Source organism: Nicotiana tabacum, chromosome 5 (assembly GCF_000715075.1).
Source record: "Nicotiana tabacum cultivar K326 chromosome 5, ASM71507v2, whole genome shotgun sequence".
NCBI lineage: Eukaryota > Viridiplantae > Streptophyta > Magnoliopsida > Solanales > Solanaceae > Nicotiana > Nicotiana tabacum.
In genome coordinates, this window is record NC_134084.1 from 47187021 (window position 1) to 47259109 (window position 72089).

The 72089-nt window shown below is 37.9% G+C and overlaps 3 protein-coding genes and 2 long non-coding RNA genes across 6 annotated transcripts; 3 read left to right on the top strand and 2 right to left on the bottom strand.

Annotated features, from left to right (window-relative positions):
• Nucleotides 1–18372: 18372 nt before the first annotated feature.
• LOC107810391 (uncharacterized) lies at nt 18373–27424 on the bottom strand. 2 transcript variants are annotated; one of them, XR_001653634.2, is made up of 15 exons: nt 27268–27424; nt 27107–27188; nt 26981–27027; nt 26814–26903; nt 26670–26723; nt 23966–24043; nt 23805–23873; nt 23569–23724; nt 23366–23492; nt 22011–22051; nt 21520–21609; nt 21335–21439; nt 19386–19562; nt 18934–19089; nt 18373–18826 (listed from the first exon to the last, which is right to left on the bottom strand). XR_001653634.2 is itself a non-coding variant. In XM_016635167.2 (15 exons), the coding sequence occupies exons 1-15, from the start codon at nt 27301–27303 to the stop codon at nt 18751–18753; spliced, it is 1338 nt and encodes a 445-aa protein (XP_016490653.1). In that variant the 5' UTR covers nt 27304–27424; the 3' UTR covers nt 18373–18750. The 2 variants fall into 2 exon arrangements, 1 of the variants encoding a protein (XP_016490653.1); XM_016635167.2 differs by having other exon boundaries at nt 18934–19043.
• A 3767-nt stretch (nt 27425–31191) lies between these two features.
• Nucleotides 31192–33093, top strand: LOC142180604 (uncharacterized). Its single transcript, XR_012709216.1, has 3 exons — nt 31192–31552; nt 31909–31965; nt 32814–33093. It is a non-coding gene; the product is annotated as an uncharacterized LOC142180604 (long non-coding RNA).
• Nucleotides 33094–37227: 4134 nt separating this feature from the next.
• On the top strand, nt 37228–38331 carry LOC142180770 (uncharacterized). The gene is made up of 3 exons (XM_075252840.1): nt 37228–37448; nt 37686–37860; nt 37948–38331. Exons 1-3 carry the CDS (start codon nt 37228–37230, stop codon nt 38329–38331), a joined length of 780 nt encoding a protein of 259 aa, XP_075108941.1.
• Nucleotides 38332–38906: 575 nt separating this feature from the next.
• LOC142180605 (uncharacterized) lies at nt 38907–40719 on the top strand. The gene is made up of 3 exons (XR_012709217.1): nt 38907–39215; nt 39572–39628; nt 40477–40719. It is a non-coding gene; the product is annotated as an uncharacterized LOC142180605 (long non-coding RNA).
• An 8722-nt stretch (nt 40720–49441) lies between these two features.
• Nucleotides 49442–55692, bottom strand: LOC107791399 (methylthioribose-1-phosphate isomerase-like). The gene is made up of 9 exons (XM_016613463.2): nt 55367–55692; nt 55071–55126; nt 54451–54609; nt 54245–54344; nt 53909–54051; nt 53595–53700; nt 50255–50390; nt 49906–50177; nt 49442–49744 (listed from the first exon to the last, which is right to left on the bottom strand). The coding sequence occupies exons 1-9, from the start codon at nt 55442–55444 to the stop codon at nt 49670–49672; spliced, it is 1125 nt and encodes a 374-aa protein (XP_016468949.1). The 5' UTR covers nt 55445–55692; the 3' UTR covers nt 49442–49669.
• Nucleotides 55693–72089: the final 16397 nt, after the last annotated feature.

Below are 72089 nucleotides of genomic sequence, written 5' to 3' on the forward strand. Positions count from 1 at the left end.
TTCTCTGTGGCCTTAACTTTCAACCGGCCACCACAAAACAAAGAGCAAGATAATAAAGGTATTCACAGAGCAAAGCCTCAAGTTTTTAGTGAGATTATAAAGAGTAAGGTCTGTCTAAAGGGAATTGGGGGAGGGGTTTATATAGTAGCGAAATCGGATGCACAAACAAGGAAAATAATTGATTAAACACGGGTAAGGAAAGAAATCGAGTAAACACGGATGAAGAAAAGGGAGAAATCTCACATGCAAGTAAGTAAAACAACATAAAAGGAAAACGTATCAAACTCCAAACCCTAGTTAGGGTTTTAAACTTGAAATTGAACAACTAGTATGAAGGATCCGGTTCATCTTGTGTATATGGACGGAATATCACACAAATCTTCAAGATTGAGTTGATTCTCGTCCGATATAGAGGTGGTATTTGCCAAAATTAGGCAAATACCTAAGTAATACCAAAATCGAGTAACCAATACCAAAGGAAACCAAATATGGTAAGCAAATAATGGTAAAATCTCATTATTAACGGGATTAGGAGAGGGATTTGGGAGGTGAGACAACTAGGGTTTGACAGAGATGTAGAGAGCGTTGAGAGAGTTTAAGGGCGGCGGGTTTAGAGGGAATGGGAAGTTAGGGTTTGGGGTTGAGTAATAAAAAGGGTAGGTTAATTGTAGGTCGTTGATCTTAGATATTAACAGTCAAGATTTTAAAACGGGACTGGCGCGGGTTAAAGAAAAGGGTATCAACTAGATTTTTGGGTTAGGGGTCATTTGGTTTGGGCTGGGGTATTGGGCTGGTATATTAGGTGATTTTGGGCTGAGATTTGAGTAATTTTTAGTCCAAAAATAGGTTTAGAATTAGGCTATTATTTAAATACCCAATATTTAGCAAAAACTAATTTATAAAAAGTAGTTAATAAATAAAAAAATATTATTTGTGCACTAAAAATGATTAAGAATAATTACTTAACATTATAAAAATATAAAAAGTCATTTTCTGCATAAATAATGTAATTATACATTAATATGGTCTATTATTACAAAAATGTGCAATTAGCCCTAAAATGCAAATGTAATTATAAAAATATAGTAAAAATATTTAAAAATATGCATGTTGGTGTAAATAATAATTTTGGATGATTAAAACATCATAAAAATAATTTGAAGGATAATTATCAAATATTTATATGATAAAATGCAGAAATAAATCGATTTAAAGCTTTTTAAAATTATGGAAAATTATGAAAAATGCTTGTATAGGCTTATAAGCTAAATAATGATACATAGGTACCATTTTGAAAGTATATATATACAATTAAAAAATATATGAGGGAAAAATTGGGTATCAACAGTCACACTCCCTTTAGTTGTGCCTGCAAGTGTTAGTCCGATTCGTAATGCTATAAAAAGGTGAATGAGGTCGTACCTTAGCAGTGGTACCACTTTAAGTGTGTCAAATTCCAATTATTCTGTAGATGTGCACCGTTTCCTTCTTCAAGTTTGTATGAACCTTTGCCGGTAATCCCAACGACTTGATATGGTCTTTCCCAATTCGATCCCAACTTTCCTTCGTTTGGGTTCTAGGTGTGCAGTGTTACTTTTCTTAACTCTAGGCCACCGATATTGAAGTGTCGGAGGTTGGCTCTTTAGTGGTAGTACCTTTCTATCCGCTGCTTCTGGGCGGCCAACCGGACTAGGGCAGCCTCGCGCCTCTTGTCCAATAGCTTTAGGCTCGTGTTCATGGCTTCACCATTTGATTTTTCGGTCACATATCGGAACCTGAGGTTTGGTTCTCTCACTTCGACTGGTATTAGTGCTTCGTCACCGTAGACCAACAAAATCAGGGTGGCGCCGGTACTAGATTTCGAGGTTGTACGGTACGCCCACAAAACTTCGTGCAGAATTTCCTTCCATTTCCCTTTCGCATCGGTCAACCTTTTCTTCAGGTTTCGAAGTATGGTCTTTTTTGTAGATTCCGCCTGTCCGTTTCCATTGGGGTGATAGGGTGTGTATAGAATCTTTTTTATCTTATGGTCTTCGAAAAACTTGCTTACCTTGCCACCGTTGAAATGCTTCCCTTTATCACAGACGATCTCACCCGGTATCCTGAACCGGCATATTATATGGTCCCAAATAGAATCAATGACTTCTTTTTCTCAGACTTTCTCAAACGCTTGAGCTTCGACCCATTTAGAGAAATAGTCAGTCATAAATAATATGAATTGAGCCTTATCAGGTGTCCATGGCAGGGGACCGACAATATCTATTCTCCATTTCATGAATGCCCAAGGTGATAAGATCGAGTGTAGTAGTTCTCCTGGTTGATGGATCAGCGGAGCATGTCTCTGACAGCCGTCGCATTTCGTACAAAGTCCCTTGCGTCTTTCTCCATATCGATCCAGTAATAGTTGGCCCTGATTATCTTCCGAACCAATGATTCTATCCTCGAATGGTTTCTGCATGTGCCCTCGTGAACTAATCTCAAGACGTATTCAATGTCTCCAGGTCCCAAGCATACGGCAAGTGGGCCATCGAATGTTCTAATGTACAAAGTACACTCGGACAAGCTAAACTTGGCCGCCTTTGTGCGTAGAGCTTTCGACTCTTTAGGATCTGAGGGAAACTTCCTAGTCTTCAAGTAGTCTATATACTTATTTCTCCAATCCCAAGTCAAACTTGTTGAATTTATTTCGGTGTGTCCTTATTCCACTATCGATTCATGAGATGTATGACCGTTCCTGAGCTAAATTCATCATCATCAACCGATGGCCCAGGTTAGCCAGAGCATCGGCTTCGCTATTTTGATCCTGGGGTACGTGTTGTAGGGTCCATTCTTTGAAACGATGTAGTGTTACCTGTAATTTGTCTATTTACCTTCGCATGCATTCCTCTTTTACTTCGAATGTCCCATTGACTTGATTTACCACAAGAAGGGAGTCGCACTTAGCTTCGACCACTTTAGCCCCCAATATTTTGGCCCATTCAAGACATGCAACCATGGCCTCATATTTGGCCTCATATTTGGCCTCATTGTTAGTCAATTTCACAGTTCTAATAGATCGCCTAACTACGTTACCCACAGGCAGCTTTAACACGATACCGAGTTCAGACACCTTGGTGTTCGAGGCACCGTCCGTAAATAGGGTCAAAATTTCCGAGGAAGTCTCCGAGGTTAACAAAAATTCCTTTTAGATTTTGGGTATTAAGGCCGTCGTGAAGTCGGCCACTAAGTCTACCAAAATTGAGATTTGATGGCGGTTCGGGGTCGGTATTCAATATCGTACCTGCTAATTTCTATGGCCTATTTGGCCAAGCACCCAAAAGCTCGGGTTTATGCATTATGTTCCTTAGTGGGTAAGAAGTTATGACGCATATGCGGTGGCATTAAAAATACAGTTTTAACTTCCTAGAGGCGCTTAGCAAAGAGAGCGCCAATTTTTCTAGGTGAGGGTACCTTGTTTCGGCCTCGCCTAGAGTTCTACTAACATAATAGACAGGAAATTGCATACCTTCCTCCTCCTAGACTAAGACTCTACTTACCTCTATCTCGGATACCGTCGAGTACAGGTACAACTGCTCGTCCGCCTTCGGAGTATGGAGAAGGGGTGGACTCGAGAGGTACCGTTTGAGTTCTTCCAAAGCTTGTTGGCACTCCGGGGTCCATGAAATGTTATTCATTTTCTTCAATTACGAAAAGAACTGATGGCTCTTATTGGAGGACCTTGATATGAATCGTCCCAGGGCGGCTATGCGTCCGATTAGCCTCTAGACGAAATTGACATTGTCCACTACGGTGATATCTTCTATAGCTTTGATTTTGTCAGGATTGATCTCGATCCCTCGGTTGGACACCATGAATCCAAGGAACTTCCGAGATCCGACCCCGAAAACGTATTTCCACGAATTCACCTTCATATTGTACCTCTTTAGTATGTTGAAGGGTTCTACAAATGTTTCAAATGGTCCTCTACTCGCAGGCTCGCAGGGACTTAACTAATATGTCGTCAATGTAAAATTCCATTGATTTTCCTATTTGTTATTCGAACATCCCTAGGCATTAATAGGTGGCACCAGCCTTTTTTAATCCGAACGGCATTACGTTATAACAATAGGCGCCGAATTTAGTGATAAAAGAAGCTTTTTCTTGATCGCCCGGGTCCATCCGAATTTGGTTGTACCCGTGATAGGTGTCGAGAAAGCTGAGTATCTCATGCCCGGCAGTCGCATCGATCATTAGATCGATGTTAGGCAAAGGAAAAGAATCCTTAGGCCATGCCTTGTCCAAGTCTTTGAAATCTACACACATTCTTAATTTATTTTCCTTTTTAGGCACTACTACTATATTAGCTAAACAATTCGGGTACTTAACTTCCTGAATGGAACCTATTTAAAGGAGTTTGGATACCTCATCTTTGATGAATGCATACTTGACTTTGGACTGAGGCATCCTATTCTATTTAACTAGGTGGAACTTCGGATTCAAGCTCAGCTTATGAGTGGTTATTTCTGGCGGGATCCTTGTCATATCAAGATGGGACCAAGTGAAACAATCTATGTTATCTATAAGGAATTCAATGAGTTTTTTCCTGAGCTCGGTAGTTAACCCCGTGCCCAGGTATACCTTCCGATTGGGCACGTGTTCGATTAATATGAATTACTCCAGCTCCTCGACCATTGACTTGGTTGCATCGGAATCGTCAGGGGCGATTAACGACCTAGGAACTCTGTAATCATCATCCTTGTCAGCTTTTTGCTTCTCCAATTAGGTAGGGGCCGGTGTCGGTTATTGCTATTTAGTTTCTTCCTTCCTAACCAACTTCGGTTTCTTTGATGTTGAGAGTGCAGACATCGGGGTCACCTCATCGACCGCGAATTTTTCTTTTGTGGCCGACTGTTCTCCATAAATTGTTTTGATCCCTCCTGGTGTGGGGAAATTCAATGCCCGTGTAGTGTTGGGGGCATTGACCTCGTGTTGTGAATGCATGGATTTCCGAGTGGATCGTTATATCACATATCCCCTTCAATCACATAGAACCTCGTTTCCTGAATGGTCCTGACATTGTTCACCGGCAAGGTTATCTCCCTTTTAGTAGTTTCGCATGCCATGTTGAATCCGTTTAAAATCCGGACTACAAGCACTATTTGGTCTTGTAGAACAGCTGTTCCACGACCCTCGATCTGATGATATTGGCCTAGCTACCTGGATCAATTAACACACGCTTAACTTGAGATTTATTTACGAGTACAATACTACCAGTGCATCATTATGTGGTTGCATGATGCCTTCAGCGTCCTCGATGTTGAAAGATATGCTCCCCTTTGGTATGTAATCTCGAGTTTGTTTTCCCTTGTAATGGACACCTTAGTTCGCTTTAGCATCGGTCCCCTGGGGATGTCGATTCCACTAATGATCATGTTAATGACGTGTTGAGGTTCATCTTGCTCAATCTGTTTGTTGGAGTCCTTATTCCTGAAGTGATTTTTTGCTCGATCACTCAGAAATTCTCGGAGGTGTCCTTTATTGCATAATCGGGCTACTTCTTCTCTCAGTTATTGGCAGTCTTCGGGCCTATGGCCATGAGTGCCATGATACTTGCACATCAGGTTGGGGTCTCTTTGGACAGGATCGGACTGCAATGGCCAAGGCCACTTGGTATCTTTGATGCGTCTGATGGTAGATAAGATGCCGACAACATCGACATTAAAGTTGTATTCCAATAACCTCGGTGCCTCCCTGGCCCCGAGTGGCATGTTGAAGCTATTTTTTCTCATAAGTTTCCGACTATTATGACCTCAATCGCTTCTTTTTTCATTCATCGTAGGGTTATGTCCGAATCCGCTGCCCCATTCGATCTCCGCTATACGGTTGATACCGATTTATACTTGTTATTGGTTCATGATCGACGACTCTTTTAGACCTGTCATTAGTTCTGATGGGATATATATAGACCCAGAGGGGGGCCTGAGTTGATCGTCATCGACTTTGATTTTGGATTGGTACCTATTATGGACGTTAGCCCAAGTTACCACCGAGTACTCTATCAAATTCTATTTCAGTTGTTGCGAAGCCAAGGAGCTTTGGGGGTTGAACCCTTGAGTGAATTCCTGAACGGCCCAATCGTCCGTAGCCGTGAGCAGGTCCATTCATTTCATATGAAACCTCGACAGGAATTCCTAGAGCATTTCGTTACCCCTTTGTTTCACTTTTAAAAGGTCTGATTTCCTGGTCTCGAATGGCCCCGGCATGCGCTTTTACGAAGGCATCCGCAAGCATAGCAAAGTAATCAATGATTTAGAGGGTAGGTTGTGATACCATATCACTGCTCCTTTAGACAGGCTTTCTCCAAACTTTTTCAGAAAAACTGACTCGATTTTGTCGTCCTCTAAGTCATTTCCCTTGATGGCACACGTGTAAGAGGTCACGTGTTCATTTGGATTTGTGGTCCCATTTTACTTTGGAATCTCGGGCATACGAAATTTCTTTGGGATCGATTTCGGAGCTGTGCTCGGAGGGAAAGGTTTTGCACAAATTTCTTGGAATCCAGACCTTTTAAGGGGCGCTCCTGGGATTTAATCAATTCCCTGGAGTTATAAGTCTCCACTTTTTTGTCGTTCGCTTCGATCTTCTTTTCTCCTGATTCCACCTGCTTTGTTAGTTCCTCAAGCATCTTTATTATCTCGGGGTTGGTTTTGGGTTCAACTTCATCCGGCCTTTCTGTGGCCTGTTTATTTTGCGAGTGTTTTCCCGGGATGGTTTGGGCTCAACTCTACTGGGGGCAGCTTTGGTTCTGTAACTGGTTGTTGAGCTTGTAACATTTCGAAGATCACCCGTAAATTGATCACATCACCTTCGTCACCGTGTGTACTCCGGGCTATCGATCGGGCTTCTTCGGGAATGCTATTTTCGGGGTCGATAGGCAAGTTTGCGTGAATAGCCACATATGAGTTAGCATCGATCGGGTCTGCAAATGGAACTTTGTTGGGATCAAAAGGAGGCACCTCGTTGCTGGGCATTACATTGTTGTTCTCGCTATAGTGTCCAGACTCAGCATCAAAGTTCAAATGAGTAGATTGAGAGTTCGACATTTTTAACTTGACGTGAAATTGAAATATCAAAGAACAAGTGTAAAATAGAGTGCGTTATAGAAATTCGTATCAAATTACCACTATTATCCCTAGCCCCACGGTGGACGCCAAACTGTTTACCCTAAAAAACGGATAACAATTGAATTTATATGTGGTTTTAAGGATATGTGAATTAATTCAATACAAGTAATTGATGACGTTAGATTAAGCAAATGAAAGACGTAATAAATGGTCAAACCAATGATAAGGATAATTTCGATCTCGGTTGATGGCTCGATGAAGAACCTGCCATCGATTCCAAGCTTGCACATATGAAGAACTTAAGAATAAAAATAAGAACTTTGAACAACAAGAAGAATTGAAATAAATTGCTTGTTATGCGTGTTACAATGTATCATAAATAATAATCTTTACCCTTTATATAGTAGGAGATTTTTACCCTAAGTACAATTCTAAAAAAGGTAAAAATCTTCTGTTTCGCTAATCACTGATTTTCTGTCGATACCGGCCGAGACTCACGCCATGATATCCGGTTAGGCACGGACATCACGGTCCTTTGTTAGTTGTGTGCAGCTATTTGGTAATGCCTCCGAGGTCTTGATCCTCGAACTGGAACAGGAGGACATGGCCCAGATACCCCCGAGGCAGGTGTTTTGTCCAAGCCCCGATACAAAGGGGTCCTCGCTTTGACTCTGATTCATTACGGTCACGTTCCTGCTCCGCTTAACTTACCGGAAAATCGAGGTGTTCAGTGGGCCCGGTTTTACCCGTATACACTGTCATCATTTTACATATGCCCTAAATTCATTGGCTCTCATCAACTATCACTCTACGTTGACTGCCATAATATTTTTAGAAAAAATTTAGAAGCTAAACATTGTGCACCAATATTTGGTTAATACTAGGAGATTGATGTGAAGCTCTGGCATTGCTATTGATGATATGAGATATAATGTGAAAGTTTAACTTGGGGGTGCAATTGTTCATTGTTTGAGTTTTCACTAGTAAACATACTCTTTTCTAACTGAAGTCTACCGACGGACAATTGGCCGAAATACCAACCCAGAAACCGACTTGATCGGTTTCGAAAAATGCAATCTTTTTTTTATTTGAAAAAATTGACCAAGTCGGTCAGTTTTTTTAGCACCATAATGCTAGAAATTATTTTTCTCCAAAAAACATATTTCAAGAAACTACCTGGATCAATAGGTTTCCTATTTAAATAAATTAAAAATTATATTTACAAAACCAACCAAATTAGTCAGATTTTTTGTTAAATCGTCAATTCGTTTGAAAAATTGACTGCAATAATGATCGATTTGGTCGCTAATTTTTCCAAAGAAAATCAACCGAGTTAGTCGGTTATTTTTGCATAAAAATACGATCGAAGAGTATAAATTAAAAAATCATAGACCAACAAGCACTCGTGGTCTAGTAGTAGGATAGTACCCTATAATGATACAGACCTCAGTTCAATTCTTAACTAGTGTATTATAATTGCATAATTTTAAAAAATTGACCAATTTGATCGATAAAAATGACCGAAAAATAGACGGATTCGGTCAGTATTTTATTTTTTTGGTTGAGTGTTAAAAAATACTAACATAATTAAACTTTTAATTTTCCAACTATATTTATCGACCGAGTCGGTCGATTTTTTATACCGACCAGTATTTTTTCCGACCTACCCAATTCGATCGAATATGAGGGGTCATTTTTTTTATCCGAATAAGGATATTAATCCTAGTATAAAATTTAAAGTTATAGCTACCCATGTTTGGTTGTAAGCATTAGCTAATACATCTATAAATTTTATACTAAAATGATGGTATTATCTATTCCATATAGAAGGTGGATAGAAAATGTCATGTGATATCAAGAATTATAATCCCATGGAACATTCTAGATATGAACCAAACGACCCCTAGAGTTATATTTGACCCCAATTATGAATGGCAGAAAATTTGGACCCTTTCAAAATATTCAAGGAAAAATTTGGGCTTTTTTCCAAATAAGAAAATCCGAAACTAAATTTCTTTTGGATTTTGAGGGCAGTTTTTATTGTTATCACGTTTTGAAGTAAAATAAATTTCTTGACGGTTATATTATAAAGTCAAAATGGCCTCCGGACCATTTAAAATTGCACCTGTTTATCAACTCGGTAAACGAACTTAAAATTTTTCCATTCGAATACCCCAACTTGATAAGAAAGCAAATGTTAATAGTAGAGGGACATATTAGACCTTAATAACCCGGTATTTTTGTTTAATAGTGTGACAGTAAGGACTCCGGAACCAAAATGTGATTCTTTTGGACTCAAATAATGTGTGAAAAAAAATTTAGTAACCAAAATATGTATAACGGCCTTTTAAAGGGCACTATACCTTAACGGCTGGTTGCCCCGTTAAGGTGTAGCGACCTTTAAAAGGGCATTATACATATAGCGCTTTTTATTAAGGCGTTATACCTAAATATGAAAAGACAGGAAGGTATAACGCCTTAATAAAAGCCATTATACATATTTTGTGGGCCCACCAATAACTCTTATGCGCTTAACTGACATAACAATAATTTAAATATGTAAAATCCTTTTTAAAAGGGTGTTTTACCTCCAAAAAATTCGATCACCCCCTCCATCCCGGATTGGGCATTGCCTTATTTAAAGGCGTTAAGGATTTTGCAAAAATCTATTCAGAAATATTCTAACTCCTGTTAAATTTTTCTTCTTGTTAAATTCTCAAGCATTTTATCATAATGTCTGAAGAGCGAAAAGTAAGGGTTTTATTATATTGGGGGAGGGGAGTGAGGTTATGGTAGCGAATAACTCAGTGAGCTATATTTTATCTCCACAGAGTCATGTTAGGTTGCCACTTACAATGGAGTACGATAGACTGGTATCCTTGTTATGTAATAAAATGAGTGTGAGCAAAGGTTGGGTGAACCTTAAAGTAACCGGAAGATATATGTATTCTGTCACTCCACAAGGGGTTGCTTGTTACATTGAGATTAACATCGAGGATGATGAAACTCTAAGAGATTTCTTGAGGACTCCGGATGAATACCGGGAATTAATTTTGATAAAAATGTTGGAAATGTACGTGAAGGTTGAAGACGTTCGCAATAATGAGGTTGCGCAAAGCAGGGATAACCCTCAATCATCGGGTGGCTAATCTGGAGCAGTTTTAGCCGAACAGGTTCCAACTGAAAGAGTTTGGCCGGATCTAAACTTATCTCCACGGGCGAATGAGGAGCGAGGAAATTATTTCTCTCCTACTATACATAATCAACAAGACGAGTGGTAAACTTCAATTTTCCTTTGTGTTACGATATTTATTTTTGTTGTATTGATTTTGTACTAACACTCATATATTCCACATGGGGTACCGTCCAGATATGAATTTTACAAGTTATGAACCCACGCCCAGTTGGAATATGCGTAGTTTTGGTGTGATGGACATTGATGGTCCATCTGGGAGTCATCACCAACATGATAATGTCCATCATGGAATGTCAACACATTACGACTTGTAAGTGAAGTGATATAGCTATATGTAAAGTATTTATCAATTTGAGTAGCTTATTATTTTGTTGTTTGTGCAGTGAAAACGAGCAACTTGATGGTCATGTCCTCACTCAGTTGCCCGTAGAAGATGTATTTACTCGGGATTTGGCAGATGCGCAGAGTCAGGAAGATGATAGTGATTATGAAAACAATGCCAATGAGTCTGGAGATGACACACCCTTCCCTGATGAGGGTGATGATGAGGAGGAAGAGAATGTCGAACCTGATTTGACGAGGGTACACGCTCCACCTCCCGTTAGACCAAGAGTGTATGAGTCCCACATGCTGTTTCATTCAAGGCATATTCCCTACCTTGATCATTTTTCAAGTATGCCGGATGTGGATTCCCTCACAAGGGATTTTGACGAAATTAGGATAATAATGTGGGATGAATCTAGACCAACAATGCTGGCAAAGGGCATGCTTTTTCTTGATAAAATGCGCCTAAGCAGGGTGGTGAAAATGTACAGCGTAAAGAGTGTCGTGAGATGACGGCATGGGAGTCAAGTCCGTATGTATACAAGGTTGTTTTCCGTAGATGGTTTACGGGTTGTCATTGGATGCTGCATGCGACCAAAAAGAAAATAGGGTTGTGGAAAGTGGGTAAATATATTGGCACCCACAATTGTGAAATGGATACATTCAATGGGAATCACTTCAACTTGGATGTTGACTTGATTTCGCTTTAACTGATTCCACACATTGAAGCGCCCATAAGGTAAAAGATCAAAGAGTGTATTACATCCGTCCACCAGGAATATAGGTGTACTATTACCAAAAGAAAGGCATATCTCGGGCGCAAACGTGCATTTGAAATTGTTTATCGTGACCGGGATAAGTCATTTGCATCTCTACCCAGGTACTTGGCCGCATTGCAACACTTTAACCCCGGGACTGTTGTTGAATGGAAGCTTGAGCGGAGTGCAGGAATACTAGAATATATATTCAGATACGTGTTCTGAGCATTTAAACGCAATTGATGGTTTTGTGCATTGTCGTCCAGTAATTTCCATAGATGGTACTCATGTCTATGGAAAGTATGATATCAAGTTGTTGATCGCCATTGCAGTAGATGCTAATGGACAAATATTTCCTCTAGCTTTTGCTATTTGTGCCAATGAAAGCCAAGAGACGTGGACGTTATTTTTGAACCATTTGAAAGAGCACGTCGTCAAACAACGTTCCGGTATTTGTCTATTATCTTATCGGCATGGTGGTATCTTAAGTTCTGTAGAGAATTTACCTGCATGGCAAGAACTTTATGCCTACCACTGTTACTGTGTGAGACACCTGAAGGCCAATTTCCAGAAGAAATATCCCAACAAGAACTTGCATGATTTAATGTGGATGGATGCAACTGATCACCAGGAGTGAAAATTCAGGAGGCGCATGGAATTGATCCGACAGGAAGACGAAAGAGCCTATCATTGGTTGATGTGACATGAGCTTCACAAGTGGACATTACATGCGGATGGTGGCAGACGATAAGGAACCCTGACTACAAATGTGTCAGAGTTTTTCAGCGAGTTATTGAAGTCTGCACGTGGATTGCCTGTCACTGCCATGGTGCGGATGTCGCTCAAACAGATAGCGGAGAGGTTTGTTGAAAGGCATAAAGGTGCATCGGAATTGATGGAGAGGGGTGTTGAATTTATGCCAATACCAGTGAAAAGAATTGAGAAATACAGGAGGCGAGCACATTGACATTCATTTTTATAGTATTGCAACGAGCGAAATATTTTTTAAGTTCGCACCGTTATACATCAAAACTGGGGGAATAATATAACCACCATAAATGAATCCAGCAGGTTGTGTTCTTGTAGTAAATGGTCCGTCTACCACATGTCGTGCTCACATACTATGAAATGTTTTCAACATACAGGTTTAGGACCAACCAACTATGTTGATAAGCAATACAGTGTTGCTACATACTTAAACACATATAGTGGGCAGTTGTAGCTAGTGGATGCTGAGCATTATTGGCTGCCAGAACCATTTAAAATGGTGTGTAACAACGACTATTTGCTTAAGCTACAATTGCAAAAACGAACGCGTATACGGAACCAAATGGATGTTGGTGATACCGTTTATGCGCGTAAATGTGGCATATACTCGCAAACAGGACACGTCCGTAGTAAATGTCCTTCAACTAGTTTGGGCGGCGGTGGTAATCCAGCTCCTGGTGGAAGTTCATCTAATGTGCCCAACTATCAAGGATACACGTAGTATTTTGTTTTCGTAATATGGTTGTAATAAGTGTATGTACTTGTTTATGTTGCAAGATGTATCAAATAAAATTATGTTTCCAATGTTATTAAATCTTATTGATATTTAACATTTTTTAGTTGAGTAAATTAATGAATATCTCTCTCCCGTTCATGTAATCAAAAATAGTATTGGATTAAAAATGGAAAATTTTTACGTTGACTTTCGAATTTCACTCCAAAATTATTAGAAAACTACACTAAAAGAGGAGAAAGATATTTGATAAATATGTGAATATATATAGCACGATTAAATACTACGCTATGTGTGTTGTCTTGTCGATTTGAAAAGTTGCCCGCCTGCGAAAAAACTATTTTTTATCCAAAAGAATCTTTAACACGCGAAGCATAGCATAGTTAAATACTACGTTATGTGTGAGCATAGCGCAGTTAAATACTACGTTATGTGTGTTGTCTTGTCGATCTGAAAAGCTATCCGCCTGCGAAAAAGTTGTTTTGTATCCGAAAGAATCTTTAACACGCAAAGCATAGTGCGGTTAAATACTATGTTATGTGTGAGCATAGCGCGGTTAAATACTACGTTATGTGTGTTGTCTTGTCGATCTGAAAAGGTACCCGCCTACGAAAAAGATATTTTGTATCTGAAAGAATCTTTAACACGTGAAGCATAGCGCGGTTAAATACTACGTTATGTGTGAGCACAACGCGGTTAAATACTACATTATGTGTGTTATCTTGCCTATAAATAACTGGCACATTTTATTTATTTTATGCTCTTAACCATAACAAATAGCAAAACTTTCCATAAAAGTAGGGGGTTTTCACTTTAACAAATGTCTGAACACATTTATGTACCAATATACCAATGTGGCAAACGTTGTATGGTGGCGGACAGTTAGGATGATGGTCAAGTTGGGCGCAGATACTGGATGTGTATGAACAGGTTTGGAGGCAACAACGGAAATTATTTCAATTTTGAGGTATGGCTTGATGAACCCTAAAGCAGGAATGCTACAAAGAGTCTTTGCAGTTTTATCATGATTTGACCAAAAGATACGAACGTGATGAGATTACGTATAAATGAGAAATTTCGACATTGAAAGAGAAACTAAAAGAGGCAGAAGAATAAAAAACTAAGCTTGAAGAGAAATTTAAGTGGTTGGAGAAAAGAATACTAGGCGGTCGTGACTAAACAATGACATGTATGTGTTGAGTGTAGTAGTTTATCTTTATGTTTTCCGAGTCATGTGTTTTCATTAGTTGTACTGAATTTAAATTATGTTAAGTTGCTATGTTTGTATTTGTGTTGTATTATTAAAATAAGAATCGGGGAAATAAAAACATAATGCGCATATAATGTAAACATAAAAAATTATTGTTATTATTTACACAAAATAATATTTACATAAAATACAAAAACAATCAATGTGTCCTACAGCTTGTGTGCTTCAATGCAGCCGCTGGCCTGAGGCGCATCCCATCCCGCCCCGCTACGCTATCAGGAGTGGGATAGCCCTACCTCTATGGTAATGCTCTGGCGCCACATAAAACAGGGTCATGTACTAAGCGCTCATCCTCTAGGACTCGCTGCAGTGTCCGGGCAGCCAGCTCTGCAACCTGCCGGCCATAATCGTGCAAAATGGCTGCTCCTTCACCGGTATGTTGTTGCATCTGCAGTCCCAACTGGTAGAATAGATGTAGGCCAATAACCTGCACAACGTGTAAAATATAAATTACAGAACGCTAGGTTACATTTATATAAGTAAGAATACCAAATAACATACCCGTGTCTCGTGCCGCCCGGCGTATGCAACGTATCGACCGCCAGCTCGATAAATGGGATTCTCAATGAAAAGTCGGGTAACGCCGCAGTACCAGGGCATATAATCATGAAAAGTATCTGTCTCGGTGAGGGGGGTGGAATCAGGTCAGCTCGTCGGTCCCAAGTATCGACCTGCGCCTCTAGTCATGCCACATATGCGTCGTCCACCCTGGAACGATCAACCCGCTGGTAATGTGTAGGCTACCATGTGGGCGGTCTCGGTATAACCTACGGACGGCCAAACTGGCGAAGTACCCGATTCGTGGCATGATGCTCCACAATATCGAGGCACATCATCGGGACGGAAGAGCTCCAAATAAGTCGGCTGGCCGAGCAATAATCGGGCAGGCCACCTATCAACTCGTCGTTGTATGGCGTCTAGATGAACTATTAAGTAACAACAGTAAACGTGAGTATACGCAACACATGTGAAGCTATGCCAAGTAAACATAGGTATACATTTACCTGTGCGCCCTCTAGCATATCTAACAAATCCCTACAAAGGGGGAGATTATGCCGAGCCTCGTAGATATGTACGTATCCCCACCGGAGAACCCACCTCCTGGCTAGAGGGAGAAACAGAGGTGGTACATCCGGAGGTAATTGTGGTAGAGGTGGATGCAACTACAGGAACCTCTCCCAAGCCCAAACCTAATACAAAGTTGACGTAAAATTTAAGATATATTTTTACTAGATATGTTATAATGAATAGAGTATTCGAATATGTTATCACCTGTAGCAGCGGCAAAAATCCACATACGTCATGTTGGGTGCCCATGCTCGCCTGGCACATCTGCTTGTACAAGTAGGCAAGAACAACAGCACCCCAGTTGTATTGGGGTAAACCATCTAGCCGCTCAAGATGATGAAGAAATATCAAGCTAACTAGGTTCCCCGAAGTGTTCGGGAACAAGACCCCTCTAAACATAAGGAGTAGCAGCAACCTCGTATATCGGTGAATATGCAGATCATCTGTCTCGCCACTGATGTCGGGGTGCAATATCTCCAAATGTTGTCGAATAGAGATCAAACTCAAGCGACTGGCCCCTGCATGTGCTGTCTCATCCTGTGGCCGGAAACCAGTGAGTTGCTGCAGCATGTCCAGGTACTGCCCACGTGTCATCTCTCTCATGCCATGTGGCAGAGCGACGGGGTATCCATCAACAGGCAGCCCATATAAAACCTTCATGTCCTGTAGTGTGATGGTGGCCTCGCCAATGGGCAAGTGGAATGTGTGCGTCTCCGGTCTCCACCGCTTTATCAGGGCCATGACCAAAGACCAATCGAGTTGCAGCTGCCCGATCTCCAAAATCTTGTAGAAGCTCGTTCCCGCAGGCGTCTGGCTACACGGGGATGGAGAACTTTGTCCTTCATAAAATCCCACATGTCGTCCACTCTCCTGGCGCGGAGAGACTGGGCCAGTAACTCTCTCTCTCATATGTGGGCGGACCTATGATCGTCCTATAACGAAAGTAGCTCATCGCAGAAAGGTCTGGGATGCATAGGCGGCACATCCATGTCGTCTATTGTAAATTAAACAACATTAATTACATGTTTGTTTGAAAATTAAATAATTAATTTTTATAATTGTATAATATTTAATTATTAAGTATTCACATATGAGTTCCAGGCTCGATATTTAAGGCCCAATAGCACTAAACTATCCTGAATTCTTGTATATGTTAGTTTTATTATTTTACATGTTAGTTTCATAATTTTATATTTTTTTTTGTAGATTAAATAATTAATTTTTATAATTATACAATATTTAATTGGATAGAGTATTCACATATGGGTTCCAGGCTCGATATTTGAGGCCTAGTAGCACCAAACTATCATGAATTCTTGTATGTGTTAGTTTTATTATTTTACATGTTAGTTTCATAATTTTATATGTTGGTTTTGTAAATTAAATAATTAATTTTTATAATTATATAATATTTAATTGGACAGAGTATTCACATATGGGTTCCAGGCTCGATATTTGAGGCCCAGTAGCACCAAGCTATCCTAAATTTTTGTATGTGTCAGTTTTGTTATTTTACATGTTAGTTTTATAATTTTATATGTTTGTTTTGTAAATTAAATAATTAATTTTTACGATTATACAATATTTAATTGGACAGAGTATTCACATATGGGTTCCAGGCTCGATATTTGAGGTCCAGTAGCACCCAACTATCTTTAATTCTTGTATGTGTTAGTTTTATTATTTTACATTTTAGTTTTATAATTTTATATGTTTGTTAGTAAATTAAATAATTAAGTTTTGTAAATTGGACAGAGTTTGTGTTTGATCTATAAGTATAAGAGATACTTAAACTACAGGGATACTACGCTAAAAGGTTCTATATTTTACTACGCTAAAAGGGCACTATATTATTAGTCTTTAAGCAAATAAATAATCTAAACTAGATAAAAACAACAAACACATTTTTATCACAAAACATTCACGAAAATACATATAAAATAGTAAAAGTAATTTATTAACAAACAATAATGATTTCTCAATTTTTACATATTTTTTAAGAAGACTAATATCTTAGTCCGGATAAAAATAACATATCAGTTTAATCACAAAAAAAACACAAAACAGCATGGAACACATTCAAAACAACTAGTATGCATTATTTATATGAGTTTCGACATAAACTAAATCGGAATACCTCGATTTATGTTTTTCGGAAAGTTGAAGAATTGAAAATTTGAGTCCGAAACAAGCAACCCACAACAATAGAAGGCTTGTCTAGGATGTGGGACCAACACTCTTTACTTTTTGTGGGACAAATGGGGTCCACTCAAGTTTTTTATCGAGTTAATTGGTCTATGTATAGCACGGTATATAACAACGCTATACATCTAGAGCTTTTATAAATCGCGCTATGTATAGCCTGTCTTATCAGCTTCCAGGTATAACACATTTTACAAAGGCGTTTTATATATAACGCTCCTTTAAAGAGCATTATACCTTACGTCCAAAACGGACGTTAAAGTATAGTGCCCTTTAAAAGGGCGTTATACATATTTTGGTTACTAAGTTTTTTTTTTCACACATTTCCGTTATTTTAGTCCAAAAAAAATACATTTTGGTTCCAGTTGGACCCGATAGTATAACGAAGGTCAATTTTACACAATAATTAATAGTAGAGGGACATATTAGACCTTTTACTATTTTAAAAATGGATCAAATATGGATAAGATCCATATTACCCACTTAAAAAATAAATAACTAATGGGTTTAACTTTTACATTTGCAAAGACACAAATTAAAAGTTCCTCAAATTTGGGTGACTAAGAATTCTCTCAAAAATGATAATATTCAAAAGGTCACGGTTAATATGAATATTCATATTATCCGACGGCTAACCCATTTTCTATCCGTATTAAATATGGGTTGGGTTGAATATTCTACCAGTTTTTTATTTACCTATTTTCGACCCGCTCATATTTGACCCTACCCGCGTGTTTGCTACCCCAGGATAGACCGAGAGTCCCCTTAACACGAAAGCAAAAATCCAGGAAAAAGGAAAAAAGACTTAATGAATTTCACGAAAATACACACATTCTCGACATACTAGCGAAGTTTGACTAAACACAGAAGTTTAAAAAAGATTGACTTTTAAAATTATGGACTAAAACAAGCCATAAAAAATTATATGACTATAAATTATCTCATTAATGATAAATTAAAAACTTCAAAGTTAAATTATTTCTAAATATGAAATATGACATTCTTTTTAGGACATGCTAAGAAAAGTATGATACATGGGTTGGGAACTTGGGATAAAGGGAGTAATGAATAGTTTTCACGTTTTCATTTATTCCCCCTATTGAAGAATAAAGTTTATGTATACACAACTAACTAGTATAGAACACATTGCCCGAAAAAGAAAAAAAAACACATCCCCGCAATTACATGAAGGAAAATAGTGAATATTTTCTCAAGTATCAAATAATTCATATAATGATTTTTCTTTTTCCTCTTTTTTTTTTTTTTGTGCCTTCATTATCCATTCGCCATGTGATTGTTGGCTCAACTTCACAAACCCACTTTCAATATTACAGGACTCTAACCGAGCCATCTTGCTTCAACGTCACGAGACTGTTCTCGATGTTCCTTAGAACAGGTGTATAGCTGGAAAATATTTAAATGGTAGTTAATAACAAGGTTATCAGAAGCATACAAAACAACAATTGGAAGAACAAAACAAGCTTTAAGACTAAATGAGATTAGATGCATACATGCGAGTGAGACTATTGTATGCTTGCGTGGCCTGCTGGAGCCGTGCATTGAGCTGCAAGATTTCAGCAGATAGTGCTTCTGCTTTGCTCTGCTCTTTAGCTAGCTGACCCTAAACGAATAACCAATTGGAAGGACATCAATGATATCGTCTTATACTGCACAATATCACAATGAGAAGGAATCCAATCGAACTTTCAATACGTATCTTGAGGAAAAAATCTGTGTCATAACCAACTGTTCAAAAGTTGCTGTATACATGCACGAATGAAAAGAGTAGCTCCTTTAATACAGTTTTAATGCATCCTATTGTTTGCTATTTGACCTAATGAATGTACACGGCACAGGTGACAATTGCCTATAGCATTTCACGATATAAGTGAACCAGATTCAAATTCAGATAGCACATGGTAACAATATTCTATAAACAATGAATAAGATTTCGATGAATTACCTTGATGGAGAGGATTTCAGCATATTGTGTGCCTTGAAATTCATTTTTGCTGCCTTTGATGGATCCTGAAACGCCTTCCTGGATTAGGTTGTTTGCAGTTGCTATTGCAGCTTGGTCTGTCCTCAACTTATCTAATATGGCACGAAGCTCCTCATTTTGCTTGAGACAATCTTTGACCTGCATGGGAGTACACCAAAAGAGAAACCCATTCGGAAAATTGGAGCAACGTTACTGAGGGTGTAATAAAGTACTACAAAATTTGAAGAAAACAATCTCATTCGCCAAAGAAAGAATTACATTCAACCAACTGATTTCATCTAAAGGCAGAAGTTAGATAAATGAGAGTGTCCTTCTGTATAAGAATTTTGCTGAAGCACAGCTAATGCTTAAGGAGTAAAGAAGAAAATCATGTGTAGCCAAACGAGTATTTGACCAAATATCATCCCTAGTTCTACCCTAGCTTCCACTACACTTATCGTATTCCACTTAACAAACAACATCCTTAAAGTTTGCAAATTTAGCCAAAAACATCCCCACCATTACTTTTTCCATCTTTTCTAACAGAACTCTCTCTTTTGTTACGTGCATTGCTTCGTCTTTTCTTCTTCTAAATAATTTCCAATAAACAGTTCAAAGAACAGAAAAGCAACTGACTAATCGGCCGGACACTAAATCAGCAATTCTAAACACCTTCTCCAAAGATTTACCCTTTCTTCTCTTTACATTCAAAACCTCTCAGATCCAACCCTATTGCTCATATGTAAAGAAAGCTCAGGAGAGAGAGAGAGAGAGAGAGAATGGGAAAGGGTAAACTATCCAGAGATGAGACTGTAGAAATACACAGCAGAAAATCATGAAATAAACCTTACAGATATATGGCATGCACTTTATCAAGAAAAATGAAACCATTATTCAATTTATAAGCTAAAGCCCAGGTTATGTTCTTCTTCTTTTCCTTTTTCCTTCGTATACCCAGGAAACTTGACTTACTTTGTATGGTCAGTTTGGTCTTAATTTAGCTACTAACAAATGATGCAAGAAGTTGTATGGGATGAAGGTTTAGATCGGGCCGTTTGGAACTAAAAGACTCATTCCTGATCCCTCGATGGAGAAAGAGCTTAGAGCTAGAAATTATTGAAGGTGTTACGGTTTTGCTAATTTAAAAAAAATAATAATAATAAATAAAATAAATATATTAGCAAAACTGTAACACCTTAAATAATTTTGGTTTTGCTAATTTATTTCATGCAGCAATTGATTTTGTTCTTTAAAGAGCTTGTGGGAAATTTTAAAAGGAAAACAAGAAAAGCTACATGAAGTCCATGTGATAAATGGATGTTCCGTTAGAATAAGATGAAAAAGCTAACAGAGGATGTTTTTGGTTAAGTTTAACGGTTTGTTGCCTGTTAAGTGAGATAATAGGAGGATGTAAAGAAAGTTAGGGTGAAACAATAGGGAAGATTTATTCTGACTTAAAGAAAGGTTAGACATCTTTTTTCTTGTCAATGGTACTATTAGCGCTTCAAAAATTGATATCAATCAACAGATGTTTCTTCACACATAGACCAAGACTATTTGGTTTGAGGAGGGTTAACAAGTTGCAGGACTGATTTTCCTAGTTCATCCCAGGTAATTTCTTATGCAATTATCCATACTTTTTTATTTCCAACCTCATGAGAGAAACGACACTCATAGTTCCCTTCCACCAATCTATCAACTATTTATCACAATCGAAGATTATGTTAAAAGTAAGGTATAAGAGATAACAGCAGTTACTTACAGTAGAACCATGCAATGTGATCTAGCGAAATTAAAGCATGATTTACCACTATTGAAGCAGGACACGGAAGAAATTACATAGAAGAATATCTTAAAGATCCTGCAAAGTAATGTGCATAGGCACCATACCATCTGTTCATCCTCATTTAACTTCAAGATCTTGAAAATACCTGATTCTCCCACTGCACGGCCACCCCTAGAGCTTCTTGATGAGCGGACGACAGATTGTAATTTTCCTCAAATAGCCTCTCTATCTCCGAGGATTGTGAATCAATCTGAAAACAACAGAATAGAATGGTTTCCAATTTCACATAGCAAAATGAGAAGAAAAAGAAAGACAGATAAGAGGTTTTACCTCCATTAGAAGTTTCTGCCGGCTACTTTCCAATCTTTCAATGGCCACAGCCATATCATGTAATTGCTTTTCAAGCCTCACCTTGTCTTCCTGGAAGGGTGGAATAAGACCTTAAACTAACATCATTCCACCAAAACTTTATAATACATAATCTCTTTTTGAACTGCATTATAATACATAACCTTTGGACCATAGAGTTACCAAAGAACAACGGAACTTTTCTGAAGGGGCCAAAAGGATAAAGGGAATTAGCTAGAAAGTTAGCATGGTAAATAGACCAAAAGAAACAAAAATGAAATTGAGGAACAGTTTTACACAGCAAAAACTGACTCATCAGGGCAATTACACACAATGGGACTTAGCGGCGTGATTTAAGAAACAACAATTTTAATCTCACCGGCCAATCATTTTCCTTTTCTACAGAAAAACATAATAGCCAACTCAAATTCAAAACATTGAAAAATATTATCAACTGCAGACACATTGATTACCCCCGAGAATGTCTTCTGGGATGCCTTTCCGGTGACTTCATCTGTAATACACATAACAGAAATATAGAAAAGATCAACAGATATCACGAGAAAGCCAACTGGTTGTTAAATGATAGATAACAAATACAAAACCAAAGGCTCATATACGCAAATGATTTCTAATTAACTATCTTCGGTGATTCTTGTTTCTTATTCACTTCCTAAATTTTTTAGTGACTCTACTAATTTCTCATTGTTTGCATCCCCCTCACTTGCTTCAATATGACCTCCATTACTTTCTATTAATATTGATTGACATGAAATTATTGTATAGTAACCTTCATCAATCCATATTGGCTCTTCTGACATTGTTGAGTGCGCACACCCAATTTTTGAGCTTATAACTACTATTTTGCCTTTTCCTCCGAAGTCTTTCGTTTCCTTAATCTTGGGATAAATCTCTTGAACTTATAAAATAGCCATTCATTTTCTCTTCTTTTATTTTTTTTGATAATGATCCAATAGCCATAGCCTTTATTTCCTGGCCAGAAAAGAAATAGTTATACCAACAATTCAATATTTTCAGCTATTTCCAACATTCTATTGCTTTCCCTTCTCAATAACCTTTTAGATCTTGTTTCCAATGCTGACTACCCTCCATCCTCCGTCCTAGACAATCTCAAGACTGATCAAGGAAGCCTTGTTCTTCCCTGCACTACTTCAAACAGAACATATCTCCCACATCTATTGAAGTTTCAGAAGACCTTGTACAGGTACAATGATTTTTTCTTTTTGCCATTTTCAACTTACTTTTCCAATTCCCCCAAATGCTAGTTTTAAGATGAGCAAAGCCAGTTTGCGTATCTTCTTATCAAATAGAATTTTTCCAACAAAACTTTTCTTCCTTTCAACAAGCTCGTACACAGTGCCATATTTCCTATGAATTTGTTTGACTTTGAATTTGTTTGACTTCAAATCATTTTTACCCGATGAGTAAGAAAGATTACCTTTTCCATATGCAAATGAAAGGATAGCACTGATTATTTTCTCATCATCACAATGAGGCCTTTTAATCTTCACAAAGAACTAGCATTTTAATATGTTGACTTTTTAACTTTTATAGAGTAATGTGTATGTGTATAATTTGACTGTGGATAACGTAGTTTCACTCCGAAAAATTCCTATTGATATAAAAAAAAGGTCAGAAATAAGCAAGCAGTCAAGTCATAAATAAAGATCCGAAATTTCCTAAAACCTTTATTTGGGATGTATCATGGTTCAGCAAATATGACAAGAAACAATAGTGCTTGTATTTACTTTTATACTAATTCTAAAAGCTAAGCACTTTAAATCTAACAAAATTGAATGATAAATACCTGAGACCTTATTGGACATAACAGCAAGCTTCTCTTCCAAATCCTGCTTTTGAGAAGTTAGTGTAGATATGCGCGCTTGCTCCTCCACTAACTGCTGTCTTTCTTGTTGCCTCAACAGGGTCATTTGCTGTAATTTTAAAATGGTATAGCAAATAAAATAAAGCATTAAGAGAGAATCCAGACAACATAAACAAACAATGTACCTCTAATTGAGATTTGAGATTTGCCAGCTCCTTCTCCATAACATGCATATGATCTAGCGGAAAATTCATTGAATTTACACCACTAACAGGACCGGACATTGCTTGCTGCTGTAATGAGTTAAGTTCTGCTCTTAGCGCTGCTGCATCCTCTTCAGCCTAATCCCAAAAGGATTCACAATGTATTAAGGTATACTATTCCACACAACTCATTTTAATGCAAGAAAATATATGCATACCCGATATTGTTCCTCTTCTACTTCCTTCACACGTTTCTTAATTGCACGAAGCTGAGCTGAAAGATCCTCCTATATTTGAAACAGGGTTCATATGAAAAACGAAGATAGAGCAAATATAAGGTTGAAAGAAGCTATGGAATGGTAGTAGAAATGATATGTACTCGTGCAACAACTGCTGCATCCTTTTCCATGGCAACATCCTTGAGTGCTTTTCTTAATGAAGCTACAGTGTTTTGCTCCTGCACTTCGAAAGAAAAGTAAGTGAAGCCACCCATCTACTGAAAAGAGAGCTCAAAAATCTTACCTAAATTCCCTTTTCTTCCTCCTTTGAGCGAATGATAAGACAAATTTCAGAGCGGTTTATCATCCAAGGAAAAGGATCCAAATGTGCAGACATACTCCTCAGTCCCTTTTTATGTGAAGATCTTTGACTAGGCACGAAGTTTAAGAAAGAGAGAAGAAAGACTTTGAAGTTTAAACAAGTCATGCATTTGTGTGGCTTTAAAGGGTAAAATTAATAAATTTTAAGTTAAATTGTTCCTAAATATAAAAAAGTGACATTCCTTTTCTTGACAAACTAAAAAGGAAAAGAGTGTCAAAAGAAACGGAAACAGCCTCTCTGCCCCATCGGGGTAGGGGTAAGGTCTGCGTACACACTACCCTCCCCAGACCTCACTTTGTGGGATTTTACTGGGTCGTTGTTGTTGTTGTTGTTGTAGTGTCACAAAAGATGGAGTATTTCAATAGTGAAAGAGCAACTAAGTACTATTGTTGTACTAATATCTTAAATTTAAAGTAAATATGTGGCATCATGACATCATCCATGTATGAGCAGAATAGTGCTAGGTTATGAGATAAAGACTGTATCATAAGGTAATGATATTTGTTTCATACTCCAATGTCTATTACTAACAGCAAAAATGTCCACTGCTTACATCATACTTCATCAAAGTCCTTATATTCACTCCCAATACTTGTTGATTATTAAAAGTTACAATCATTAAAGGGACATTATCAGATGTTACTGTGGTGTAACAGAGATGTGGTAACAAGTAGTGAAAGAGCAACTAAGTACTATTGTTGTACTAATATCTTAAATTTAAAGTAAATATGTGGCATCATGACATCATCCATGTATGAGCAGAATAGTGCTAGGTTATGAGATAAAGACTGTATCATAAGGTAATGATATTTGTTTCATACTCCAATGTCTATTACTAACAGCAAAAATGTCCACTGCTTACATCATACTTCATCAAAGTCCTTATATTCACTCCCAATACTTGTTGATTATTAAAAGTTACAATCATTAAAGGGACATTATCAGATGTTACTGTGGTGTAACAGAGATGTGGTAACAAGTGGTGTTTGAACTTTAGAAGAGGTTATTTTGATTGGGAAGTTGAAGGATGGCTACCTTGCTGCAAGAATTAGGTCTGGTATCACTAGATGCTGAAAATGAGGATTCTTTGCCATGGATTGAACAAAGAAATGGTGTTTTCTCTGTACAATCATGCAATAAAAATTTTGTAGCAGCAGAAAATTTTCCTTCATGGCCTTGGAGGATCAATTGGGGAGCCAAAACTCCTTACAAAGTGATATGTTTCAGCTGGATATTGGCTGATGATGGATATTTTGAGGTTTTTGGTCACCTTTGGCATCTCATTTTCAATATCTTTGGGAAAAAATGGGTCATTCTAGCAACCAGTAAGAATCTCCTCTGCAGCTGGATGTATTTCAAAGGAAATAAGAAGCTGAAAACCATACAGAGGGATTAAGAATGAAGCTATCCGGGACCGAGTGGGAGTAGCCTCCGTGGAGGACAAGATGCGGGAGTCGCGGCTGAGATGGTTTGGACATGTTAGGAGAAGAAGCATTGATGCCCCTGTCAGGAGGTGTGAGAGGTTGGCCATGGAGAGTTTGAGAAGGGGTCGAGGTACACCTAAGAAGTACCGGGGAGAAGTGATTAGGCAGGACATGACACTGCTTCAGCTCACTGAGGACATGACACTTGATAGGAGGGTGTGGAGGTCGAGGATTAAGGTAGAAGGTTAGTAGGTAGTTTATAGTGTTCACCGATAGGCTTAGTAGCATGCATGTCCCTTCATATTCTTAGATTTTTATTACGTTATGTGGTTTTGTTCGCCTCAGGTATTGTATTCCCTGTTGTTATTATTTGATACTATTTATATTTTATCTGTCCCTTTTTTTTCTCTTCCATCTTTCTTCCTTCCTTGCTTCCCTCTTCTTCTTCTTGCCCTTCCTGAGCCGAGGGTCTATTGGAAACAGCCTCTCTACATGCATTAAATAGGGGTAAGGTCTGCGTACAGACTACCCTCCCCAGACCCCACATATTGGGATCAAACTGGGTTTGTTGTTGTCGTTGTTGTTGTTGTATGTTTTGGACTATATGGAGGGCAAGAAACTTGAGGTGTTTTGCGGGCAAAGAAATTACTATACGGGTGCTGGAATTTAAATATCTATGTAACTTAGCTACATGGTGTAATCTAGAGAATATGTATGATGAGGGGAGACTGTTAGATTTTATAGATTCATAGCAGAGTTGACCTTCATTCTATTCTAGCAGATGTAACATCCCGTACTCTCTTAGTGCTGGAACTTTCTATGAGTTAAAAAAAGGGACATTTTCGATTTCAAGGATCAGTAGAATTCCATAAACTCTTTAACAACATTCAGAAAAATGATGACTTTCCAATAACTGATCATATGATTAACTTTTTTCCAGAAGAACCCATTCTATCTATCTATGTGGACTATTTACATGACTGGTCTCCATCGTAGAATTATCACTAAAAACAGCATCTTTTTCCTATGACAAAAATGATTAAATACAGCATTATTTACCAGATCATTAAGACGCTTTTGCAACATGTTGTTCTCGGCTTCTTTTGTCTGAAGCTGAACAAGCAAAATTTTAGAAGAAATCAAGAACCATGAGAGATATTCATTAGTACATTGACAAATTATTCTATAAGATAAAAAAAATACCCTTGAGGCCAGTGCTCTATTTGCTTCATCCAGCTCTGCATTATTTTTTTGCACTTGTTTCAATTGAGAAACTAAACCACTCATATCATTCTGCAGTTTGCCAATTACGCATTCACAATAAAGGAAAAAAAACGAAAAATTAAGAGAAGAGAAGTGCAAATTGAGACCTCTGATAGTCGAGTTGTACTCTCGGATCTTTTAATCCCCACAACCTCTGCCCGAAAATTAAAAAAAAAAATATTATTAGGATGAGAAGAAGAAAAGAGAAAAGGGTTCAGAAGATTAAAGCATACCATTAGGGATATTGGTAAGATCGGGTCCAGAAGAGATTTTGCTTAATCTCTCTGCTGCTCTCTTTTGACGAATTTCTTCCAACTGAAAAATGTTATATGTAATATCATAAGCAGCGCAGAAGAAACGACGACGACAACTAGCGGAGGAATAAAATTCATACCGTTCGACGGGCAAGGGAGGCGTGGCGATAGTCCATACCGGAAACCCAATCAAATCGGACTGACGCCTATCTCAGACCCCCGTTTTGCTCAAATCAAATCTTTGTTGCTGTAGCCTGTATGCGTACAAATTTGGAGTGCACAACTGCAATTATTATTTATAAAACAAATAAGTATAAAACATAGTTTTGAACCAATGTGAATATTTTTATTGTGTAAAAACTTTAGATAAATACATTTACTTTAACTAGTATCTATTTAATAATGGGACATGATGATTTAAATATTTATTTATATGAATAAATAATAAAATTTAATTATTGAGAGAAATTTTATATATAATAATACAACAATTATTTAAATGCCAAAAAATATTATTAAATTAGCATAATACATAAATTTAAAATAAAAAAACATCATCAAAACTTAAACAAATGATCAATTTTATCATGTTAGTTAGATAATTATGTATTATAGTTTAAAGGTATTTAATGTGATGATATCTTAATGTACAATTCTTTGTGGACAATATTTTTTTGTGTATGTTTCCTCCTAATGTTTTGGTTGCTCTGCCTTAACCAAAACTCTTGTTGTCAATCTTGATATCCCTCTTGAAAGTGCAACATACAGTTGTTCGTGCGAAAATATATTGCAGTAAATATAGTCCAATATTTAGGGTGTTTGTCCTTATGATTTATGTATTATATTTGCAAAACATAAACATAGTAATAATTATTTCAGACAAATTTAAAAGGATATTCCATAGTTTCGAAAGACGAAAGCTGAATTCGGGGATAAGAATATACTTAGAAGCACATTGACCAGTATCATAATTTTTGCATGTCTGACGTTATTGTCAAAACTTCTATATACCATTTGTGTGTTATTACATAAGTTATTCGGCATATCTAAGTTTTTCAGTAGCATGACAGACATATTTTTCTTCAAAATCAACCTATATACAATGGAAGATCAATTTTAACTTAGTCTATTATATATAGGGTGACACTAACATATGTAGGAAATAATAAACTTGACAACAAACACGTACGGTAGAAGGCCATTTAGTATTCAAGTATTTAAGTATTCTCTTGGTAGTAATTATTGGTATCATTTTCTGCTGAATCAAAAACAAAAAATTATTTTATTTTTAATATAAAATTTTGCAATTAACCTTTTATTTAGTTGATCAACATAGTCATTTCTGCTAGCTAAGATATATTTTTAAATTCTATCATGCGATTTGCACAAATTGCATTTTAATCTAATGATATAAATATTTCTCTAATTAAATGCACTATTGTTACTATTGGGATTGATAATCAAGTGTTCAGGAAGAACCAAATCATCTTTTATTAGATACTCTTCTTTGTTTCTGACACGAAGCAAGAAGACACTGAATACTGGATCTGTTCTTACTTTTATATTTATTGTCAGTTGAATCTTTTTCATTTGAGACCAGAAGTATAACTTTGGCAAGCTAGTTTTTATAGTCTCCGTTTTGTCGATTTTGGAATTACTGGTAGTACTTGACATAAATTACTTCTCAAGCTATTAATTTCCACCAAACGGTTCATTAATATCAAATATATCTCTAGAACTTCGGGCAATTATTTCGATCGTTTAATACTAAAGACATAAGTGCTTCATCCCATATTATTAATTTTGCCTTCCTCATACATTTAGTACCATTACCCTGCTTTGATATATTTGTGATGGTTATTTAAGTTGTTTGAAGAGCTATATCAAGTCTAAAGTGGGTGGCCTCATAATGAAATCATTATTGGTACACCACTTGTTATTATTGCTAACAATGTCATACCTCTTTGATATAATATTTGCAAATAATGCATGGCATAGAAATATTATTTTGATTCCATCCGAGGCATCTACAAAGAATATTCTCGTTATAGCATAGTCGACTCTTTATCATATAGTCTTGAAAGCTTGTTCTTGTTTAGGATTTAGCTTCGATTGAGCTTCCTCAAACACTTGTATATCATTTTGATTTTTAATAATATATTAATCTTTTTACTTTGTGTTCTAACGCTATTTTCTATGGAATAAATTTATATACTTTAAGATTTTTTTTTAACTCGAATAAGAATTTTACTGATATGATAAATTTTAAAAAAAATTGAATTGGATTTTCTTGCTAAATAATTAATTAAAAGAAATAATTATTTGATTTTAACATAAAAAAAATTATTCTATGTTGATTCAAATCTTAATATTAGGTCATCTCTTATTTTGAATAATTAATCTTAATTATAATTTATCCATCATAAATTTTATTTTCAAAGAGTAAAAGATTTGATATGACTTTTCACTTTTAGATATTTATGTATATAGAATCATTATTGGTATTGTCTCCTACCAATTATTTTTTTCTCTCACTCTCTCTCACATTTATATTCTTAAATATTTTCTTAGTTGTTGTTTAATAATTGAGTATTTTTTAATATTACACAAAAAAAATAATAAAGAATATTATTTGGTTAGAAAAATAGTTCAAATATAATATAAAAATATATTATCATGGTTATTTTTTCTCAATTTCAACTCTTTATGCAGTTCATTTAATATTACTTTTATATTTTCTTGGTATTGGACATTATGGAGTGGTATTATATTGCCAATACAGAGGATTCTTATAAAACTAATTTTGTTAAACCTCCCTACATCTTTTTAATAAGAATTTAATAGATAAAATTTTATGAATTTTAAAGTCTTAAATATTAAAATTAGTATAGAAGGTATTGTAGTCCAAAAAATAGATAATTACAGTTATGTCCTTTCCCTGTGAGGTCTTCCGTTTAATATTTTAGGGCTATTTTAGTATATTAATATTGTATTTATATTTTTATAATAATATATGCTCTCTTTTTTGCTAAATGGATTTGGACAATATAATATATTCTCAAATTAAATTAGTAATAGGACATTAGAATACGTTTTCAAATTAAATTAGTAATAGAAATTTTTAAGAAGTATATCGTGAAAGTAATAGGATTACATGACTAAATAATTACTATTTTTCCTAGCAGTGATTACTTTTTCTACGCTAATGGTGATACTTATTGTAGAAATATTTGCCATAGTAAATTATAAAGATAGAAAGGTATAATTTAATAACCAAGCTTTTAAATAAATTACTTATCGATTTAAAATTAAGAATGGCAAATAGTTTGGTATGAAAGAAAATATAGAGGCAAACCTGATATGATTAAAATATTAGGACAAAGAACACAAAAGTTATCGTGTAGTTTTATTGTTGGAAAAAGTAGGATATAGTTATTCTTACGTTTATGCTTTTACATGATTTTGTGTTTTAGTTCATATTTTTAGATTGTCGATGATTTTCTCTTTTCGTTTTAAATAATTTATATGAAGTAAAATTTTAATTAACTTTTATTAGACAGCCTAAGAAAGTAATTATACTAATAGGATTCTGAAAGGTAATCATGTAGGATTCCTAACGTGTAGTATTATTTCCTAAAAATAATAGGATTATTAATCTAGAATTCCAGTTATGTCTTTTTATTATAAATTATTATACTTAATATTATAAGGTTATTTTTGTAAACCGATATTGTATTCATGTTTTTATAATAATATAGATAAATTCACCTTTTATCTTGGAATATGTAAATGTTACACCTTGTGTATTCGGCGTTATCATGCTGTAAATGGGCTAATTCGATAGGAAGATAATTTCTATGAAATATTTAAATGATGTGATAGTTATACATTAAGATTGGAAGTCATTTGAGTTGTGATTAAAAATTCGACAAAGATCGCGCGCAAGTTACGGGTTTAAATTTTACTGGAATTTGGATAAAATGTTGATAAGCGTTTCTCTCAATATACTGGGAGTTATGGTGTGTTCTACCTACCGAATCGAAGGTCTATGAGTCTAGTTTCCAACGCAACAAACCGTTCATTAATACGACTTCGGAGTAGAGAGATATTAACATTTTCGTACAGGGGTGCACACTGTTACGGGAACAGTGTGCCTAGTCGGGTTTAGTCAAAATTTCCTTATTTAAGTCAATTTTTAAAACAGAACCCCTGCGTTTTATCCTCTCCAAAACAGAACCAAAAACCTAGGGATTTTCTCTCAAACTTCTCCCATCCATCTAGCCAAGCATAACAACAATTTAGTCATCCTCAAGATGGAGAACACCATGGTAGCTTCGGAATCGTGAATTCTTCGGTGTTTCACTTTTCATAGCAAGACTCCGCCTTGAAGTAATTTCGAATTTTGAGTAATTCTGGTCACGTAAGGTATGATTTAACTTCTCTTTGATCTTTGTAAAATTCTACCATAAGAATTCTTAAGAAATAGTTGAAACCTCTATAGAAATATTCTTGATTTTTCTTAAGAAACCTCTATTAATATGGCTTGATTGTTGGGGCTGTTCTATATGGTTTTATTGTGTTGTTTTGATCTGTGAAGACATGGATGGAATTCTGTTGATGAGGAGATGTAGTAAAGAAAAATTTGGTGGTGTGTTGGGGGGAAATTAATCTACAAAAGAGTCTACAAATTCATGGCCACAAGTTGTTCGCGTAAATGTCTAAATGAAGAATTATTTAAGCTATGAGCTTGAATTTGATTTTGAATGGTTTGTATTATGTAGGAAATCATTCCTAAGGCTTTTGAGGTCTTGGAAACAGTATATAACCCCATCGACAAGGTATGTGGGGCTTTCGCTATACTTTTCGGCATGACTAGAATTCGAATAAACGTTTATCGAATTGTCTCGTCGGATTCGAGTTATTTCACCTTCAACTTATAAAGATGCTTAGACCTGATCTTTTCTCATAGATTGCTTACTCTAGAGGATATCTATGAATTCTCGGATTTCCTTGTTCCTTGCTTAAAAAGAACTAGAGCCTTTTACTCATTCTCCTTTCGACGTTCATATAAATCATGAATAAGTAACATTTACTTCAAAGGTACTCATAATACACAACTCTCATGTTCTTAGTACTTGTTGGCTCGTAGTTGAAAATTAAATATTTTTAGCCACAACCATGATAGTCGGGGAAGAATGATGATAGGCCACTTCGACTCTTCTTAGAATACGTCTTTTAAGGTTGGTTTCGCATTGCACCTATATAATTTATGATCTAGTATATGTATGTATTTACTTTCATTACCGAGCCGCATTATAGACGGCCGGGTATGACACATATTGTGTAACCACTGATCAGTTGGGATTACCGAGCTCCACGTGGCCGGGTACGATTCTACCGAGCCTTTATTATGGCCGGGTATGTTATGGATATTATAGCCCCACAGAGGGATTTATTATTATATAATGTGATATATTATAAGTAGCGATAGTGAACGACGGTGTCACGAGCATACATTTATATCCATGTTGAATTTTAGTTTCCTACCGAGGCTAGTTTCAGAATTCAAATTATCTCTATGTCTCTTCTATTGTTAATTACATTTTTCATGTTACACTTGTCGCCCTACATATTCAGTACATATTTCGTACTGACGCATTTTTATGCGCTGTATTCATGCCCACAGGTTCGAATAGACAGAGTGGCGTGCCTCCTCAGTAGGACCCCCAAGATCAGCGTTGGGTTTCGCACTCCACTTCTTCGGAGTTGCTGACTTTGAGTCCATAGGTACTATTACAGATGTATATGTGTGGTTTTGGGCATGTCGGGGGCTTTGTCCCGCCCTGTTGAGATTGTCTTACACTCTTAGAGGCTTGCAGACTAGCGGTCATTGTATATATATATTTTTCGTATCGCCCTATCGACCTTCTGGATAGCTGTTATACTGTTGTTACAGCCTTGTTGGCCTAGTTTTTATATATATATATGTCTATATATATATATATATATATATATATATATATATATGTCGTGTTGGGCTCTTCTGCCTGCAGGTTATTATATTTCAGATCATATCTCATGGTTGGTTCGCTCGGGCCTTCGGGCATCGGGTGCCAGCCACACCTCCCAAGGTTGGGGTGTGACAAACTTGGTATCAGAGCAGGTCAGTCCTAGGGAGTCTACAAGCCGTGTCTAGTAGAGTCTTGTTTATGGTGTGTTGTGCACCACACTTATAAACATGAGGCTATTGGGCATTTAGGATTATTACTTTCTTCTTGATCTAGATCGTGCAATAGAGCCTAATCATAAGTGTTCATTCCTAATTCTCTTTTTGTTTACCTTCTCAGTGATGCCTAACACTAGGAGACGACAAGTGGCTATGAAATTTATTCAGAGGTTGGATGAGGAGGCGGGAGAGGGCACAAGTCAGGTGCCACCTGCTAATGTAGATCAACATGAGCCACAGAATGAGGTTGATTCTCAGGCTTCCGGGGCAGTACCCCCACCACCCCCGGAAGAGCGTAGAGGAGCTAACATACCTCCAGGCCCTCTCCCAGTTGTTCCTGATCAAGACCTAGACATGCGGAGTGCTGTACAATTGCTGACTCGAATAGTGGCCTCCCAGGCCCAACACCAGACCTTCGGTATTGCTGATAGGTCCGTGAGTGCGAGAGTTCGAGACTTTATCAACTTGGATCCTCCAGTATTTACAGGGGTTGATCATAATGCTGACCCACAGGATTTTCTGGATCTTATGCAACGGACCTTACAAATTATACATGCCACGGATGTTGAGTCAGTGGAGTTTACTTCTTATAGACTACGTGATGTTGCTGTGACATGGTATGAGACTTGGAAGCAAACTCGGGGGCCTAATGTGTCACCAGTGACATGGAAGGAGTTCTCTGAGGCATTTTTACAGCAATATTTGCCAATCGAGCTTCGAAGAGCCCGACGAGATAGGTTCTTACACTTAGAACAGGGTAATATGAGCGTTCGGGAATATAGCATGCAGTTCAACTCTTTGCCTAGGTATGCTCCTACGATTGTTGCTGATATGAGTGATCGGGTACACCAGTTTGTTAGTGGTTTGGGGGAACACTTGATAAATGAGTGCACTACAGCTTCTCTAAATCAAGGAATGGATATTGCCCGTATTCAAGCATATGCACAGGGTCTAGAGGATCGCAAGAGGCAACAACGAGCCAATCGAGAGCATGATAGAGGGCAACAGAAGAGGGCGCGGTTCGCAGGTAACATAGGAGAGTTTCGAGGTGGATTTAGGCCACAGTTTCCCCAGCGCCAGTCTTATCCGGCAGCCAGTGCACCGCCACAGTTTCAGGGACAGCGCCAGGATCGGACCACTTATTCTGGTCCAGGTCAGAGTTCACGGACCCCAGGTCCACAGTTTAGAGGCGAGTTCAGTCAGATGAGGCCTCAGTTTCTTAGATGTGATCGATGTGGCCGAAATCATTTTGGACCATGTCGCCAGGGTTCTGATGCATGTTATACATGTGGACAGCCAGGTCATATTATGAGACATTATCCGATGACAGGTGGAGGGGGTATGGCTCAGCCGACGGCATCTGCAGGGGCTTCTTCTTCCTCGGTACGTCCTCCTAGACAGAGTATGCAGACATCAGCTGGCAGGGGTAGGGGAAGATTTGGAGCTTCTGGTTCAGGAGGTCAGCAGAATCGCATATATGCTTTATCGAGTCGTCAGGATTTAGAGTCATCTCCGGACGTGGTTACAGGTATACTATCCGTCTTTTCTATCGATATGTATGCCTTGATAGATCCTGGTTCTACATTGTCGTATATCTCCCCCTTAGTTGCTAGTAAATGGGATAGAGAGCCTGAATTGTTGCAAAAGTCCTTTGAGGTATCTACGCCAATGGGTGAGTCTGTTGTAGTTAGACGGGTATATCGAAGTTGTGACGTGAAGATTCATGACCGCCATACGTTAGCTGATTTGCATGAGCTAGAAATGGTTGATTTTGATATCATTATGGGTATGGATTGGTTGGCTTCTTGTTATGCCAATATAGATTGCTCGACAAAGATTGTTCGTTTTAATTTTCCAAGTGAGCCTATTATTAAATGGAAAGGTGATGCTGCAGCGCCTAAGGGAAAGTTTATTTCTTACCTTAAAGCTCGAAGGATGATTTTGAAAGGGTACATCTATCATTTGGTACGAGTGCATGATATGGAGGTGAAATCTCCAACCCTTCAATCGGTTCCCGTCGGGAATGAATTTCCTGATGTATTTCCTGATGAACTTCCTGGTCTTCCTCCAGAAAGAGAAATCGACTTTGCTATTGATATGCTTCCAGATACTCAACCAATATCTATTCCTCCATACAGAATGGCTCCTGCTGAGTTAAAAGAATTGAAAGCCCAGTTGAAGGATCTTCTAAATAAGGGCTTTATCAGGCCCAGCACATCTCCCTGGGGTGCACCAGTATTGTTTGTTCGTAAGAAGGATGGTTCGTTAAGAATGTGTATTGACTATCGCCAGCTCAACAAAGTGACTATCAAAAACAAGTACCCTTTACCCAGAATTGATGATTTGTTTGATCAGTTGCAAGGTGCCAAATATTTCTCAAAGATTGACCTTCGATCCGGCTATCACCAATTGCGAGTTAAGGAGAGAGATATTCCGAAAACGGCTTTTCGGACTAGATATGGCCATTATGAATTTCTTGTGATGTCTTTCGGTCTTACTAATGCGCCAGCAGCTTTTATGGATTTAATGAATCGGGTTTTCAAGCCATTTCTAGATATATTTGTAATTGTTTTCATTGATGATATTCTGGTATATTCTCAATCAGAAGCAGAACATGAGGATCATTTGCGTGTGGTGTTGCAGACTTTGAAAAATCAGAAATTATATGCTAAATTCTCCAAATGTGAATTTTGGTTGAATTCAGTGGTTTTCCTTGGGCATATCGTTTCCGATAAAGGTATAAGGTAGATGGTCAGAAAATTGAAGCAGTACAAAACTGGCCTAGACCCACAACTCCTACGGAAGTTCGTAGTTTCTTGGGCTTAGCTGGTTATTATCGGAGATTTGTTGAGAACTTCACTTCTATTGCTGCTCCCATGACAAAATTGACACACAAAGCCGTTAAGTTCCAATGGTCTGATGCATGTGAAAGGAGCTTTTATGAGTTGAAGAAACGCTTAACATTAGCACCTGTTCTAGCACTTCCTGAAGGATCTGAAGGTTATGTGGTATATTGTGATGCATCCAGGGTTGGATTGGGATATGTTCTAATGCAGCATGGAAAAGTTATTGCATATGCTTCAAGGCAGTTGCGGAAGCACGAATACAATTATCCGACTCACGATATTGAGTTAGCAGCCGTTATATTTGCCTTGAAAATATGGCGTCATTATCTTTATGGTGTTCATGTGGATATCTATACAGATCACAAAAGTTTACAATATATATTTAAGTAGAAAGACTTGAACTTGAGACAAAGAAGATGGCTTGAATTGCTGAAGGACTATGATGTGGATATTTTGTACCATCCGGGCAAAGCGAATGTGGTAGCTGATGCATTGAGTCGCAAATCCATGGGCAGTTGAAGCATGTAAAAGCTGGGAAATTAGAAATGACTAAAGAGATATATCAATTGGCTAACCTGAGTGTACGACTACATGATACAGGTGACCAGGGTGTAGTAGTCCAAAATATTGCGGGGTCATCACTGGTAGCTGAGGTAGAAATGCGTCAATTTGAGGATCCGGAGTTAGTCAAAATTAAAGAGAGTATCCCTTTTCAGAAGAAGCAGTTGTTCGAGCAATCTGATGATGGAATTCTAAAATATAAAGGCCGATGGTGTGTACCTAATGTTGGGGAGCTTCGTAAGCAAATTATGACAGAGATGCACCAGTCTCGGTACTCAGTTCATCCTGGTTCAACCAAAATGTATCACGATCTTCGTCAGCTATACTGGTGGAACGGCATGAAGAAAGATATAGCCACATTTGTGGCTCAGTGTCCTAACTGCCAGCAGGTTAAAGCTGAACACCAGAAACCTGGAGGGCTACTTCAAAATATTGAGATTCCAGCTTGGAAATAGGAATCGATTAATATGGATTTCATTAAAGGATTGCCCAATTCTCGCCGTAAGTTCAATTCTATTTGGGTCATTGTGGATAGGCTGACGAAATCAGCTCACTTTCTCCCAGTTAGGACCACCTATTCAGCTGAAGACTATGCGAGCCTATATATCAAGGAAATAGTTCGGCTACATGGAGTTCCGTTTTCTATTATATCTGACAGAGGTGCCCAATTTACAGCTAATTTCTGGAGGTCTTTTCAAGAAGGTTTGGGTACTCTTGTTAACCTTAGTACATCATTTCATCCGCAGACCAACGGACAAGCCGAACGCACTATTCAGACACTCGAAGATATGTTGCGAGCTTGTGTCTTAGACTTCAAGGGAAGTTGGGAAGATCATTTACCGCTTATTGAGTTTGCCTACAATAACAGTTATCATGCAGGTATTCAGATGGCACCTTATGAGGCACTATATGGGAGGAAATGCAGATCTCCTATTGGCTGGTTTGATGTTGGCGAGACAAAGTTGCTAGGACCTGAATTGGTACAGCAAGCTGTAGAAAAGGTAAAGTTGATCCAGGAAAGGTTGCGTACAGCTCAAAGTCGACAGAAATCATATTCAGATAACCGACGTCGAGACTTGGAATTTGCTGTGGGAGACTGGGTATTCTTGAAAGTGTCGCCTATGAAGGGTGTAATGAGATTTGGTAAGAAAGGAAAACTCAGCCCTATATATGTTGGGCCATATCAGATTGTTCAGAGAATTGGGCGAGTAGCCTACAAACTTGACCTGCCACCAGAATTAGAAGCAATCCATCCGGTATTTCACATTTCCATGCTTCGGAAATTCTTAGGTGATCCTTCTTGCATCAGCCCTATCGAGGATATTGAAGTTTCTGAGAACTTGTCATATGAAGAAATACCTGTTGCCATTCTTGACCGTCAAATCCGTAAGCTACGGACTAAAGAGGTAGCCTCAGTAAAAGTACTTTGGAGGAGCAATAATGTAGAGGAAATGACATGGGAGGCCGAGGAGGACATGAAGTCCAGATACCCCCATTTATTTGAGTCTTCAGGCGATATGCTTGAGACAAATATGGAAGGTGTTGCACATATATCAACCAGTGACAGTTGAGGTAATTAAGTTATGGCTAACCTTCTTATTATCATTATTGTATAAGTAAATGGTCGTGTGAGGCCAAGTTGATGTTATTATTATGATGTGTAGCCCTGTGTGGCCTTAGATATGTATGTTTGGGCTGATGACAGGTTTTGGATATTTCTATTTATAGGGGAAACTCTGGTGAAATTTTTTTTAAAAAAAAATTCAGAAGTTAGGTTAACCGTTAACATTCGAGGACGAATGTTCTTAAGGATGGGAGAATGTTACACCTTGTGTATTCGGCGTTATCATGCTGTAAATGGGCTAATTCGATAGGAAGATAATTTCTATGAAATATTTAAATGATGTGATAGTTATACATTAAGATTGGAAGTCATTTGAGTTGTGATTAAAAATTCGACAAAGATCGCGCGCAAGTTACGGGTTTAAATTTTACTGGAATTTGGATAAAATGTTGATGAGCGTTTCTCTCAATATACTGGGAGTTATGGTGTGTTCTACCTACCGAATCGAAGGTCTATGAGTCTAGTTTCCAACGCAACAAACCGTTCATTAATACGACTTCGGAGTAGAGAGATATTAATATTTTTGTACAGGGGTGCACACTGTTACGGGAACAGTGTGCCTAGTCGGGTTTAGTCAAAATTTCCTTATTTAAGTCAATTTTTAAAACAGAACCCCTGCGTTTTATCCTCTCCAAAACAGAACCAAAAACCTAGGGATTTTCTCTCAAACTTCTCCCATCCATCTAGCCAAGCATAACAACAATTTAGTCATCCTAAAGATGGAGAACACCATGGTAGCTTCGGAATCGTGAATTCTTCGGTGTTTCACTTTTCATAGCAAGACTCCGCCTTGAAGTAATTTCGAATTTTGAGTAATTCTGGTCACGTAAGGTATGATTTAACTTCTCTTTGATCTTTGTAAACTTCTACCATAAGAATTCTTAAGAAATAGTTGAAACCTCTATAGAAATATTCTTGATTTTTCTTAAGAAACCTCTATTAATATGGCTTGATTGTTGGGGCTGTTCTATATGGTTTTATTGTGTTGTTTTGATCTGTGAAGACATGGATGGAATTCTGTTGATGAGGAGATGTAGTAAAGAAAAATTTTGTGGTGTGTTGGGGGGAAATTAATCTACAAAAGAGTCTACAAATTCATGGCCACAAGTTGTTCGCGTAAATGTCTAAATGAAGAATTATTTAAGCTATGAGCTTGAATTTGATTTTGAATGGTTTGTATTATGTAGGAAATCATTCCTAAGGCTTTTGAGGTCTTGGAAACAGTATATAACCCCATCGACAAGGTATGTGGGGCTTTCGCTATACTTTTCGGCATGACTAGAATTCGAATAAACGTTTATCGAATTGTCTCGTCGGATTCGAGTTATTTCACCTTCAACTTATAAAGATGCTTAGACCTGATCTTTTCTCATAGATTGCTTACTCTAGAGGATATCTATGAATTCTCGGATTTCCTTGTTCCTTGCTTAAAAAGAACTAGAGCCTTTTACTCATTCTCCTTTCGACGTTCATATAAATCATGAATAAGTAACATTTACTTCAAAGGTACTCATAATACACAACTCTCATGTTCTTAGTACTTGTTGGCTCATAGTTGAAAATTAAATATTTTTAGCCACAACCATGATAGTCGGGGAAGAATGATGATAGGCCACTTCGACTCTTCTTAGAATACGTCTTTTAAGGTTGGTTTCGCATTGCACCTATATAATTTATGATCTAGTATATGTATGTATTTACTTTCATTACCGAGCCGCATTATAGACGGTCGGGTATGACACATATTGTGTAACCACTGATCAGTTGGGATTACCGAGCTCCACGTGGCCGGGTACTATTCTACCGAGCCTTTATTATGGCCGGGTATGTTATGGATATTATAGCCCCACAGAGGGATTTATTATTATATAATGTGATATATTATAAGTAGCGATAGTGAACGACGGTGTCACGAGCATACATTTATATCCATGTTGAATTTTAGTTTCCTACCGAGGCTAGTTTCAGAATTCAAATTATCTCTATGTCTCTTCTATTGTTAATTACATTTTTCATGTTACACTTGTCGCCCTACATATTCAGTACATATTTCGTACTGACGCATTTTTATGCGTTGTGTTCATGCCCACAGGTTCGAATAGACAGAGTGGCGTGCCTCCTCAGTAGGACCCCCAGGATCAGCGTTGGGTTTCGCACTCCACTTCTTCGGAGTTGCTGACTTTGAGTCCATAGGTACTATTACAGATGTATATGTGTGGTTTTGGGCATGTCGGGGGCTTTGTCCCGCCCTGTTGAGATTGTCTTACACTCTTAGAGGCTTGCAGACTAGCGGTCATTTTATATATATATTTTTCGTATCGCCCTATCGACCTTCTGGATAGCTGTTATACTGTTGTTACAGCCTTGTTGGCCTAGTTTATATTGTCACACCTCCTTTTCCGGCACCGCGAGGTGCGAAGGGAGTTTTTCCAATTAAAGGACAATCGAAACGGGATTGGTTTATTTATTTCAGAGTCGCCACTTAGGAGATTTAGGGTGTCCCAAGTCACCCATTTTAATCCCGGATCGAGGAAAAGAATGACTCTGTTTAACAGTCTGCGCACCAGAAATCCGGATAAGGAATTCTGTTAACCCGGGAGAAGGTGTTAGGCATTCCCGAGTTCCGTGGTTCTAGCACGGTCGCTCAACTGCCATATTTAACTTATTTATCTGATTTTAATTTATCTGATTTTAATACAATTATGAACCGATGTGCCAATTTTAACTCTTTACCACTTTATTATTATTATTATTATTTTTTTAAAAAAAAATTGTGAACATCGTTTAAAACATGTCTTTGGATTACGTCACATGAAATGCACCCGTAATCCGGAACACATTTTTATTCAATGTTTTAGGATTTAGATTTGGGTCGCATGAAATGCGCATCCGAGTTTAAGAAGGTAAAATTAATTAAATCGCGCCTAAAGAGTCTAGCGCGTCATTATCTTTGGGGAAGGAAGTGAAATTCACTAAACAATCCATCCCAAATTCTAAGTAATTTTTTTTTAAATAATTAAATAAATAAATGAGATTGGAGAATCCTGTAAATTTGTATTATTTACATCTATTTATTTTTAGCGAAATCCTTCCTTATTTTAAGAATATCCTTTAATGACTACCTTTTTGTTATTACTAAGTTTGTCTATAAATATAAAATCAATATCTACATTCTTGAAAATAACATATTAAATAGAAGAGAAAAACAAATATTAACAGAAAGTAATAAAAATTATAATCATAAATACAACATGGAATTATCGAAAAATAAAATAAAAAAATAAAAAAAAACTAATTATCCCATAGTTGGATTAAACTTTAAATTGTTAGTAAGACTTAAGCTTATTGAAACTAATTATTTACAAATACTGAAAATTGAAAGAAAGAAAAAAAAACTTGATTACTAAACCATATTTCTAAAAAATTTAAACAATTTAACCTTAACTAACTTTGTTTTAATTCACATCATGTCTTAATACTTGTTCGCAAACTAATTCATGTTTTAACTGAAATTGACTACATGATTCCGATTAACTTATCGTTGACGAAAAACCTTATGAATAAGGAACTTAGTTAATTTTTTGCCAAACTGATTCAATAACGCCATTTTTTACATTATTTCTTTTTTTTTTTTATTAAACAGTTTTAATTAATAATCAGGCTTAAATATATTTCCTAATAATCTGGTTAAGGCGTTATTTAATATGTCGCTATAATATGCCTAGTTATGCCAAATGACAGTGATTTACAGAATAATAATACATGAATAACCTAAATACAATACAAAAAATTAAATTAAACTAAATTAAAAATTTAACACTCCATTCTTCATTTCAGCTTACAAAATGCCAAAATTACAGTTGTGTACCTGATATTGTCAATATAAGAAGAAGACAGTCAGCAACGTAATACGTAACACAGCAACAGCAACAATAACCAGCAATAACCAGTCAACGAAAATCCCAGTGACAGCTTTGAAAAATTCAAAATAAAATCCAGGAATGCCGAAAATAACGGACAGAAACCAAGGGAAATTTTCAGATTTTTGAAAGGCTAGTTAATCTTCAACCCTTAATTTCTACACCTGTATACCAGAATATTTATCAGGTGTGTACTACTTTCTCTTCTAATTTTCAACTTTTTTTTATTTTTTCTTTGTATGTTTTTCTTTTCTTGAGAGTTTCAATGTTTTTTTCGGAATAAATGTTCAGCTCTTTTTTTTTCTAATCTCTCTTTTTTTTCTGTCCTCCTTCTGATTTTTTCAGACCTCTCTATATATAATCTCCACCCTTTAATCAATTAAAATCAATCCCTTTCTCTACCAAACCCATTATCTTCTCACTCATCCCCATTACATTAAATAAATATATCACACCACCCCATTATATTTTGTCCCCCATGCTTCATTTAAAATAATGCAAGATTCCCCTTTAAATTAAATCTTGTCCCCCCTTTATATTAAATAATCATATCACAACCCACCCCATTTCATTTTGTCCCCCATGCTTCAAATAAACAATTACAAAATGTACAATTCCTAAACTACCCCTTCCGACCTTACTGAAATTACCAAACTACCCCTGAACGTATTACAAATTTACCAAACTACCCATCAGCTATAACACATCAATTAATCAAACTTAACCAAAATATAGACAATATGATCAATTTCTAACAATGTTCAAACAACAATATGAACACGGATGAACATCATAACAACAATATCACATGAACATGATTTTAACAACATTTCAACAACAAATCACATGAACACAAATTGAACAACCAAGAACAACTAAAATTTGATTGAACAATATTTTTGGCAACAACAAACCTATTTTTCGGATTTAAACAACAACAACAATCAAACAAGTATATTTAGATTCCTAAATTCAATAATATTGAACTTAAAATCAACTCTAACAATATTACAACAAACAATTCTTATATTAAACTTTAAACAAGATTATGAGAACAATTCAAGAAATAATCATAAATGGTAAACAAGAAATCAAACTATACAAAATTCGGATTCAAGATCATCCAAACATGAACATGAATGAATCTATTTTAACACAACAAACATGACGGATTAAAACGATTAAATCAATATATTTCCTTTAACACAACTAAATTCTTTTTAGACAAATAACAAGATCGACGAATAAACAATTATGACCTTTGAACTTAACAATATTAACAATTTCTAACAATACATAAACACATGAAACAAATTGAAGAAATAGTTAATTAAATTTCAATTTGAATCTAACAAACATCAAACTAACAAATATTCACTTAAACAATAATACAAACATGAAATGAATATGAAAACAATTTATTAAACTTCTATTTTGAAATCTGAAAATTAATTTTAACAAAGCACATGAACATGAACAAACTAGAAAAATGATTTCAACGATGAACAACGAACAAAACAAGAATTGAATTCTTTAACGATTTTGGATCCGGAAAATACCAAACAAAAATATGGACGATAAATGAGATTCAAAAATCAACTAACCGGAAATGAAACGACGAACAACGATTGTAAACAAATCCGTCCGGGCTTCGACTCAACGAAAAACCCTCGACCTTTGACAAACCGAAGAAGACGAAACAACAACGAAACAATAGCAACTGCTGCGACGAGCAGCAGCAGCAATCCGTCGAGAAGCAGCATGAAGCAGACGCCCTGGCAGCAGCGCGACGGAGGAAGAAGAAGCTGCATGAAGCAGTAGCAGCTGGGAGCCGAACGCAGCAGTAATGACGAGGATGCAGCAACGACGGGCAACTCGACGAGACCGGCAGAACAGCCGCGATAGCAGTGTCGACGAAGCTTGGAAGAAACAGTCGCAACAGCAGCATGGTGGAGAAGCAGGCAGCCATGGCAATCTTAGCTCAAACTTGAGCTCGACGAGCTTCATTAATGGCGGATAGGGCTGGGGTCGTTTAGTCGAGCCGGGGTCGTGAGGGTGACGTGCGTGTGTTGTGAGTGTGACGGGGTGAGGGGGAAGGGCTGGAGGGGGTGGTCGTTGGGGTAAGGCATCCATGGATGGAGCTTGAAGTTTTGAGGAAGAAGAAGGAGAATAGGGGGGGCGGATGCTTTAGGCATTTTTAGGGTTTTTTTACTATTTTTTTTTTTGTTTTCTTTTGTTTTATTTTTTGAAATGCAAGATAATAGGGTGTTGGGTTATGGACCGGGTTGACCCAGTTCGAAATGGACTGGGTCGTAGGGAAGATTGGGCCATTTTTTGGGCTTGTGGCTTGAAATTGAAGAAGAGGCCCAATTCCGACTTTCTTTATATTTTCGCTCTCTTTTCTTCTTTTATTTTTCTAAAACTAAATTATAAAAATACTTAAACTATTATTAAGAACTAAATTAAGTTATAAAAGCGCAAATTAACTCCCAATAACAATTAACGCACAATTAAATATTAATTAAGCATAAAATTGTATATTTGGACATTAAATGCTAAAAATGCAAACGATGCCTATTTTTGTAATTTTTAATTTTTGTAAAACAAATTTAATTATTATCAATTGTAGAATTAAATCCTACATGCAAAATGCGACATATTTTTGTATTTTTTATTAATTTAGCAAATAAACACGCACAGACAAATACAAATAATTATTCAAAATATCACAAAATATCACAAAATTGCACACCAAAGAAAAATCATTTTATTTTTGAATTTTTTTTGGGAGTAATTCTCATATAGGGCAAAAATCACGTGCTTACAAAAGCAAAGTTTTGAAAGAGTTATAATCTGAGCATGCTGATGAATGTAAATATATATATATATATGTCGTGTTGGGCTCTTCTGCCTGCAGGTTATTATATTTCAGATCATATCTCATGGTTGGTTCGCTCGGGCCTTCGGGCATCGGGTGCCAGCCACACCTCCCAAGGTTGGGGTGTGACAGTAAAATATTTATTTCTATGAATAATGGGATTTGTATTCTGTTTTATACCTGATATGCATCTAAAATGCAAAAGCCTATGTGATGTGTAGGTGTGTACAAAGAAAACCGACAAACCACACCAACCCGATAATTCGAGTCAAATCGAGAGAAAAAAAAACCCGATTATAGTTTGGTTTGATTTGGTTTGGTATTGGAAAAAAAAAACGACCATAATTGGCTTAGTTTGGTTTTAACTAAAAAAAGTCAAACCGAAACTAAACCAACCTGACATTACATATATAGAAATTTTAGATATATTTAATATATAAATATACTTATTGTGATATAATTTATAAATATTTTTTAAAAAGTTCATAATTTTATCTGTTAAGGTATTATTTCAAGGTTGGACTTAGAACTTTTGAATGTTCCAATAAGTTTTATAGCCATTAATATTAGTAAATTAAATAATACTAACAAAAGCTCAAACCAAAATCAAATCAATATTAATGCTAACAAAAGACATTCAGTTCAATACTACGAACGGGAATATATTGAATATCTATTTTTTCGTTTTGCAATAATCCAGATAAAAATGCATAACCTATTTATATTTTTTCTTTAGCGTTAGTCATGTAATTAATACTCCCTTATTAGTCTACTTATTTTAGCATGAATTAGTACTTTTAGATTATGTTTATTTTTTTATGGCTTTTTAATTAGCAATATTTATATTACATAATTTTATTGTCTTTATTGTTGAATATTTTAGGACAATGCCATGACACATCTCATATTTTGTATTATTTTCTTGGAAAATACTTTATATAGTTGTATCTTACTAGGATTAAAGAAATATTTTTAGCACGAGTTATATATTTTGTTCTACGAAGATTTTACCGGAAAAAACCCGAATAACCCAAAAACTCGAGAAAACCAAGATTGAAAAACCCGAGTTTTATTGGTTTGGTTTGGTCTTTAGATTTAATAACCTGACACAATTGATTTGGTTTGGTAATTGTAAAATCCGATCCAACCCAACCTATGTACACCCCTGCTTTTTGTCTACCACATGCAAATTCAGGAATTTCATTTAGGGTGTTCAAACTTAAAATAAGTAAAAAAATCTCTAATAAAGGATATTCATATACTTATAATTCTTCTTTGCCTTGCATGTAACGTGAGTTGAGTACCACAAAAAAAATGTCATTGCTATTTCAATCTCATAAACTAACTTCCGTTTTAAACGCTCTTCTTGATTTCTTCTTTGTTTTGGCCCATCTTGTTGCTTCTTTCTTGCATCTCAACCCTAAATTGGAAGAAAGAGGAGGAGGTATCTAAAGATGACAATAGAAAGAGAATTAAAATTATCACTATATTTATTCCTCTTTTCCAAGTGCAGGATAAATTGAATGGGGTTGTGTACCTTTTTCTACCAATTGAAAGTGCAGCCCTAGAATGTTACTGAAGCAAATTCAAGCTTTTGACTAATTTATTGTCGTCGGCTATATTAAGTTATATTCGGGGAGATTTGATTGATTCTGAATCAATATTATAGAAGAATGGAGGATAGGTATGGGGATATGAGAGTTCCTCTAATCTCTTGCATTTTTTGTATTTGTGTAACTGGCGGAGGAATCCTCCTTGTCATCTACCTTTTCGTGTCGAATCTTTCTCAACCTTGGTTTCTTCCAGCAGCATTGATCTTAGTTGGTTCTCCATGGCTCTTTTGGTTCCTCACTTACATGTACACTTGCATCAAACTATGTTGTTGCAGTAGCAAACTTGATAATCGCCAGATTTCACAGCGCAGCTCCAACGCGGCCACCATGGCGAACGCCAGGAATGTTTCCACGAGAAATTCGACCAGTTCACAGAACAATAATTATGATGAAAAACATGTCAAATTTGCTGAGGTTGTGGAAGTTGGGGAAAGTGGACATAGCCGTGGTAGCAAGCAAGATGAATGAGAGATACATCCATTAAATCGTCGGAGTAAATTGAGGTGCCCTTGAACTTATCAAGATACATATAGTGATTCTAATAGATGGGGTCATGGCTGTATGCATGAGTTGAGTCTTGAAAGACATTGTGACCGCGGGAGATGTATTGAAGATTTAAACTTGATGGATCCGATCGATCGGCCTTTAGGGTTTTTATCACGCATTTACTTTTGAAATTACAGGTTAAGAGAGTTTGATATTGTTGACATCTTAACAATTTCTCATATGCATATTTATGAATCATGTCGGAAATGATGGATACAGATGAACCCATTGAATGAAGTATGATGAAACTTCTAAGTTTAACTGATAGTCTTCCTTATTATGACGAAAAATTAATGTGTCTGCACGTGTTTTATGGAAAACCATCTTGTCCTTTTACAGATTTGGTATTTAGTTTGATGTGGAGAAGAAATTTGGATTTGATTTATGAATTGCGGTTCACTAGTAAATACCATGGGAAACCTTATTGTTGTTCTACGCATACACGATGTTCTTGAATTTGTTAATCGAGCGTCATCTCACCATTGGATTTTAGAACCCTCATTATTAAGATTATTTGATGTTGAAGCTTGAGGAATAAATGAAATGTTGGAAAACAAAATGAAAGATTGCTATTGTCACATGTGAAAGTTATGTACTTAGAGATCATTTGGTTCATCGTATTAACAATAATAATCGCACCATAATATTTTGCATAAGTTGTAGTGCGATATTTAGCTGGTTGGTACAAGAAAAATAATTGTTGCACAGCTTAAAACAACGTTTGGTTGGGCTCATTGTTAATACTTAGAATGAGTTATATGGGAGAGTTGTGGACTAGTATTTTATATGGGATAGTATATGGAATAAGAATATATTCATTAGCACTACATAGTTAAGAAGAACTAAATACAAAATATATCCCTAAGATAAGCAATACCCCCATAATAATTTATACATTATTATTAACTGAATAACAATTCTGACATTATAATCTGTGCATATCTAGTACATAATGTATGATACAAGTCAACCTTCAGTGGCAATTCCACAGAGTCGGTAAAAGGAAATGGCAGAACTAGATGCTCTGACATGGAAGACCAGCAAAGTCTTCCGAAGATTTTAAGCTAAGCATAATAGTTAAACTTGATTTTCTAAACTCGGAAAAGTGTTATGCTTTATAAAATGTACTGGAAAAAAAAAACATTTGAGTCACTAGTCATATGTATATTATCCTCAACAAATAAAGGGGTGTATGCAGAGGCGAATTCAAGATTTAGTAGGTTCAAAATGAGTGTAATCTTATTATATGTCTAGTTCTTAATTTTTCCACACATATGTATAAAGTTTCCTATATCTGCATTTGACAGTATATGTATTAACACTAGGTGAACAAACTTACCAAACCAACATGACAGAAGATTTAATGGTTCAAAAGTTATGAGAGTATATGTATTAACACTAGGTGAACAAGTTGCTGAAGATACAACAAGAGCCCTGCACTGGACCAATATTGGTGTGCTAGAAGTGATAATCGGCCTGAAGATAATAGAAGCAGACAAATTTTCTTTCTTGTCCCCATTGATGCAAAAGTTTTCCAGTGCCTAGAGTTTGACTACTAACTTGTTATCTTAAACAAGTCATGAGCTTCTATGACTGCAAAGGCATTTCATTTCAAATGAGGTAAAACCTTTTTTCCCAACCCTTCTGTACGAATGCTCATTGGCGAATTAAAATAATTAGAATAGGAGTAACATTGACAATGAAGTCACAACAGGGACAGCAATTCTAATATAAGTATATATAGAACAGCATTAGAATAAGGGAAATTATTTAAGCTGTTTTTTAATAACCGTGGTGTCTGGACTAGCTTGCCATGTAAGCCTTCGTACCTCCAACTCAGCCTGCCACCTGCCTTGCCCATTCCCGCACCACTAGTTAAATAAAAATCTTCATTAGAAAATGGCGCCATCCTAAACTGTAATTTAGGGCCAACAAATCCTTGTTTATTTCATGCGAATGGTGGTCCAGAACTTCAAATTTGTGATTACATGAGAATGTAGCATTTGGCTCATCTTGAGGATGATTTTGTGAAATTCAAATTCCCGAATAAGAAAAGGAAAGGAAAATGGAAAAAATACCCAATATTGAAATTGCCAAATATTTTCATGGATCAATGCCGACGCCAAAGGGAGATGGGTTTATTTCATTAAAAAGCTCCATAGTTATACATTTCTCCCATGCTCTAATAGGACCACAATGCATAACAATTATTGAAGTGCAATAGATGTTGCCTTCTGAGTACGGAACTACTGATAGCTTACTGTATGATGCGAGGAATTTAGCAAAGTCAAGAAGTACCAATTGAATTTTTTTTTAATAAAACCAGCATCACCAATTTCCAGATGTCTTGCGCACAAACTCAGCAATATCAAATGTGTCCGTCCCCTTCTTCGTGATGACACCCTATTCAAATAGTTGTCACTTGTCAATTTTATCATTTGGGTAGTAATTTGATATTTGCCAGAACATAAAAAGCATGGGGTTATAAGCACACAAATATAGACAGTGCAAGTATAAGGATAGATAGAACAATGGGAAACAAAGGCAGATATACAATTGCTGACCTTTTCAGTGATAATTCCACTAATCAAATTTGCTGGAGTGACATCAAATGCAGGGTTCCAAACCGAAATACCAGAGGCAGCAACTTGTTCACCTAGTCCTCCTCGTGTATGTAACAGCTCCTTCGGAGATCTTTCTTCTATCACAATTTCTTGTCCGGAAGAAAGAGATAGATCAATAGAAGTCAAAGGAGCAGCAACGTAAAATGGTATACCATGATGCACAGCAGAAACAGCAAGGTTGTAAGTTCCGATCTTATTGGCAGTATCACCTGCAATGAGATTTAAAGCTCCTGTAAAACGGTGGTTCTAAAAGGAAAAGGCCCATGCGAATCATAAGTCATATGTACCATTGGCGCTACACGATCAGCTCCAACAATGACAGCTTTCACCCGACCAGCATTCATCAATGCAGCTGCAGCTGAATCTGCTATAAGGGTGGCTGGAATGTTCTCATGAACCAACTCGAATGCAGTCAATCTGGATCCCTGATATTTAAATGGAGAAGTGAGGACGTATCTTACCCTGACTGTTCTCTGTTTGGGGCCCAGGTGCAGGATGACTCAAATTGTAGTACAACAAGTCAAACTAGAAAAGAAGTCTTTCAACAAGACAAATCAGAACTACTGTCCACCACATATTTCATTTTAAATTTACTATTAAGCATCTGATTCTTCAGTACATGATTCCTGAATTTGTAGTCAACAAGAATATGAATATGTCGACCAAGTATCATGCACTAAGCTACTAAAGTCCACACAAAGATGCACTTACGTAGTCCCTCGTCTTTAGATGCCGACTGGTCTTCTGCAGTAAGCTCCAATTTTGATGAAACGAAGAATCGGGTTAAAAGGCATTAACTTAGGTTAGCACTAAAAGTTTTAGCTGCTACTAACCTACGTGGAGGTTAAGGTGGAGTATGTCGTGTACTCCAACAATTCACTCGAAGCATCTTTTAGTACTCCTTCCGTTTCAAGTTAGATGAGGTAGTTTGACTCGGCACGGAGTTTAAGAAAAAAAATAAACTTTTGAAACGTGTGGTCTTAAAAGCTTAATGGATAAAAGCTTTGTGGGACCATGACATTTGTGTGGTTATAAAAGCTTCTCATTAAGGGTAAAATGGGTAAAATGAAGAGTTTAAGTGGGCGTTTGGACATAACAATTGTAAAATTTCAAATTAGGGGAAAAAAAATTTCAAGTGAAAATGGTATTTGAAATTTAGAGTTGTGTTTGGACATGAATATAATTTTGGGTTGTTTTGAAGTTTTATGAGTGATTTGAGTGAAAATTTTGAAAAACAACCTTTTGGAGTTTTTCAGATTTTCGACAATTTCCAAAATACATCTTCAAGTGAAAATTGGAAATTTTATGAACAAACGCTGATTTTGGAAAAAAGTGAAATTTTTTTGGAAAAGGGGGAAAAATTTCTTATGTCCAAACGGGCACTAAAATTGAATTATTTCCAAATTTAGAAATGTGTCATTTATTGTGGAACAAACTAAAAAGGAAAGTACCTCATCTAATTTGAAACGGAGGGAGTACTATATAAATAGGTACTTGAACGGAATTTTTTAGATCAGTCGAGAAAAATTGAAGTGAAATACTCCTTGTAAAATAAGGAATTTGAACTGACATGCCCCAAGGTATATAGAGTCGGGAACTGTATATGTAAGTGGGCATGGTTACTTAGAACGTAAAAATCCAATAGTTACATAATGCAGTTATATTACATAAAGGTATTAAATGATGTCTCTGTGACAATTTTTTCCTATACCTTATCCTATTTTATCTGCAGATTAAAGCCTATCTTTGCTAGGTAATAATTTACTGGTCTTTGACATGTTACTGCCAAACATAGGTTCATGCAGTATCTTTTTCCCGTACAGTTTCCTGAAATGTTAGCCTCACTGCCAATGGCGGAGACAGAATTTTCGCTAAGGGGGGTTCAACAAAGAAAAAAGTTTAAAAAGTTTAAAAGAGATTGTAGCCAATGGGAATTGAACCAATGACCTCATAAAGGTTTTGAAACCCTTTGCCACTAAGCTATGCTTTTCAACTATGTCAAGGGGGTTCAAAACATAATATCTAGAAGTACAAAAACAGATTTTGTCTTATATATACAGTGTAATTTTTCGGCGAACCCTTCCGCCCCTCCAAATCTGCTTCTTCAGTACATGATTCTTGAATTTGTAGTCAACAAGAATATGAATATGTCGAGCAAGTATCATGTACTAAGCTACTAAAGTTCACACAAAGATGCACTTATGTAGTCCCTCGTCTTTAGATGCCGACTGGTTTTTTCAGCTAGCTCCAATTTTGATGAAATGAAGAATCGGGTTAAAAGGTATTAACTTAGGTGAGCACTAAAAGTTTTAGCTGCTACAAGCCTACGTGGAGGTTAAGGTGGAGTATGTAGTGTGCTCTAACATTTCACTCGAAGCATATTTTAGTACTAAATAAATAGGTACTTGATGGGGAATTTTTTAGGTCAGCTTAGAGAAAATTTGAAGTGAAATACTCTTGTAGACTAAGAAATTTGAACTGACATGTCCCAAGGTCTATAAAGTCTGGAACTGTATAAGTAAGTGGACAACATGGTTACTTAGAACGTAAAAATTCAATAGTCAAATAATGCAGTTATATTCCATAAAGGTATTAAATGATGTCTCTGTGACAATTTGCCCTATACCTTATCCTATTTTATCTGCAGATTAAAGCCTATCTTTGCTAGGTAATAATTACTGGTCTTTGACATGTTACTGCCAAACATAAGTTCATGCAGTATCTTTTTCCCGTACAATTTCTGAAATGTTAGCCTCACTGCTATTAGTTTTTACTAGAAATGGATTTCAACACTGCCCATTTAGTCATTTCTGGCCTTATTTCAGCTTAGACCTCAAAGTATTTTACACTGGAATTCCTCAATCTAGCTGCCGAAGCATATATTTGCACCTATTGTTCCAGCGTGACTTGGCTTAAGGAAAATGATGTCAGCTGATATGAAAAGAACCAGCGACAGGGAAACAAAGAATGGCCGGAAAGCTTTTTCCTTACTCTCTTCTGTGTGTGTTAGGAGGATGTTTGGGGGGAAGGGGGGGAAAGATAAGTGAATTACAAGGCCCAAAAACAACCGTTCGGTATTTATTCTAAATTTCTAATAAAGTGCCGGGTTGCAAGTATTATGACTGATTGGAGAAGGTGACTACTGAGTTTGCAGCAACAATAGACTAGATACACCTGCTTTTCAAGTCCTTGTTTAAATTTTCTTTCATTCGCATACCATATATCTCCAATATGACAATATCTTTTCTTAATGTAGTCTAACCCATTTTCATTTAATCAGAGTAGGCAACACGGAGTTAACAATCAAAGTACCACATATTATAACAGACTATTATTGAACCCTAACCTGCCCAACCGTAAATTACCAGCATCACAAGATTATGCTAGAATCACAAAGAGGATGAGTCCACTAATAAGAAAAAGAAACACTTTTCACTCTTAATTACCAAAAACATTTATTATGGCATGTCTATAAGTTAGAATTTACTCTGCAACCGTGAAGAAAAATTGCAATAACTTTAATTTCTGCAGTTCAATGGAGATAACATACTTGGTATATGGCTGTAATGTTCAGTGGCAGGATCTACTAGAGTAATTAAAGCTAGAAACAACTATAGCTCATGCATTACCTGATTGAAGGGACGTGTTTCTGTGCAGTATGCCCTTTCTAGAACTCCATCGGTATAAAGTGCCCGGATTACACCAAGAGCAGTTCCATATCCAGCTGTAGCCAGACTGTTGAAAGTACGAATAAAAGTTAGAGTTACCCCATATGGGTAACTAATCATAATCATAGTTGCTTTTGATTGGTCCTGTTACAGAATGATTAATTGCAATTGCATGGAAGCAATAGCTTACTGGAGAAGACCTTATCAAGTCAAGTAGGGTAATGGACCGATCACAACAACGTAAATAAAAAAGAAAAATTAGTATTGGAATGAACCTTCCGGTGTTGCAGTGGGTCAAAATTGTTATCTTCTGAGAGTCAGTCAGGTGTTCCTTCAGAAAACTAGCTCCATATGATCCAATTGCCTTATTGGAAGTAACATCATCCTCCAGCATAACTTCAGCAGCTTCAATGTAAGCCTGACGGAACATATGAGAGTTAAGTGTTGTGCAACAGACTAAAAGTACAAGTCAATTTACTACATTTCTATGGTGTAACTATTCCCAATTAAGTTGCATCCTTCTTTCAGGCTTCTCACTCCCTTACTACTGTAGTTTTTATATTATTTAAGCAGCATAGGTGAGTGTTGGCCAAACAAGACAATGTTACCACCTGAAAAACTGAATTTGCATCTTTGGCTGTGGTAGCAGCCTTCTTTATAACTTCTTTAAGCTTAACTGCAGCATCTGAAAGATTAACAGCTGTTGGCCGACTGCACGAAGGGAACAAAATTTCATCGATACCCGTCACACAATCAAACAACATGGAATCTCACAATTACGAGAGATAAGCAGACAAATATTTCTGCAATACTATACCTTGAAACAAGATAATCCAATTTCTTACTAAGGAAATCTGATGCATCATCAGAAGTCCCATCAAACGAAGACAGGTTTGAAACTTCTACTGCCAAAGACAGTGCGGCAGCTATAGCAATTGCAGGTGCTCCACGGACAACCATTTCTTTAATTGCATCCCTGGTGCATATGCAGAATCAAGTCAATAAAACCACTCAATACTGAAGAACCTTTTTAGGCATGATAACCAGTCAGTGAACCACATAAAAGGATAGAGAGACAATCTTTCCACTTTACTCGCCATTCCAGTACTACTTTGCTTATAAACAATTCCAGTACTACTAAGCAGGAACTTTTTATATACATGAAAAATGGAGGCATAGCTATCAAACAACAACAACTACTACTACTACTACTATGCCTCAATCCCAAACAAGTTGGGTTCAACTATATGAATCCTCACTGACCACATTACTTCATTTCAAACAATAACGGGCAACAATGACAACAAGAAAAAAGACGGAATCATAAGTCACACAAAACCACCACAAGAGCTCATTAAAAACTAATATACATATAACTGCTCAAGGTTTTTAAAAAACAGTCAATAAAGAATACTATAAAAGAGAGAAAAAGATTACCAGCCATCTTTTGTATCCTGGATATCCAAAAAAATGGTCTCTAGGGGGAGTTTTCTCTGTTGAAGATATACTCAAATGTTAAGTCAAAGAGAAACAACAAGCTGCTCACAGAACTTGAAAAACAAACAACTTAGGAACCATCAACTTCAGTTGAAAAATTAGAAAGCTTTTTTTTTTTTGGTCTTTTTAATTAGACCAGAAAAAAATCAAGGAAATCTATTTACAAAAGCACTTCTGTAAAATGAAAAGCCGCAGTAGAAGTTGCTTAAATAAAAAGAGAAAATAGAGTAGAATACTTGATCGAGTAGCTGAAGTGAGCCACGCTTATAACAAATGGAGAGCAGAGTCTTGTCTCCTTCATTTCCAATAGCCATAGCTATCTTCAAACTCAACAAGAGTGGCTTATATCAAATAGAATAACAAAGAGAATTTGTGAAATAGCGCCTTTTAAAAAGCCCTAAATTCGAGTTGTGTGGTAAGGTAGGTGAGAGACGAAGAAGAAGAGCTTGAAAGTTGAAACAAGGAGGCCCCAGCAATTTATTCGCTTTCCGAAATTTTGGTAAAACGAATAAGACTCGACCTATTTTGACATAAATATTTTCTTTTTGGTAAATATTTTAACATAAATATTGCTCCTATCATTTTGGTACAAATAAGTACTCCACTATTTAAGCTATGAGTATTTGCAAAATATTGAACTTAATAATTTGAATTCCAAATGAAACTATTAAAACATTGGCTTGAAAATTAGTACTCAATTCATATATTAATTGCATTCGAATTTAATTTTCAATTAAACTATATATTTTTTATACTTTTTCTCTTAACCAACCAATCATTACGAATTTTATTTTATTTTATTTTTTAATAATTGCCGCATATACAAAAAATATCACTAAAGAACACACTCGACACGTTTGCATTTGCATTCTGCCTTGACAATTGTCACACACACAGAGACTACAATAAACAAAGAGAAACCGTGATGAAATCCATTTTCTGCTCAACACTTTGGGTGGTCGTTTGGTAAGAGGGATTAGGCGGGTGAGATTAAATTTATACTTTGTTTGGTTGGAGGTATAATTTAATCCCATAATAAATGTATATCTTCTATCAAATAAGTTATAAATTTAATCTCACTGATTATCCCATTTTATGACATCAAATGTGATATTATTTTATATTATATTTCAAGTGATATAAAATAATACCGGGATTAAAATAATGCTATTTTGTCCGCGTACCCGTCAATGGTTTTCATGTCAATAAAAAGTACTCGTATGAGTCATGACTACAGAAGAACAGAGAACGGAAAGGATGGATGGATGAGCGAGGGAGAGTAAAGACTTGGCTTTTCACGTTGGGGTTTGAACTATTTCCAAAATGTCCATTTTAGAAGACAAAAACAGTAAATAAATAAAATGCCCGCCAAAAGAAACTGCAAATCAAGAAGCACTTGCTACTTTAACAGTGCCAACCGCCTATCATACTCTCTTCAAAATCATCAAAACAAACCTTGCAATCAATTACCAGTATAAACTCTCAAACTTCAATCACCATTGGAATCAAGAAACACAGCAATGGATCTCCATTCCAATACTTTCACTCTCCCTTTCTTCTTCTGCTTTCTACTTTCTTTTGGTTCCTCCACCCCTACCCCACCATCTCCACCACCCTCTTCCTCTGCCCATGCTGCTGCAGACGCACTACGCAACCGTGGCTACTCCCTCTTCGCTTCCACCCTCGACTCCTCCACCACCACCACCAACAATTTCTCCGGCACAATTTTGGCTCCACCAGATTTCATTTTCTCCTTCGCCACCGCCAATATTTTTCCCCCACGCCCCTCCTCTGTTATCCTTCTTTACCACACTCTCAAGAACCCGCTCACATGGGCCCACCTGTCGTCCACTTCCAATGGCGCTGAAATTCCAACTCTTTACAATAACAATTGTCTCTTCTTTTTCAAGAGTTTAGCAGGAGATATATTAATTTCTTCGAGAAATACTTCAATTGGGGCTGTTAAAATCAGGCAACCTGACATCTACGTGGGCGATCATATCATTGTTCACGGAATCGACGGTGTACTGGACGCCACGTCAGCAACAGAATGCTCAGTTCCTCAAGTTCAAACTCGAACGTCTGTGGTTCCATCTGAAGATCATCGTTATCTTCTTGATCGCGCAATTAGAGCGTTAAGGAGAAGACGATTCACTGTCGCTGCTACAGCGTTGACTGTTAAAAGATTAGAGCTGTTAAGGCTGACTTCCATCTCCGTTTTTGCGCCGTCTGATACGGCTTTGTTCTCCCGCCCTGACGGTTTCCGTTACGATTACCGTCACCATGTTGTTCCCCAACGGTACCGTTTTGGGGATCTGGCGAGGAGCGCGAAGGGGAGTGTGGTTGTAGAGACTCTTGCTCCGAACAAGACGCTCGTCGTGAATTTCGTCGACGGCGTTGTGAATGTTAACGGCGTTGTTGTTAATAGAACGGAAGTTTATCGGAATCGGTGGATTGTTGTGTTATTTGTGTCGATGTCGTTAGATGACGCCGTGAATTTGCTTGATTACGGCAACTTTGCACCTTCTCTGGCGCCGGTGACAATGGAGATCCGTTATCCCGATGAGATTGTTGATAGTTCTCCCGCCGGTGTTCCATCTCCGTCGCCGTCGACAACCGAGATCCCTTATCCTGATGAGATAATTGACGGTTTTAACGATGGAGTTCAATCTCCGGCGCCAGCGACAATGGAGATCCATTATCCCGTTGAGATCAATAACGGCTTTACTGACGGAGCTCAATCTCCGGTGTCGGCGTCAATGGAGATTCGTTATCCCGATGAGATAAGTAATGCTTCTGGCGCCGGAGTTCATTCTCCGTCGCCGGCGATTATAGACATTCCTTATCCTGATGAGAGAATTAATGCTTCTGCTGCCGGAGTTCAATCTCCGGCGCCACCGATGGCGATAAATGAAGTGATTGATCCAGGATGTGTGTTCGGAATCCCGGTGGGAATCGAAGGCGGCGATCTACTCTGTCCGGCGAGTGGTCAGCAGAAGGGCAAATTAGAGGAGATGGAGGATTTGAATGATGGACACGTGGCTTCTTATCCACCGTCGAATGTAAAGGAACAGCTATCTGAGGTTGTGAATCAATCTGTGCCGTTGATTTCAAGTGATGAGTCTGATCGAGGTTCAGTGGATAGGGATGGGGAAGAACAGAATAGGATGAATATTATAGATGAGAACCATACAAGCTTGGCTGATGATCTCTTCTTTTATTTCTAGATTCTGAGTGCGATTTTTTGTAAAATTAGAGCTGAATTTGGAAATTAGGAAAAATTGTTGTTTACACTTTTGTATAAAAGAGTGGATTTGATTCATTTCATGTTTCTACTTTCTCGTTTGCTTCCTTTATTTTTGATAATATTTTTTTTTGTGTGTGTGTGCTAATTTTGGTGAACAAACTGAAACAGGCAACAAAACAATTTTATTTATTTATTTATTTTTGTTTGAAGAAGATTTCGCATTTTCCACATTTAAAGAGCCAAGCCAGCATGAATCTGGAATGGTTAAACAACAAAGGAATATTGAACTGGGAAATTGCAATTTCAATTCAGACATCTTTTTATTTCCTTTTTAACAAGTCCAATTAGTTGCTAGTATTAACTACTACTATATGATTCCGAAATAATTAATACTCTACCTTTTCTTCAATCTCCATTTCTTTTTCTTTACTTTTCAACCTTTTGCCATTCATCTACTCATACATAAAGTTCTTCTTCTTTTTATATTAAAAAAAAACATGGCCTAATTATCCGGTTTGGTCAATATTCCCACGTGGTATATTTAAGATTTGTAATTTAATTAGATATGACTTTTTAGACTCACTAGCAAGCACCGATCTATAGCTATTACATCCAATATTTAGATTATATCTATTTAAAGGAGGTACTAAGAACTAATTAATAGAAGAAAAAGGCAAAGAAAATTATAAAAGTAAGAAGAAAGAAAAGCGATATAAGATCCGTTTAATTGTTCTACTTCTACACAGGTGTCAATGGTTCGGTTCGGCCATTATTTATAAATTTTGTAGCATACCATTTTTTCAGTTATTCTATTATATATTATCAAAATTAGATTTTTTGAAACCGTCCCAATCATGTCGATTTCTCTTCGACATCGGTACGGTTCGGTTAATTTTTAATTTTTTTTAAATATCATGTAGAATTCACGAGTAGAAGTAGAGTGCAATTACATACGTTCTTTTATATGACTTAGCAAAACTCTCTAGACATTTAGTGATGAATTAAAAAAAATGAAAGATAGCTAGAGTATAGATCCATCAACTATTCTACAACAACGTAAAAGAAACCAAGCAAAGACAAAGAAAATATAAATCATAGGAGTGGAAAGATATTAACCAAGTTGGGACTCAAGAATAAAGTACATAGAAGATTAAAAATTCAAAAAGATAATCTAAATTATATGAAAGGAAACATATTCAATACATTATAGTTTGCTACTCATAATCGCTAGAATACTTTGTGTCTTGCTAATAAAGATACTTGAAATAACTTAGTTTAAGTAGAAATAGCATAATATGTTTTAGAAAATAGTATTTTAAGTTTAATTACTTGATGGCTTGTAACAGTTTTCACAATTCCTAGTCCCAAAGAAAAATTTAATGCATTACTATTTTTAAACTTACTAGATAAATATATTTTTCACATGTAAAATTTATTCGGTACAGTTCGGTATTTTTTTGGTTTTTTCGGTTTATTTTTGTAAAATAAAAAATCTACCCTAATTATCGGCACAGTTATAGATTTATAAAAAATCATACATTTCTTACAAAGAAACCTAAATATCGGTTCGATGTGGTACTGTTCGATCGGTTTAATCATTTTTTAAATATCCATTGACACACTTGCTTCTACCTATCTTCATTACATAGAAATAAACAAACTTTAGAAATTAGGGGAGAAATTCTACACTTTTTCTCGAGTTAAATTAGCAATTCCTTTCACATAAGGTTGTTATTGTATACATAGACGAAGCTAAGATTTGAAGTTTATGAGTTCGAAATTCTAGTCCTTATAAGTTACTAAATTCTAAATTAATATTTTGCACATATTCAATAAATTTCTTAAGATAAATACAGATTTAAATCAAAGTTATTGGATTCAACTGAACCTGTAGTGTTAACACCATCAACGCCCCTATATGAAAAAAAAAATATAGATATTATATAACTAAAAAGAACATAATAAAATCTAAATAGAGTTTGGACATTCCAGGACAAAAGTTAATGTATCCGAATATAGATCGTTCAATATGTAGCCATCATTTTACTTGTTGACTAGATTAGTTTTAACAAATATAAAGTTTAAACCATTAGTTGTGGTAGATTTATTTCTTAGTGCCCTTTGGAGGATTTTTATCCTCTAAATTTAATGATTCCCCTCAAGAAATTAAAAAGGATAAAACCTTATCCTTCTATTGGAAAAGGAAATAAAGAAAAGGGATATATATTTTTAATTCTAAAATAGCAGGGAACATATTTTTAATTCTAAAATATCTAACTTTTTTACTCGTACATAATATTTATATCAAGGCAAGCTCCTACTAGATCCTACTATTCCTGATATTCCTACTGGATTTGAGCAACTCGAGTATGAACACTGTATCGCTATGCCCCTCGCTTAGCCCCGCTCTTTGGTTTAGGATGGATCCGGACTGGAAGCGAAAATACCGTAAAAATGGCTTCTTTCTTTGTCTCCGCTGGACTCACGAAAACAAAATAAATAATGAGCAGACCAGCCCACTTTGATAAGTGGGTTCATTTCATGTATTTTTGTTTTGTTTTGAATAAAGAAGTTGCTTAAGACTGAGTCCCATTCTTTAGAATCGTTTTAAGTTAATAAATTCAAGATAAGTGTACTCGCTCTAGTAGCGTGTTTGCCATATAAATATTTGTCACTTAATCACGGTTAAATGTATCCAATATGGCGATCAACCGATATTGGTCGGTATTTTTTTGTCGGTTTTTAGCAATTTTTAGTAGTGTGTTTGTCATTGTTTCCCGTGAAAATGATAATAACAATTAAATTTGATTTAGTGGTTCTAAAAATACGTAATCTATTTTTATGCTAGTTGTTAGGCAATTGATGCTATGTGAAAGACTTAGAAACAAGATAAGAGCTTGAGAGTAAGGTGGTAACCAAACCGACTGATCAATAATCGGGGCCTCGAGCTTGCTTATCCGAGGGTCTCGGGGTCGAGTCTGAAGCTCGGCTATGAGCTATCTAGGGTGGTCGATGGAGAACACCAGTTATAAATAAATGGCGAAATGGCTTCCTTGCCACTTAAACTTGTAGGGCTTTTGAAAGCCGATACACAAACTTTCGTCTTTCCCATTTAAACACTCAAACTCGTGAAACCTATAACTAATAAACACCTTTGACCATTGACTATACTTATGTGGCGATATCTTATCTTACGTGGACATAATGCGTACAAGTCACATTCAAATGGTGCGTGTATCTGTTATTATTCATTAAAAAGATTGTAAAATAAAAAAAAACAGAAACTATAAGGAAAACCAAAAAAGAAGAAGAAAATGGTGGCTGGGTTTATTGACTCTGCCTTATTCCGCCGGTTCCTCCAAAAAAGAGAAATCAACCATGCAGCTAGACTGCCGAAATTTTTATCAATTCCTATGGGAGATAAATTGAGAGAAAAATTGAGGTCTATGAATGTTACCGGAGAAAGGATTGGATTTGAAGGCCTAGCTCCACCGGCTCTGATGACGGAGACGGCGAATTTTCCGAGGGAAACGATAGGGAGAATTACAGTGAATGATGCTAGGAAAATTTTGAGGTTTTCTCAGTTGGAGAAAGTGAAATTGAGACTTAGAGATATGCCTATAAACTCTATTTCGTACTCTAAATTCATTGAGATCTGTAGTGAAGTTTGTAGCAACAAAGAACAGGGTTTGGAGTTTGCAAAGATGTTGAACGATTCAGGCAGCGTCATCGTTTTTGGTGACGTCGTTTTGCTCCGTCCCCATCAGGTAAAAATTGCACCGCTATGGTAAAGAAGAAAATAAGGGAAATAGAAAAAAAGTAGAAATTAATAAATTTATTCCAGCACATCTATGGGGTTTGTTTCCCTTGACGTGTAACAATCTCATTGGTCATTTGCTGACTGGATGGACACGTCTGTGAATGTGTAATACACGCACGTAGGTCAAGGGTCAAATGTGTTTATTAGTTAAGGGTTTCACGAGTTTGAGTGTTCAAATGGGAAAGTCCAAAGTTTATGTATCGGCTTTCAAAAGCCTTACAAGTTTAAGTGGTCAGGAAGCCATTTCGCCTAAATAAATCAATGACGGCTCTATGTGACCAATAACAAGCAATAAATGATGAACTTTAAGTAGAACACAATAAATACGAGCAATAAATAAAGTAATGAGACCAAGAGAATATGTTAGAGAGAAGAGAGAATGTTCTTGCATATTTTGTTTGGAGCAACAAATGTTTACAAAATGACAAGGATCCCTTTTATATAAGAGGGGGAATCCCAACATAGTACAAGTGCATTTATTACAAATATATGGAGATGAGACATCTAGTTAATGACATGATACGGGCTTAGACTAGCCTGAAAAACTTTGTCGGCTCTAGCTTCACGCCTTGGGAACTCCCCACTTTCTTTCTGTGATCGTCGGTCTCATACTGCCCTGAGGTCGAGCGTCGATGGCCCTCGAGGGATGAAACTCGACCGTGAGTTCGAACCTTCGAGACATCGCAACGATGGAAAATTGGACCCTCCGATTTTATTGTATACAGATAGTCCCCGCATTTCTTAGAGTAGAACGATGAGAAACGACCTTGATAACCATCTTTCCGAATTTTTCGCGATAATGTTATACTGATGATGTCATATTCATGACATAGGCTTTTGTGGCAACCGAGGCATCCTGTTGACTTGTCTTTTCAGTGCCTTTCAATGCACTGCCGATTCTCGTTCTTCTAAGCGATAATATCGCAGCAGATTCAGTTCCAAAAATGCATTAATTGCGCCCGCCGATACGTCTTTCAAGGATATTAATGGCATCGTCGGTTGCATTTTTCAAAAGAGTATTGATTGTGCCCGCTGATTACTCTGCCCTCTCTCTATAAATGGGGTCTTTCTGGAACCAATTCTTTATTCAAGTGTCTTCCAATATCTTTCTATCCTTTTTTTCTTGCCATCCTCATCCATTGTTATCTACCATGTTTGAGGCCCACGGCCTTAAGGTTACATGGTGGCATTCTCATCGGCCACGCCATGACCTTTTTCCTGGGACTTTCCTTGCCGAGCGAGATTATATCGTCTTGTTGTTGTTGTTGGCTCGAGATGACGAGATAGGGGGCCGATTTCTTCCGACTTGGGAAGATATTTGGACTCTACACCGCTGCTCACGAGGGTGTTCGAACTATACACCGTTGCTCACCTTCCTACCCCGGCCTGGTGTGGCACTTCATCCTTTTTGCTTTCTGTGGGGTGAAGTGGCGCCTCTTTCCAGTAGCTTGCACGGTGCAATGTCCCAAGAAATGGACTCAAAGTAGCCGTGCAAGTGAGGCCGACGCCCGCCAAGTCTTCTACCGGGTCGTGATCTTCCTGGCTTGGTGAAAGCCTTTGCTCTTTGGTGGGTTATGGCATTTTTTCATCCTTTTCTGCTTCTTCACTTTCCTCTTCTTCATCTTCTCCATCGGAGATACCATTTTGGAAGATCGAGACAAGACCCCCAAGGAGATGGCGCTCGAAGATACTGCCGCCAAGGATGCTCCCTGGAGAATAGGCTAGGCTCAAGGTTTTAATTGTATATGCACCTTTTTGCTTCTTTGTTCTGTGTAAGGACCCCTAGCGGGCTTTTGTAATCACGAGCTTAAGAATATAAAGATATTTCTCCAATTTTGTCTTTGATTTATGTTATGTTTTCTTTTATTTGCATTTGTGGAGATCCTGAATACATGACTCTACTGGTTGGTACGAATGTTGAGCCTAGGTACAAGTATCTCGCCGGCTCTTGACCGGTTAGCCCGATTCCCTGTGGAATCTTTTACCGTCCCTTGAGCCAAACCCGGGTTGGATCGATAAGCTTGGGTTATCGGGGACCCCTGACTCCGAGTTGAATAAAAGTAAGGCTTCGAACTCTCGGAACGAAACTTAGCTCTTTTAGATCCCGTGACACCCCTCGAGGGGGAGTTTGCTCGAGTGTCTGAGAATAGAGATAGCTTGATATGAAGACGAAAGATAGCCCTAAGGCTTTATCGGTAGCTTTTGAGCAGGAGTTGACTCGAGCTTAGGCAGTTCGAGGTCCGGAGAATCGGGTAGACGATCCGTACTCGCAATAGCGGAAATTCTCGGAGTAGGATGCCACCCCGAGGTTAAGCTTATATACAAGTGGCTCCTTTTAGAGCTCAATTTCTTCTTGAGAGAGGTCCTCGAGATAGGGTACCATCTCAGAACTTGCAATGGTGGCAATGGCTTTCTAGAGCCTATCTTCCTTTGGATGGAGGTCCTTGAGATTGGGTACCATCTCAGGACTTGTAGTGATATTAATGGCTTCATGGAGCCTTTCTTCTTTTTGGTGGAGGTCCTCGAGATCGGGTACCATCTCGGGACTTGCAGTGATGCCAATGGCTTCCTAGAGCCTAACTTCTTTTTGATAGAGGTCCTCGAGATCGGGTACCATCTCGGGACTTGCAGTGATGCCAATGGCTTCCTAGAGCCTAACTTCTTTTTGATGGAGGTCCTCGAGATTGGGTACCATCTCGGGACTTGCAGTGATATCAATGGCTTCCTGGAGCCTAAATTCTTTTTGATGGAGGTCCTCGAGATCGGGTACCATCTCAGGACTTATTTGGTGCGGGGGTCTCCGACCCTAAAATGTCACACGATGTTCGTCAAATGGACGACATAGCTGCAAAGTGACTGAGGCGATCCCACCAGCACATCTTCCCAAAGTGATTTCGTCCAGCATTTTAATCCGCCTCTAAGACAGCGGATCATCGCCACTTTTTCCATACATATGGTTGTTTTCGCCCCTTTGGAGATTCCACCATTCTGAGTAGTTACCCTTTTTTCCTCCATCAGGCCTTTCATTATTTCAGTATTAACGCTCTTGCCTAAATTCCAACTCCAGTTCTCTAATTTTGCTTCAGTCATTACTGCTATATCAGGATCCGTTCGGCAGGGAGGAGAGAGTTCCGCCCCCGGTTCTTGCCTTGTTGGCGTAGCGCCGCTGATGCTAAGCGGGCCTGACTCGGGCATTTTGCTTCAATAGGAGACTTTTTGTCAGAAAAGTACCCCGATGATTAGGATCAAGAGGGGGGAAAGGTAGTACTGCAGATACCTTCCCTAGAAGAGAGCATCACGGACCGTGCCGAGGGGTTTTTGAATGTGTACACGTATCCTTTTACACTTAGCCCTCTTGATAGGGTTGTGCTCAACTTCTGTTTAAAGTATCGGGTTACCTTGGCGCAAATTCACCGGTCATTTTTGCGGATAGTGTTGATGATGAGGTTCTTTGCGAAGATTGCAGGGCTTGAATTCACGCTCAGTCATCTTATCAGGCTATACCGGCCTTTTCATCATCGAGGTCTGCTAACCTTACGATGCCGGTCGACCACGCCTTTTGTTTTTGATAATGAAGAAGACGGAGATCGGGAGTGGATGAGCCAATTCGTCCGAGCACGGACTATTGATATTATCCCCGTGGAGTTTATGCCATTCCCTGAGGAATGGAATTATACACATAAATGGTACACTCGTGCCTTCGCAGCTTTCTAATTATGGTGAAGTAGTGTTCTGTAAATGTGCCTTCTTTTCCTCTTCTGTAGCAATTTCATGGATGTCGTGCGAGGTCCCTGATCTGCCAGATTGGGCTCGGGAGTTGGCGACCCACTCTACCTGCGGTGAGCGTAAGTGACGAGCTTTGTCTAGGGGCAGATGGGAAGCAAAACATCACAGTATGCGCTGTGCGATCTGTTCCCTTCCCTTCTTTTAATTGGAAAAACATTTTCTTTTTCTGCGCACTAACCCTGTTATTGCAGGCATCGGGGAGCCTTCTGAGGTGAGGTCGTGCCCCCTTGGAGATGGAGAAGGACCGTTATCTTCTGGGCTAAAGTATGATAACAATAAGCAAGAGATACCTTTGTAGGACGACGGTGCTCAAAGCAAGGCGAACCTAGACCGGGGGCCTGAAGTGGAAGTTTTGACTGAGCCTGCCGTGCCTGTGATTTCTAATTTTGGAAAGGCGGTTTCTCCTCCGCTGTCGTCTTCTTTTTTTGTCGAAGGCACTTCGAGGGATACTCGAAACCCGAGATCATATGCACTGAGCTACCGTGCCCCGACCGGGGTTGACTCTTTCGAAGCTAAGGGAGCTAGGCTAGCAGATGTGCGCTTGACCTTCGAGGAAGCCCAATGACTTCACTCTGTGGTGAGTTTTGGCACAAGCCTTTCGAGTTTCGTGCCTTCCCTTCCTTATTGAGTTTTCTTTTGCAGGCCTTCGACAAGCTTAAGTCCGAGCTGCTTCGCCAGGAGGATAGGCTACGGAAATCTCTAGATGAGGAGAAATCCCTTAGGCTCCTTTGTGATGAAAGGGAAGTCGAGTTGGCACACTTACAGTATGAGGCAAGTCGGAGCTTGAATTATGAGAGCTACTTGACAGAGCAGGTAGTTTTTGTTCCGAGTGAGCGTGTGTTCCTCCTTCCAGCTCCCGAGGCTAATGTTTCGTTTATTTCAGTTACAGAAAAAGACGGGGGACTTGGAGCACCTTCGGGACGGGGTTGGCCGAGCCAAGCGCGAGTATGATGAGTTAAAGGCTCAGGCGGACGCTCAGGCTTCGACAGAGAAGGGTGCTCTAGATAAAGCTTCTACCCTTGAGGTTCAACTTCGCTTAGCTCGTAATAATAGTTTGGTTCGAACAGATATGATTACAAAGCTCGAATCTTAGCTTTTGAAGATAAAGAGCGAGGTTGTGGATGCCCGGGCTGAAGCTGTAATGAGCTAAACTAGGGCTGACCAGAAAGTGGCGGTTTATTTGAAGGACGCTACTGATGCTCAAGCTGGGCTGAGAAGGACCCTTGACTGCGAGGACAAGAGCAAGGAATATACTTGGTGTAAGTCTCGAAGGGAAACCTTCGAGGAGATCCATGCTAGGGGCTTTGACTTCTCGAAAGAGGTGAAGCGCACGAAGGCGGACGAACGTGGTGCTAAGTTACTTCTGTCCGACACCGAGGGTAGCGAGGATGAGGCCGATGGGCCATAGCCCCCAAGGGGGGCGTAGATTTCCTTTTCTGATTCTATATATAGTACTTTTGAAGTATGTTGCAAATGGAGCTTGTATATTTTCGCATGTATGTATAAAAGGAAAGCCTCACGGTTTTATTTTTTCTACATTTTTTTGCCTTGATTTTAGCCAGATGAACTGGTTTTTGAGTTAGAAGGAATCCTTAGATTCGTGGTATGGCCCTAAGGCTCATTAAGCTGGCACGTAGGCTCTTACACGCTTGGTCGATACGACCTTTGGTTTTAGTGCTGGCGACAGTGGCTGTTACGCTTTTGGTCGGTGCGACCTTCGATTTTAGTGCTTATGATAGTGGCTCTTGTGCGTTTGCTCTTAGGCATATTTAGTTAATTGTTTTGGGTTCAGTCTCCTAATCGAGTTTCGATTTGAGCTGATTCGACCCTCAAGTTTTTGAATTGCAAGCTGGCCCTTAGGCTCTTACGTATTGGGTTGGTGCGACCTTTTGCGTGGGCTGGCGGCAATGGCTCTTACGCCTTAGGTCGATGCGACCTTTTATGTGGGCTAGCGAAAATGGATCTTATGCCTTAGGTCGATGCGACCTCTAATATAGGCTTTATTTTTCCCTCGTTAAGGACTTTTTGAAATAGTGTTTGTCTGACTCTTCGACGGTTTATTAAAAAACCTCGATTGTGAGTCGTTATATGGCGATGATCGAGCACCTCGGGAGGTTTGGCTCAGAGGCTGAGTATCTCAAAGCCAGTGTTTTGGAGCTGACATGGTCGAAGCTCTTTTGCCTATGTCGAGGGTAGCCTGTTTAATCGGTTCTTTCCGAAGTATATTCGAAGTAATTAAAGGCCTGTGATTTGTAGCGACGGTCGAGCGTCCCCGAGTCGCATTAGTTTGGCTGGTACAGCCTTGTGACCGGAGTCACTTGTGTTTGGTCGGAGCCTTTAAGTCCCGATTGTTCTATATGAGCACGGTTCGCTCGACCGTTTGGCCCGGTACATTATTTTCCTATCGAGACCCTTCTTGGCGTATCTTGGCTTCTTTGAGTTGGTGACCTTTCGGGGGGCTACCCCCAGTATTCGAGGTTGATTGCAAAAGAAGCCTTGAATACTTGTTGAGTCTTCCTCGGGTAGCATATGGGTGTTGCCTCGTTAAAAACCTCGCCGATAAAACCCTTTTTGGGATAAAAACCTGGTCGAAGGAAAAGAGTGCAACACATGCTTTTGAAACCTAAGGCCTTCAAGTTGGAGAGCGCTTTGGCCGTTTCGATCGGATACTTGTACTCAGGTCAGTGTAGAATGTAATTGAAAGAGAAAGGAGACGGTCATACCTTAGTGTAGAACGTGCCGGCGATATTTCGAGCCTTGATTTATTTCAGTCGCTTGTGATGAGGACGTGGTGTGGTCCCCTACTTCGTTTAGTCGGGGATAGCCGAGAGTGTAGCTTTTTATCACTATTTTACTGTTTGCTTATCCTTTCGGCTTATTCGAAGGTGGAGGCACTGGTGTCGGGGTCATATCGTGCACCGCAAATATTTCTCTCACCATATGCTGTTCCCCGTAGACGGTCTTAATCCCATCTTTTGTGGGGAATTTCATCACTTGATAGAGGGTGGATGGTACTGCTCTCATGCAGTGTATCCATGGCCTTCCGAGCAAGGCGTTGTACTTCATATCTCCCTCGATGACATGGAATTTGGCATTTTGGGTTGTGCCAGCCACATTGACTGGGAGGGTGATTTCCCCTTTTGTTGTTTCGCCTGCCATGTTGAATCCGTTGAGGACTCGAGAGGCGGGTACGATTTGGTCAAGCAGTCCGAGCTTCTCTACCACCCTCAACCTGATAATGTTGGCCGAGCTATCTAGATCCACAAGTACACGTTTAATTTGAAATGTATTTACAAGAAAAGAAATTAACAGTGCGTCGTTGTGAGGCTGACACAAGGTCTCGATGTCCTCGTCGCTGAATGTGAAGGCATCCTCGGGTATGTAATCCCGAGTTCGCTTTTCTCTGGTGATGGATATTTTTGTTCTTCTCATCATAGGCTCATCTAGGGCATTGATGCCTCCTAAGATCATGTGGATGACATGTGGTGGCTTATTTGTTTCGTTCTTTTTGGTCGCTTCTCTTTCTCTGAACTGATTTTTGGCCCGGTCATTGAGGAATTCTCGGAGTTGACCTTTACTGAGCAATCTGGCTACTTCTTCTCGGAGTTGGTGGCAATCCTCGGTCCTGTGACCGTGCGTGTTGTGGAACTCACACACTAAGTTATGATTTCTTTGTGAAGGATCTGATTGCACAGTCTTGGGCCACCTGGCGTCTCTGATTTTACTTATGGCAAACACGATGTCTGATACATCGACATTGAAGTTGTATTCCAACAAGCGAGGTGCCTCCATTGGACCTGTGAGCCTACCGAATCCGGCTCTGCTGATGAGTCCCCGAGGATTCTAGCCTCGGTCCATCCTTCGGTCATTGCGAGGTATGTTACACCTCGGGGCGTTTCTCCTGTCGTCGGTGTATGGCTGGTACCTTTCCTTATTCAACTTTGGCTCCTTCGCCAGAAGCCTGCTTGGTATACCGAGCCCGAGGGGGCTCCTAGTTGATCGTCCTCGAACCTGATTTTCGATTGATATCGGTTGTGAATGTCCGACCAGGTCATAGTGGGATATTCGACCAGGTTCTGTTTCAGCTGCTTCGAAGCCACCAAGCTTCGCTCATTCAAACCTTGAGTGAAGGCCTATACTGCCCAGTCATCGGAGATTGGTGGTAGTTCCATTCGTTCCATTTGAAAGTGAGATACGAACTCTCGCAGCATCTCGTTCTCCCTCTGCTTGATCTTGAAGACGTCAGACTTCCTTGTTGCTACTTTGATGGCACCGGTATGTGCCTTTATGAAAGAATCTGCCAGCATGGCAAATGAGTCTATGAAGTTAGGAGCTAGGTTGTGATACCACATCATGTCCCCTTTCGAGAGTGTTTTCCTGAACTTCTTTAGAAAGACAGACTTGATCTCGTCGTCCTTTAAGTCGTTTCCCTTCACTACACAAGTGTAAACATAACGTGCTCATTGGGGTCTGAGGTTCCATTGTATTTCGGAAGGTCTGGCATTCTGAACTTCTTTGGAATGGGTTTTGGAGCCACTTCCTATGGGAACGACCTTTATATGAACTTCTTCTAATCCATATCTTTCAGGATCGCGGGTGCGCCCGGAATTTGGTCGACCTTGGAGTTGCAGGTTTCGACCTTTTTGTCGTTGGCTTCTAACTTCTTCTCGCCCGATTCGATCCTCTTTGCGAGGTCCTCGAGCATCTTTACGATGGCAGGGTCGGCTACCGACCCGTTGTTGCTTGATCTCTTCGATACCTGAGCTGGGGGAGTCGCCCCCGACGCTACCGTGCTAGGAGTTTTCTGGTGACTTTGTAGCTGAGCAATAGCTAGATGTTGTGCCTGCAACATTTCAAAAATAATGTAAAGGCTAACCTCCCATTTTTCCCTAGCCGGGGTTTTCTGAACTTTTTGTTGGTCTCCTTGGAGCACGCTCCTGTCAGTGTGGGAGCTTATATCGACGCGTTGGGCATCGCATGAGACAGCGTCCACATGAATCGGTTCTGGTGCGTTCTTAGGGTTTGTGGTGGTACACCAACACTTGGAACATCCACACCATTTTCTCTGTGGTTCTCAAGATTGTTGTTCACTGAGTCAGACATTTTGACCTGAAATCAAAGATCTTGGGCGAGAAGAAGTGTGAAAGATAACTTGCGTTATGTAGTTAAACTAGCAAGAAAATAATCACTATTATTTTTAGCCTACGGTGGGCGCCAAACTAGAGGTGATCTATGCATAGTCATTCCAGGTTCACGCATGTTGAAGATAGTTGTTATAAAATTAATAGAACCTAAAATGGATGCTGTTTACCGTAAAAATGGTAATAACAATTAAATTTGATTTAGTGATTCTAAAAATACGTAATCTATTTTTATGCTAGTTATTAGGCAGTTGATGCTATGTGAAAGACTTAGAAACGAGATAAGAGCTTGAGAGTAAGGCGGTAACCAAACCAACTGATCAATAATCAGAGCCTCGAGCTTGCCTATCCGAGGGTCTCGGGGTCGAGTCTGAAGCTCGGTTGTGAGCTATCTAGGGTGGTCGATGGAGAACAACAGTTATAAATAATTCAATGACGGCTCTCTGTGGCCAATAACAAGAAATAAATGATGAACTTTAAGTAGAACACAATAAATACGAGCAATAAATGAAGTAACGAGATCAAGAGAATATGTTAGAGAGCAGAAAGAATGTTCTTGTATATTTTGTATGAAGCAACAGATATTTACAAAATGACAAGGATCCCCTTTATATAAGAGGGGGAATCCCAACATAGTATAAGTGCATTTATTACAAAGATATGAAGATAGGACAGCTAGTTAATGCCACGATACGGGCTCAGACTAGCATGACAGACTTTGTCGGCTCTAGCTTCACGCCTTGGGAACTCCCCAATTTCTTTCTGTGATCGTCGGTCTCATACTGCCCCGAGGTCGAGCGTCGATGGCTCTCAAGGGATGAAACTCGACCGTGAGTTCGAGCCTTCGAGACGTCGCAACGATGGAAAATTTGGACCCTTCAATTTTACCGTATACAGTCATATCAACATTTATTTTGTTACTTAATCATAGTTATCTTGCAATAAATTTTAGTTGTTAATATTAA

What these genes read in the sequence shown, in the direction of transcription:
- LOC107810391 (XM_016635167.2), bottom strand. Translation starts at nt 27,303, where the DNA reads ATGGACTATCGCCACGCCTCCCTTGCCCGTCGAACG. An exon ending in CCTCCCTTGCCCGTCGAACG is followed by an intron (nt 27,189 to 27,267) that starts GTATGAATTTTA and finishes AACATTTTTCAG; the next exon opens with TTGGAAGAAATTCGTCAAAA. An exon ending in ATGCAGCAGTTGTTGCACGA is followed by an intron (nt 23,874 to 23,965) that starts GTACATATCATT and finishes TTTCAAATATAG; the next exon opens with GAGGATCTTTCAGCTCAGCT.
- LOC142180770 (XM_075252840.1), top strand. Translation starts at nt 37,228, where the DNA reads ATGGATTTCATTAAAGGATTGCCCAATTCTCGCCGTAAGTTCAATTCT. An exon ending in TTTACAGCTAATTTCTGGAG is followed by an intron (nt 37,449 to 37,685) that starts GTCTTTTCAAGA and finishes GAGGAAATGCAG; the next exon opens with ATCTCCTATTGGCTGGTTTG. An exon ending in AATTTGCTGTGGGAGACTGG is followed by an intron (nt 37,861 to 37,947) that starts GTATTCTTGAAA and finishes GGGCCATATCAG; the next exon opens with ATTGTTCAGAGAATTGGGCG.
- LOC107791399 (XM_016613463.2), bottom strand. Translation starts at nt 55,444, where the DNA reads ATGGCTATTGGAAATGAAGGAGACAAGACTCTGCTCTCCATTTGTTAT. An exon ending in TTGGATTATCTTGTTTCAAG is followed by an intron (nt 54,345 to 54,450) that starts GTATAGTATTGC and finishes CCCTTCGTGCAG; the next exon opens with TCGGCCAACAGCTGTTAATC. An exon ending in ACCCACTGCAACACCGGAAG is followed by an intron (nt 53,701 to 53,908) that starts GTTCATTCCAAT and finishes TACTTTCAACAG; the next exon opens with TCTGGCTACAGCTGGATATG.